This window comes from Barbus barbus (assembly GCF_936440315.1).
Source record: "Barbus barbus genome assembly, chromosome: 4".
NCBI lineage: Eukaryota > Metazoa > Chordata > Actinopteri > Cypriniformes > Cyprinidae > Barbus > Barbus barbus.
Window position 1 is genome coordinate 39,771,565 of NC_136732.1, and position 72,089 is coordinate 39,843,653.

At 40.9% G+C, this 72,089-nt stretch overlaps 2 protein-coding genes across 2 annotated transcripts in view; one reads left to right on the forward strand and one right to left on the reverse strand.

Annotated features, from left to right (window-relative positions):
- Positions 1 to 29,079: 29,079 nt before the first annotated feature.
- LOC306863405 (uncharacterized protein) lies at positions 29,080 to 43,620 on the reverse strand. The gene is made up of 2 exons (XM_079406739.1): positions 42,794 to 43,620; positions 29,080 to 31,677 (listed from the first exon to the last, which is right to left on the reverse strand). The coding sequence occupies exons 1-2, from the start codon at positions 43,410 to 43,412 to the stop codon at positions 30,620 to 30,622; spliced, it is 1,677 nt and encodes a 558-aa protein (XP_079262865.1). The 5' UTR covers positions 43,413 to 43,620; the 3' UTR covers positions 29,080 to 30,619.
- A 25,341-nt stretch (positions 43,621 to 68,961) lies between these two features.
- The window catches only part of LOC306864046 (uncharacterized protein), a 5,985-nt gene continuing 2,857 nt past the window's right edge, over positions 68,962 to 72,089 (forward strand). Inside the window, exon 1 of the mRNA XM_079407741.1 lies at positions 68,962 to 69,689. Within this exon, the coding sequence (XP_079263867.1) occupies positions 69,241 to 69,689 (449 nt within the window). The 5' untranslated portion in view covers positions 68,962 to 69,240. The remainder of the gene's footprint in view (positions 69,690 to 72,089) is intronic.

A 72,089-nucleotide genomic window follows, 5' to 3' on the forward strand; every position in this document is an offset into this window, starting at 1 on the left:
CCCGGGAGTTCTCATCGATCATTGTTACTGCTGTGTACATTCCACCACAGGCAGACACCGGCTTGGCTTTGTCCAAGCTTCACGATGTGCTCAGCGGCTACATTAACAAACATCCTGACGCTGCCTTTATCATCGCGGGAGACTTTAACAAAGCCAACCTCAGGCAGGTCATGCCGAACTTCCATCAACACGTATCCCATCCAACTAGAGGACCAAACACACTGGATCATTGCTACACTCAGTTCAAGGATGCCTTCAAAGCCCGCTCACTACCGGCTTTTGGCAAATCGGACCATGCCGCCATTTTTCTAACACCGGGATACAAACAAAGGCTCGTTCAGGAACCTCCGGTGCAGAGAGTAGTGACGCGCTGGTCCTCCCACTCAGAGACTATGCTGCAGGCGGTGCTTGATGACGTAGACTGGGACATGTTCCGGGCGAGTTCTTCTGACGTCAGCGAGTTCACGGATGTAGCATTAAGCTTTGTAAACACGCTAACCGAGCAAGCTACAGAAACAATAACGATAAGGGCATTCTCCAATCAGAAACCGTGGGTGGACAAAACAATCCGTGCCGCGGTTAACACACGCACTGCCGCTTACAATGAGGCTCTTCTGTCTGGGAATATGAGCGAGTACAAAGCATCGTGCTATGCTCTCCGACGCGCAGTAAGAGCCGCCAAACACAGATACAGAGAGAGAATTGAGTCTCATTTCCAGCTCAACGACTCTCGACGGATGTGGCAGGGACTGAGGACCATCTGTGACTTTGGAAACAAATCCTCCGCGGAGGTGAGAGCAGATCCGTTGCTGGCCAACGAGTTAAACATCTTCTACGGCCGCTTCGATGGCAACGGCGGCGGCGCGTTTCTGCCGACCAGCGCGTCAGGAAGCAGCAGGCAGAGCAGCGATGATCCTGTAATCACTATGTCGGAGGATGAGGTTCGGAGGGCGCTAAAGAGAGTGAACGTCAGGAAAGCAGCCGGACCTGATGGGATAACCAGCCATGTTCTGAGGTCCTGCGCCGATCAGCTCGCTGGTTTGTTCACTTCCATCTTTAATGAGTCCCTTGCTACCTCCGTGGTTCCCACTTCATTCAAAAAATCCATTATTATCCCTGTGCCAAAGAACAATAAACCCTCTTGCCTGAATGACTATCGCCCAGTTGCCCTCACATCTATAGTCATGAAGGTTTTTGAGAGACTTGTAAAGAGCCACATTTGCTCCTCCATACCTGATACTCTGGACCCTCTTCAGTTTGCCTATCGCCCAAACAGATCCACGGACGATGCCATTTCTCATGTTCTCCACTCTTCCCTCACACACATGGACAGCAACAATGAGAATTATGTAAGGCTGCTATTCATTGACTATAGCTCAGCTTTCAACACTATAGTCCCCATCAAGCTGGCATCTAAACTCACAGACCTCGGCCTAAACTCCTCACTCTGTGACTGGATTCAAGACTTCCTCACCGGCAGACCTCAAGTGGTGAAAGTTGGCCAGTTCACCTCAAACTCCATCACTCTGAACATAGGAGCCCCACAGGGCTGTGTCCTGAGTCCCTTGCTCTACTCTCTCTACATGCATGACTGCGTGTCCTCTCACAGCTCCACATCTATTGTCAAATTCGCTGATGATACTGTGGTTCTGGGCCTCATCTCCAACAACGATGAGACCGCATACTTGGATGAGGTAGAGAGTCTCACATCATGGTGCCAGGACAACTGTCTATCTCTGAATGTGAGCAAAACTAAAGAGCTGATCATGGACTTTAGGAAGAGACAGCAGCAGCCCTACACTCCTCTTATGATCAGTGGGACCCCTGTGGAGAGGGTGAGTAGCTTCAAGTACCTCGGTGTAAACATCTCAGAGAACCTGACTTGGACTACACACATCCAAACACAGGTTAAGAAAGCCAGGCAAAGACTGTACTATCTGTGTCAGCTGAGGAAATTCAGAGTCTCACCAGCAATCCTGAAAACTTTCTATTCAGGGACCATAGAAAGTGTATTGACTCAGTGCATCTCAGTGTGGTATGGAAACAGCTCCAATCAGGACTGCAAAGCACTACAGAGAGTTGTACGCTTAGCTGAGCGCATCTCAGGGTCTGCTCTCCCCTCTCTGCAGGACATCTACCTCAAACGCTGCAAAAATAGAGCTGTTAAAATCTTCAAGGACTCAAATCACCCTGCTAACCGACTATTCACTTTGCTTCCATCTGGTAAGCGCTTCCGTAGCCTGATGGCAAAAACTGAGAGACTTAGGAGGAGCTTCTTCCCCCAGGCCATCAGGCTCCTAAACTCTAACTCTGTGTCATAACATCAATTGACTCCATGTAAATATCACCATATCAATAAGCTATTCATAATTTTTCTCCATGTAAATATCATATATCAATAAGCTATTCATAATTTTTCTCTACCTCATATTGCTGCTATTTAAATACCCTGTACAACTTTTTTGCACATTATTTTTGCACATTCCTCATTACTATTTAAGTCAACAACATACTGACCTGCACATTTATATTTATATTTTTTTATCTTATCTTTTATTTTATTTTATTCTTTTATTTAATTAATTAATATTTGTATACTTTATAATTGCACTGTCCTTGGAGCGGACCTGACCTACATTTCACTGCTGTTATACTCTGTATAATTGTGTATGTGACAAATAAAAACTCTTGAATCTTGAACTGTAAATGCCTGACAATTATGCCAATAAAGTTTGCTTCTTTGAACCTCTCTCACAGTAAAACGCAGGACCACCGATTAGGAGCCTTGATCACAGAAATCACCACGATTGTTTCACAATGCCAATCTTTCATCTGGGACAGCCAAAAAATTGTGCAGTGTGTTTGGGGCTTAATACACATGCGCATGATTTTTGTTACGGTTGGTGGTTGTAGAAAAGGGAGCACATGACGAAGAATAACAAAAGGAGACTTTATAAGGCATCAACTCATAGGACTTATAAAGGGAAGGAGCAAACAAGGAAACAAGGTAATTAATTAAACACAGGTGATGACGATGACTGATTAACAAAAACTAGGACAGGAACTAAAACAGGAAGAACCAAATATGGTCAAATCAGAACTGAACAGAGACAGACACGTAACAGTTATCTCCCCCTCCCGGAAGGCGCATCCCGCGCCGTAACAACAACAACATAACGGGCGGGCGCCCTGGAGGCTGAAACAGGGCCAGTACAGGGAGGATACCAGGGAAGCCTCCAGGGCGGATCAGGGGCCTTAGGAGGCCATGGCGGATCAGGAGCCACGGGAGGCCATGGCGGATCAGGAGACATAGGGGGCCATGGCGGATCAGGAGACACGGGAGGCCATGGCATGACTGGAGACTCGGGGAGCCACGGCAGGACTGGAGGCTCGGGGAGCCACGGCGGGACTGGAGGCTTGGACAGCCATGGCGGATTAGGGAGTTTGGTCGGCCATGGCGGATCAGGGAGTTTAAATGGTCCTGGCGGATCAGAGAGCTTGGATGGTCAGGGAGCTCAGTGGCCTTGGCCCTTGGCCCGGCCACACAGGCAGAGACTATATGCCCCCCCCCCCCCCCCCCCAAATATTTTTTGGGATGTTCCCCTCTAGGGGCCACACTGGAGGAGCAGGCTGTGTGGAGCACTCAGGAGGAGATGGCTCTTGGAGACGCTCGGGAGGAGCAGACACTTGGGGACGCTCTGGAGGAGCGGGCTCTGTGGGGCACTCTGGAGGAGCGGGCTCTGTGGGAAGCTCTGGAGGAGCGGACACTAGGGGGCACTGTAAACTATTGTTGCTCCTCTATGCCTCACCTTTCTGAAACGCGTAGATTTTTACAAAGCTCATCGCTCTGAGAAGCGAGGTGTGCTCTGATTTGCCAGCTATCCAGTGTGTTGTGACTGGCCGAATACCTCAAGCGTAAGACGAAAATGTTACGGCCCCTCACCATATTGTGATGTTGTGTCCTGGCGCGACGAGGCTAAAACAATAAAACCCATTATAAACGAGGCATTTGTTGCATCCAGTGGGGACATAATTACTGATTATAATGACTTGTGCTATCTTTTTACACGTTGCGTTGCATTGCGCTGCGTAAACATTACCATGTCTGCATTTGTGATCGGAGAAACGACAAACAACAAGCACTAGGTACTCTACATTGCTCAAAACTCCCATTTGAATTGTCAGTGGCAAATTCTTTAAATATGAAAACATACTTACAGGCTGTGAGTCATAAGTGCCAGACTGTCCTTGCAAAGTTGGAATTGCCCCACTTTATAGAAACAGCCTTTGTGCAAGACAGCATTGTAGGCTACTCTTCCAGGTTCAGGAAATAGTCCTCGGTAAAATGCACTGCACTCACTCTAACATTTGGGTTGAACTGTTCTGTAACAGTGTTGTAAATTAGGGTTGGGCGATGTCTACTAAATTGGCATCGGACGATGTCTACAGTGAAATATCGTGATGGACGATGACATTGGGGGGCGTGGTTAGGGGTGTGCCTGAAGCGTGAATCCATATGCAAAAACGCAAGGAAAACAAATAATGCGTTCTACGAAGCCATTAAAGCAGCGGTCCTCAATTCCAGTCCTCGGGCACCCCCAAACATATTTTGCATGTCTCTCTTTGTTAACGCACCTGATTCAGATCATTAGTTCATTAGAAGAGAGCTCCGTACATGAACTGTGGTCTGATTGACATGGTTCCTACACAGTGTCCATTGCTCCCTAATCCCTGAGCAGGGGAAATCCACTGACGTTTACTTCACTTCGGAACATTCATTTATGGATTTGCGCTGCGCCACAGCTTGCAGCGTCTTCACACACAGACCAAAGGTTTTATAGAAGGGTGAAGTGTGACATAATATACCTCTGTAAATAAATACAATTTAAATTTACGTCTCACGCACTTCAATGCCCTTTGAATGGAACATATACATTCGCTTTGAAGTGGAATCATAGCGGGATATCCTGTGATGTCCACTTCGTAGGGCACTTACAGTCGAATAAAACAACGTCTGAAGCGGTTAGAGTAACATACAAAATGTGCAGAGCTGGAATTGAGAACCCCTGCACTAAAGAGACATGGTTAGCCACTTGCTAGCAGCCTATTACTTATAGTACATGAAAGTCCTTACCACATACACGGAGTAAGGAGAATGATTTGCAGATACTGAGCACCACTGACAAATATCTAATCTTGTCAAATGTATGGTACTGCTGCTCCATAGTATAGATTCTGTGTGATCGCGAATCTCAAAAGTGAAAGTAAAATAAGAGCACGCATTCAAAAGCGGTTTTAGTGCCCTGCATATTAATAGTGGTTCCCTGATGGCCGCAATTTACATACAGCATAATTACCCAACATTTTAGTTTTTTTTATCCTCCGATGATCACGATGCCGGCTCAACATTGTGATGTCTGTCAGCCATCGGCGATGGACGATGGCATCGTCTATCGGCCCAACCCTATTGTAAATACAACTTAACCACTGATTTGTAGTTGTGTCCTCTTTTGGCCAAAGTACTTTCACAACGAAACACAGCATCTCCAGGACATAGCGCCAGCAACAGCAACAATACTACAGCGAGAATAAAAATCACGCCCCCTTTCGTTGTATAAATATTTAGGCGGTGTTTTGCAAATCTCCCCACACCGTGACGTAGACATGTGGGGGCGTGTTTGAATGAGCTGTTTTAGGGGGTCGTGGTCGAGTCTTAACTTTTATAAAGAATATCTCTTTGGTTTTGAGACTTTAGTCTTCGCAACTTCAGGGATCTTTTCAATGCACGAACAGCTTATAAAAAAGAGAAAGGAAAACTTGAAATTGCATCATTTAAACAATTTCTTGTTTTCCTTTTCTTTAGTGTGTTATGAAGCTGTTTGTGCATGTATAAGATCTGCAGAGTTACAAAGCTCCCACAAAAGGATTTATTCTAAAAAACACTAAGATACAAATGTCCCTTTTTATTTTATATTGTTGTCATATAAATGTACCTTTTGGTGTATTGTGAAATGTCTAGTCTACATTATTTCACAGCTGTCTACAGGGAATCTGCAGGTATCAGTACGACAAATTTAAAAACTTTGAAAAGAGTCATGAACTGCATTTTTATTATTTTATAATGTGTCCTAAGGTGCACCTATGTTTTACTTAGAAATAAATGTCTATTTTCTACACTGATTTTAGCGTCTGACTTGAGCGCTCTGTTAGAAGGGGTGTGTCTGCTGTGAGACTTCAATGGAAAGGCCCACTGCTGTGACTGGCTAACATCTTTGCATAAAAGTGAAGTGACATACGGCCAAGTATGGTGACCCATACTCGGAATTCGTGCTCTGCATTTAACCCATCCAACGTGCACACACACAGCAGTGAACACACACACACCGTGAACACACACCCGGAGCAGTGGGCAGCCATTTATGCTGCGGCGCCCGGGGAGCAGTTGGGGGTTCGGTGCCTTGCTCAAGGGCACCTCAGTCGTGGTATTGAGGGTGGAGAGAGCGCTGGACATTCACTCCCCCCACCTACAATCCCTGCCGGCCCGAGACTCGAACCCGCAACCTTTGGATTACGAGTCCAACTCTCTAACCATTAGGCCACGACTTCCCCTATAGGAAGTATTACATGTGGAACAGTCTCAAATACTTGAGACAAATAAAATCTGACTGACCTTGAATAATAACACATCAGAGATCACAGATCAGACATTAAAATAAACAAGGTTACTTCCATGTTGTGGCAGTGCTGTCAGAAATATATCTTGCAGTAAAAGTCTGTTAGCAAGCCTGCTGCAAAACTGTTACTGATTTACAGTGAAATTAACCAAACAAGCAAATAATGTTCCACTGACACATTCACATGATTGAAACCATGTGAAACTATTGAGCTTGAAACTATATAGCGACTTTACTTCAAATGTGGCTTCTACTAACGTAAAAACAAATTCAGTCTCACACGCTCTGAGTTCATCCCAGTTTTATGATTCCAAAAAGCACAAATAAAGTCTAATAATTAATTAAATCTCCTTGGTGTCAGTTCAGTCACATTTCCATAAGAACTTTGAAACATGAATTTATAATTTTTAATGACAGTTAGGTCTTAGTTTTACATTAAAGATGAATGAAGAATAAACACCAACCTCCTTGTTCCTTGTGTTTTATTCTCCATGTTTCTGGTTCTTCGTGTTTTATTCTCCTGGTTTCTGGTTCCTCGTGTTTTATTCTCCAGGTTTCTGGTTCCTCGTGTTTTATTCTCCAGGTTTCTGGTTCCTCGTGTTTTATTGTCCATGTTTCTTGTTCCTCGTGTTTTATTCTCCAGGTTTCTGGTTCCTCGTGTTTTATTCTCCAGGTTTCTGGTTCCTCGTGTTTTATTCTCCAGGTTTCTGGTTCCTCGTGTTTTATTCTCCATGTTTCTGGTTCACTGGTGTTCTCCTCACTCTCTTCTTTAACAAACACCATCTTCACAGCAGATCTCAGTTCAGATGATACTCCTCCAGATATTCCAGCTTGCTTCAAAACTTAATCACGACTGTGAGGATGAGAATATTACAGGTATTTACTGACCAAAAATACAGATTCAAAATCTGTATTTTTCTATTTACAGAAACAACATTTCTACCAGTCTGTATTAAACCAGCATCACAACATAACAACAGAGAACGCGGTGAAACTGAACAACTTCTTCTGAGGTCTAATGGTGTTTGGCAAACAAACGCACGTGTTTTAGCGCCACCCGCTGGACTGGAGAGAAGCGGTGAGAGGAGGGAAATAATACGGGAAAGTTGCTCAGTGCTTCTAGGTGCGCTCTTTCTTTCTTTCTTTCTTTCTTTCTTTCTTTCTTTCTTTCTTTCTTTCTTTAAAAAAGCCGATCTGCACAAAATAAATGAAAAGGAATTAAAATTATAGAGTCGCTTGGTATTTGATAAGCATCAACAGTCTTCATGAGTGAGGAATTAGAGGAGAAAAACAAATGAATTATTAGTCAAATATTTCCTTGAAAATCATGATTTTCAATTAAGTGTTTGACTAATATTGTTATTTGGTCATTATGTAATTGTTCAAATCACATTTAAGGGATAAACACACGTTTTCATGAAAATGCTATTTGACGTTTTTCTTTACTGCAACAAATGTATTTAAACAAGAACTCTCTGTCATATGTGGTCTAAGATTAGTGTAAGAAAAAATCATTCTTCAGTTCATCTTTTCCTACAAACTTTGCTCTGTTTTTCATTCTGTTCTTCAGATCCTGCAAACCAACATGAGAATAACGAGACATGCGACTTTGTTTCACATCTCCTCTTTCTTACAGTTTATTGGTCAGATGCACAATTTAAAAGGGAGAATGAAGAGAATGGCTAGAGCTAGTCTGAAAAGATAATGTTGAAGGTCAAGATCCTTGGATTGCGTTTATCAATAGAAGTGACTGTATTGAATTGCCTTCTGTCTTTCTTACTACAAAGCATCTGTGTTTTTCACTCTCAGTCTCACTTTTAATAACAGATTTAGAATTTTTTCCACTACGGTGGTGATTAAATATTAGCGCAGTTATCAGCAAATCTCTCTTTTTGTCGATCATTAAATTATGCTGCCTAGAGGTCTGTCTGAAATCACTTTCGGGAGGAACCGTGAAGTGTCATGAAAGCTTTCGGATGCAGCTGCAGCGAGTCTTCTGAGGAGAGGTGACCAGTTCACCGTTTTCGCATATTTAAACAATTGTAAAATATAATTTACACAATTTGTTTATGAAACAAATTGTGTAAATTATACACCAGGCGGTGTATAAAGAAAGCCCGGAGGATCATCAGTGACTCCAGCCACCCGTCCCACAGACTGCTCTCTCTGCTGCCCTCAGGAAGACGTCTCCGCAGCATCCGATCCCGCACTAGCCGACTGAGGGATAGCTTTTTTCCTCAGGCCATCAGGCTAATGAACAGTCAGAACTAATACACCCTACAGCATACTCCCACCTTACAGTATACCACGCACTGCACTTTAATTCCATACAGTTCAAACTGGACTACCAGTACACTACTGCACAAATACAACAATCTTTTCTGCCAGCACTGGATACCATCCAATGCACATCCATGACATTTGCACATCCGGTTTATATATAATCTGCTGCATCTTCGCATATTACTGTGTGTATATAACGTAGAATATGTACTACATACTGTGTATAATGTGTATCGGCAACTGTAAGTATGTCTAATATTACACTGTGTGTACTGAGTATATGTATGTGTATATTACACATTGTCATCTGTATAAGTCTGTACGTATGTATGGTAATGTCTATATGTAAATTGTTTCTGCACTGTCTGGAGCACACTCTCAAGAATTTCACTCACGAAGGCACATGTGCTGTGGTGATGTGACAATAAAAGTGATTTGATTTGATTTGAAACAATATGCAAGGTTGTTTCTGCCTTGTCTGCCAGTACAGCGCTGTTTGTGTGTTTGCTGATTTACAAACTTACAAACAAACAGAGGCCAACAAGAACATGAGGGAAACGTGCTAAGTTCATTAAGACCTGAGAGGTTTTGTGTTTTTGTGTGTTTGATTCGATGTTTGACATTTCACTTAGTGACTGTCTTGTGACCTATGAGTGCAATTGATGCGAACCGATACAAGCTGCTCTGATTTTATTTCTAACACTGTTTCTCTTTTGAGATTTATTTTTGTAGAATTATCTCAGCAACATGGCTGCCTGAGCAAACAAAAATATATTAATAAAGATTTTTATAAAAAGTAATCATTTGTTTTATGTTATGTTCAATCATGTGTTCAAATTAAAGGTCATGTTATTCAAAGAAATGTTTGCAAAAAATCGCTAAGATTTGCAAATGTTAAACTATTAACGTTACTGACTGCACTACGGTGCCACAACATATTTTCATGTCTGATCAGAGCAATAACCACCATAGACATTGAGGGGGTCTAGTCCCCCCAATAATTATAAATAGCTAAACCCTTTTAGGGGTGGAGGGGTAGGGGTATAAAATAGAATTGGGATTCAGCCTTGGACAGTCAATCTGCCATGAATGTTGAGGAGACATGGTCCAAAATCAGGGACATTATGTACAACACAGTTGTTGAAGTCCTTGGCTTCATCACATTCAAACACAAGGAATAGTTAGATGATCAGGATGTTAAAGCACAAGCTCTACTGAACACCATGCATACAACTCACCTGGCGTGGATTAACGTCAAATCCAGCACTGCAAATAAGTCAGCATATACTCATGCAAGAGCTGCAGCACTCGTTTGTGTAAAATGAAGAATGGATGGTGGCAGTCAAAAGCTGAGAAACTTCATGACATGAAGGCATTCCACCAGGGCCGGACTGGGATGCAATTTCAAATACTAGATACTAGAAAAGGTAGTATCCTCACAACTATATTCCTTCTTAGAGAAAAATGGTATCTGTGAGGAATTACAGTCAGGATTTAGACCGTATCATAGTACTGAGACTGCTCTCATTAGAGTTACAAATTACCTGCTTCTATCATCTGGTCGTGGTTGTATCTCTTTATTAGTTCTACTGGATCTTAGCGCTGCATTCGACACTATCGACCACAACATTCTTTTAAATAGACTAGAACACTTTGTTGGCATTAGTGGAAGTGCATTAGCATGGTTCAAATCGCACTTATCTGAACGCCATCAGTTCGTAGCAGTGAATGAAGATCACAAGTGCAGTATGGAGTACCTCAAGGCTCAGTACTAGGGCTGTTACTTTTCACGCTTTACATGTTACCCTAGGGAAATATTATCAGGAGACATGGTGTTAGCTTTCACTGTTATGCTGATGATACTCAGCTCTATATTTCTTCACGGCCTTGTGAAACACACCAAATTGAGAAACTAATGGAATGCATAGTCGATATAAAAAACTGGATGACAAGTAACTTCTTACTGCTAAATTCAGAAAAAAACAGAGGTGTTAATTATCGGACCTAAAAAACCCACATGTAATAACCTAGAACACTATCTAACACTTGACGACTGCTCTGTTAATAAAATGGGATTAGATACATTTGTGTTATTTAACATATTTAATTATTGCAGGTTTGCGTCATATTCTGAGTTTGTATTTCACTGTTTTAATTAATTTTGATGAATACTAAATCTGTTTTTTTTTTGCGAGTGAGATGAATTAATGCACATTCACATTTAGTCTAGAACTACAGTAACATCATGTTCACACAGCGCACTGTCAGTCAATAAATGGAGAAAAAGTAACTGGCGTTACTTTTTTGAAAAAGTAACTCAGATATTGTCTTGTAAATTAAAAAGTAATGCGTTACTTTACTAGTTACTTGAAAAAAGTAATATTATTATGTAACTCGCGTTACTTGTAATGCATTAGCCCCAACACTGACAATCTGTATTGTTAAAAGCGCTATATAAATAAAGGTGACTTGACTTAACAATAGTGTTATATTGACTTTAAATAGTGTTATATTTTATTATCTAGACACTCTATGGGACATTCATGTCTGCACTCAACTACTATACTGTAAATACTGTTACATTTCTATCCTTAAATTTATCTTGTCTATTATTATACTAAGTGCCTTTTTATTTTATTTTATACAGTAATTTTATACTTTTACTACATTTACTATGTTCTGTGTGCTGCTTTCTTGTTTTACTGCTGCTGGCCTCTGTGAGCTACCAAACAAATTTCGTTGTATAACTACAATGACAATAAAGTCTCTTTACTTTACTTTACTTTACTTAACACTCATCCAGGGCACACAGACAAAACAGGGCCAAAATTACACCTTTTGTGGGTACAACAGCTTGTCACTGGAGCAGTACACTTAAAAGGACATCTTTGTACCTTTTTTATCCCTAATAGGTACATGTTAATGGCTTAGAGTAGTAATTTGTACCCTTAAGGTACTAATATGTAGGCCTATCTATTAGGGGTAAAAAAGGAACAAAGATGTTCTTTTAATGGCACTGTTCCAGTGAGAAGCTGTTGTACCCCAAAAGTTGCGATTTTGGACCCCTTTTTCTGTATATAGCCTATACATCGGCAACAATTTCTGAAACCGCAGACAACCCAATTATTTGTTTGGCCATCACATAAAAAGGTCTAATTCCTTAGTCTGGGACCGTGGAAAACAATTAAAGTTTCTCTCTTGCACTGCATCTTCACTTCCCTTTTCCTTCTCTTCACTTTCCCCAATATCTCTGAAACATCATTATTTTTGTTTAAAACAGTTGAGTACATCAGCATTCTTTGATGAATAGAAAGATCCATGAGCATTTAGATGAGCATAATTTATATTATTTTATTTTTTGGGGGGAGGGGGGGCTATATAAATTATTACTTTTATTTAGCAAGGATGCTTTAAATTGATCAAAAGTGATGATAAAGACATTTATAACATTACAAAAGACTTATATTTCAGATAAATGCTGCTCTTCTGAACTTTATATAAATCAAAGAAACAAAATCTTCTCTGTTTCAACATAGTAATAATAATAATAATGATAAATGTTTTTTTGAGCAGCAAATCAGCATATTTGTCAGGGTTCTGTCACTTCGGCCTTGTTTATTTGTGGTTTTGTGACAGAGCCCTGACACTCCCCTCTTGTCTTGTTTTTTTGTGAGCACGCGACTTCAAGTATTTTAGAGCTGCACACTCTCTTGACTGTGAGCCTTGTTTCTTGTGGGAGCATAGTGTTCGGATCCCAGCAGTAATGTCTTGTTCGGATCCCAGCAGTAATGTCTTGTTTAAGTTTCTGTTACAGGTTGGGGTTCGGACACTCACGCTCCATGTTCTGTCTTGCTGTGGGAGCGTGCAGTCTCGAGTTCGCTCGGGCCGTGCACAGAGATGGGCACAAATATATCGAAATGTATTTAAAATAAAAAAAAAATACTGTGTGGAAAAATGTATTTAAATACAAATGCAGCATTTTGTATTTTGAAATTACACAAAATATATTTTTGGCCATCCAGTGAAGTAACATTATATAGGCCTTTACATTTAGTCATTTTGCAGATGCTTTTATCCAGAGTGACTTACAATTGAGGAATACATATAGTGATTCATCTTGAAGAGGCAATCAGACAGACGAAGTGCTCGTAACACCAAGTCTCAGGTATTGTTCAAATAAGTACAAGCTATCAAGGGAAGGAATAAATAAAGAGAAAGATATAGTTTTTTTTATTTTTAATTTTTTTGTATAAAGTTTAGGATGAAGTCAAGTAGTGTCGAAAGAGATGAGTTTTCAGTTTTCAGCTGTTGCTCGAAGATTGACAGGGATCCAGCACTCCGGATAGGGGTGGGAAGATCATTCCACCAGCCAGGAACGGTGAACGAGAATTTTCTGGAGAGTGATTTTGTACCACGAGGCATCGCTCACTAGCAGATCTCAGACTTCTGGAGGGGATGTAAATTCGTAATAATGAGTGGAAGTAGGCGGGTGCTGAGCCTGTGGTTGTTCTATATGCAAGCATCAGTGTCTTGAACTTGATGCGAGCTGTGACTGGTAGCCAGTGCAAGGAGATAAAGAGAGGTGTAACATGGGTTCTTTTAGTCTCGTTGAAGACCAGTTGTGCCGCTGCATTCTGAATCATTTAACCATGCCCTGGCCAGCTTGAAGAGGTGGCTCATGTGCGGTACACATGTGATCGCTAACCACGCCGGAGCATGGAACAGTTATTTTACTATTTTTATATGAGCTATTGTCATCATTATGACAGCAAAAAGAACTTTATTACTACTTGGATATCACACTTTTCAATTAATTTAATTTCGAGTACATTTAGATTTATAATGGGTCTGGTTCTCATCTTATTCATGAACAGATATTCTAGTTTGCGAGTAAAGCTGCAAATTCCACCATTAACCTCAGCTTCCTCTGTAATAATACTCCTCTGATATCTGTCTGTTAGCAAAAGGACAATCACGCTTGGGCTTTAGTACAAGGTAACTGTGCCTAGTGTGTGTGTGCCCTTAGAATTTTTTATTTTTTTTAATTGCTATCTCATTATTATAGTTATCTTTGTCTTGGGGTACACACACACAGAAAGCTGCTTACTCATTTACCCATGTTTTTATATCACTCTGACATGTCAATAGCTCCTGCCCACTGAAAGCTCCACAGATATGTTTGCATACCATGACGATATATCAGAATCAGAATCAGAATGAGCTTTATTGGCCAAGTATGTTTACACATACAAGGAATTTGTTGTAGTGACAGAAGCTCCACAGTGCAACAGAAAGTCAGTAACAGGACAGGACACAGGTAATAAAACAAAATAACAAGAAATAGCCAATAACCAATGTACAAAGCAGCAAAAAAATAAATAAAAAAAATACACAATATATAATCTATAATATAGGCGACTATGTATGTATATAAATGATATAGAAAACGTTCAATCGATTTACTCTTTATATCATGGCTGACATATATATTGTCATATTGCCATAGCAAGCAGTAATGATTAAAATTGAATGAACACATCTGACTAGTCAAGTCAAGTCACTTTTATTTATATAGCGCTTTTAACAATACAGATTGTTATAAACAATACAGACAAAGGCTATTTTTCATCTATAGACCATTGACAGATTGTTAAAAGGTCACCCTAAAAACAGAACATCACACAAATACATCATATGGAGAGAGAAAAAAAACCCAACAACCAACAAACAAAAAAATAAAAAAAATAAAAAATTGCTACTAAAATACAAAATGTAAGTGAATTATCTAAAAGTAAGCATATTAGGGAAAGGAGAGAGCGAGAGAGAGAGATGGCAACATAGCCAAGAGCAATTAATACAAGGAAGTCTACTGTCAAGAATGCAATAGTAATGTTGACAGTGCTCAGTTGTCAGTAACCATTTTTTAAGATGAGACTGAAAAGAACCAAAAGTATGTAATCTTCTAATTGTTGATGGGACGGAGTTCCATTCCTTTGCAGCTTTGACTGAAAATACAGACTGACTGAAATTACTTGTTTTTAGAGGAATAATAGTCTCCTCTTTCCCCACCCCTTGTAGATCGGTGAGCAGTTGTTCTAATATTCACAAACTGTTTTAGTGGTGAAGTCAAGCTATGCATAGTCTTAAACAGCAGACAAATATGTACATATTTGATCAAGTTATCCCAGCTTAGCAAATTTAATTTTTTTAATATTGAACAATGATGAAACTGAACTGATTTCTTATCAAGAGTTTTTAGTGATTGTTTATACAAAGACTCTAGAGGTTTCAGAGTAGTAATACTAGCTTGCGACCAAGTAGTTAAACAGTAAGTAATATGAGAAATAATCATGGAATGCATATACATCAAAGTGGTCACAGACGAAATATAATCACGAATAAATCTAAAATTTGATAAACTAGAAGGCCGAAGACCTTTGTTGGATGCCCGTGGTCTTCGGCCCTCAGACGACACTGCATCACTCATTGGCATGATTCTGAAAAAGCAAGCACGCACTCAAAAACCATTTCACGGCTCCCTGATGCCCGCAATTTATATACAGTATAATTACCCAATGATATAATTGCGAGAGAAAGTATTGAAATTTAATTTGTCCTCCCATCCCATATTTATTTCCTTCAGGGGTTCAATAGGACATGTCACTTCCTTCCACTGGCCTCTATCATGGCCTCCTAATAATCCCCATACACTTGATTGGCTCTATGACTCTCTCTCCTCTCCACCTGTAGCTGGTGTGTGGTGAGCGCACTGGCGCCGTTGTCCTGGGGCTGCCGTCGTATCATCCATGTGGCTGCTGCACACTGGTGGTGGTTGAGGAGAGACCCCCGCCCACATGATTGTAAAGCGCTTTGGGTGTACAGCAATACACAATAAAGCGCTATATAAATGCATCATTCCATTATTCATTCATTCCTGACACAGTATTGCGATGCGGGAGATAAGTTGGGGGGAGGAATCACGATACCAACTCAACATCATGAAGTCTGTCAGCCATCGGCAATGAACGATGGCATCGTCTATCGGCCCAACTCTATCTCAAGGCTTCTTTTACATGAGAAAGTATTTTCCACACTAAGGACAGGTGAAAGTCTTTTCTGAAGTGTGAATACGCACATGGACATTAAGTTGTTTTTTTTGTGTGAAACTCTTTCCACATTGGGAGCAGGTAAAAGGCTTTATTCCAGCATGAATTAACATGTGATTCTTAAGGGTTTCTTTGCGTGTGAAAGTGTTTCCACACTGAGAGCAGCTGAAAGGCTTTTCTGAGCTGTGAATAAGCACATGCTCATTGAGTTGTTTTTTCTGTGTAAAACTCTTTCCACACTGAGAGCAGCCGAAAGGCTTTATTCCAGCATGAATTAACATGTGGTTCCTCAGGCTTCCTCTACGTGACAAAGACTTTCCACACTGGGAGCAAGTGAAAGCCTTTTCTGAAGTGTGAGTTACCAAATGATCCCGAAGGCATCCTTTATATCTAAAACTCTTTCCACACTGGGAGCAGGCGAAAGGCTTTATTCCAGCATGAATTAACATGTGAGTCTTCAGGCTTCCTTTACAAGTAAAGGTTTTTCCACACTGAGAACAGGTTAATTGCTTTTCTGAAGTGTGAACTAGCATATGCTCATTAAGATTTATTTTCTGTGTGAAACTCTTTCCACACTGAGAGCAGCTGAAATACTTTATTCGAGTATGTATTTTCATGTGATTCCAAAGGCTTCCATTATGGCTGAACGTGTTTCCACACTGAGAGCACATGAAAGGCTTTTTTTCCGTATGATTTAACATGTGATTGTTAAGGCTTCCTTTGCGTTTGAAAGTATTTCCACACTCAGAGCAGGTGAAAGGCCTTTTTCCTGTGTGAACATTGATCATGTGTTCGTCAAGGTTTCTTTTCTGTTTGAAACTCTTTCCACACTGGGAGCAGACGAAAGGTTTCATTCCAGTATGAATGTTCATGTGATTCCAAAGGCTTCCTCTATGGCTGAAAGTGTTTCCACACTCAGAGCAGGTGAAAGTCTTTATTCTAGTATGAATTAGCATGTGTTCCTTTAGGTATTTTTTACGAGTGAATGCGTTTCCACGCTGAGAGCAGCTGAAAGGCCTTTTGGCTTCTGTTATTTGAATGCTGCTTTGTAAGCAACTGTTTTCAGTTTTGGAGCAACTCGCTGATTTATCTCCAGTGACATCATGAGCTTTCTGATCCCGAAGATTCTCCTCGACTTCATTCAGATCTGGTTCTTCTTTCACTTTCATCAGGCCTAAAATAAAAACATTAAAGTGATGAAAATCAATTGGGACATTTGGAAAACAAAAGAAACTTAGCAACAGCAAACAGAATTTCTTTTTTTTTTTAAGTTTGCATTTTCAGGCCCCCAAAATTGAATCAGCCAAAATGCTGTTTTTGTTTGTTTCATCTTCAATTTTCAAAAAAATTCCCATTTTCGGTGCATGAATGTTCGCAGTTTATCTGGAATCATCCATAGAAATCAATTGTTTTATTCCAGCGTGTCATCGCGTCCGATATTCGTTTCGCTTTTTCACGCTTAGTGTGGAAAGGCCTTAATGTGGCATTTACATGACACCATTTTCAACTAAAAACAAATTCTGTCATTTACTCACCCTCAAGTTGTTACAAACCTGTATGAATTTCTTTCTTAAGCTGAACAAAAAGGAAGATATTTTGAAGAATATTTGTATCCAAGCGGTTTCTGGGCACCATTCACATCCATAGTATATTTTCCTTCTGTTTTTTTTTTTCAAAACGGTTTGTTACAAACATGTTACAGAATGTTAAAAACATTCTTCAAAATATTTCCACAGTTCAGCAGAAGAACGTTAACGTTTTGAAATGAAGGTTCAAAGTGCATCTAGTTCAGTCTATGGCAGGGGTAGGCAATGCCGGTCCTGGAGTGCCGCTGTCCCGTAGAGTTTAGCTCCAACCCTAATCAAACACACCTGAACAAGCTAATCAAGGTCTTCAGAATTACTAGGGCTTAAGGCTGGTGAGATTTTTTTCAGGGTTGGAGCTAAACTCTGTAGGACATCGGCACTCTTGGACTGACTTTGCCTATCCCTGGTCTATAGTCATGTATTGTTTCTTAGGAATGCTCATATAGACGTTTAACCAAAAGTAAGAATTTTAACCGATTAATACTCTCAGATTAATACTAATATATTTTTTTCTTTTGTACTTTTTTTTTCCCTAACCCATTTACTCCAGTATGATCACTCCACTGCAGGTCAGTAATCATCCAGCACACACGACCCAGACTGCAACGGTTTGAGTTAAAAATCTTCGTTTGTGTTCTACTGAAGAAACAAAGTCAGCTACATCTTGGATGCCCTGGGGGTAAGCAGATAAACATCAAATTTTCATTTTTGGGTGAACTATCCCTTTAACATCATGTTCTCTTCAGTTAGGCATGTCAAATCCCTCCGAAATCATATTTACTGTCATAACTATATTAATTTTAAGTAATCATTCAATAAATAGATTGATAAACAAGCGAGTACGAGTGAACATGTAAAACGAAATGACCGTTAATTTTTTAATTCCGCAAGCATGCAGTAAATGAAGATGAAACAAACCCACAAAGTTATGATTTCTGTTATCACTCCCTGCTTAATCCTGGCTTAATGTTAAAATTTAAAACTTGTTTTAATAGATATAATTTCTGTATTTTTATAAATGCTGCATTAAATGAATTTCAGGGCTCTGTCATTACACAAAAAAAAAAATCTGTTTTCATTGGAAAGATTAAAAATATATAAAAATAACCTAAAACTAGCCATTAGGGAACGTTCTCTACAAGTTATTTTTAGGTAATTTTAAAAATAACCACCCTGCAACATTCTGGGAACGTTATTTTATGGTTGCAAAAAAGTAACCTAAAACTAATCATTAGGGAAAGTTCTCTGTAAGTTAATTTTGGGTTATTTAATAATAACCACCATGCAATGTTCTGAGAACGTTATTTTATGGTTACAAAAAAAGAAAAAAAAAACACCTGAAAAAGAACGTTTCCCTAACGTTAGGACCTTCTTCATCTTCACTTAGTTAGCTGATGTAGTAACACAATGGCAAGTAGGGATGTAACGATTAACCGCGAGGCGGTTGAAAACCGTTTCATATATGTGACTATTCAAATCGGTTGAGATGCTAAACAAATCGCGATTCAATTAGGGGTAGGAGTTTATACGAATGCATGTCTGAGGGGAACTTACTGTTTTTAGAAAAGTTTAGATGGCATTTTTTCTTTTCATCTTGCCTCTGTATAATGCATAGTAAACTCAAAAGAGAGAACTCAAAATCGTGAATCGAATCGTGAGTTGAGTGAATTGTTACATCCCTAATGGCAAGTGACAATATTGGATAAATGGTTATCAGAGAGTGAATCCGTGAGTGAATGCATTCAAATTCTGAATGGATAATAGGCTAGAAAGTGCGCAGTGGGCGCTCCACTTACGTATAATCACTGGAAAGCGGTCACTCATCTAACTGTAGTTCATCGCAATCTCACAAAGTAGTCAAAGAAGCTTTTCACTGCACAATTACTCTCTTATTTACATCATGTCTACAGATTCTTTGTTTTTATGAGAGAATGTGTGAACGTGTAGAACTCAGCAGAACAATGGCATTTTGAGTGGTGAGTGGATTGTAACTTAACCGCCTCTGATTGGCCACTGCATTCATGAAATCAACAGATACGTCTGTGATTGGTTATATTCCTATACTGGTTATATAAACCATGCTGTGAATAGAAACATGTAACAAGTGGATAAAAAAAGTCCTGAACCACGAATTGACTGGATTTTTATGATGGAACTGCCGCAGGTCTAACAGTTAACAAGCAGCGCTTTCAGGAAAATTAACCGAAAAGGGCATCCCTAGTTTCTTTACAAAATGAAGATTCATGGATCTGTGTTAACAGGATCGTTTTGACAACTTTGTCATCTGTATACGAATAAAGAATGCACCTTTTTCACATTTCTGAGATGAAGTAACTAAAAGCAGAGTAAATGTATAGCTGCATATGAGAGACCTTAGCAAATCTAGTTTTTCAATTACCATTTGGTCCAACAAGGAAAAAAGGCAGACCAAAGAGATCAAACGTCATATTTTACCTTTATTTTGTGCCAGGGTAATATAACACAAAGTTGAGCAGAAAACAGCAGGAAAACAGATAAACCATTGCCCACAAAATGTTTGAAATTACACTAATGTAAAAACAAAGTGAATCTGATGTGTTCAACAGTTTTATGATTCTTAATAGCAACGAGTGAAAACAAAATATAAATCTTCTCATTGTCAGTTCCATCACATTTTTAAGACTTATGCAAGATGGATTTAAGACATTTTAATGATAATTAAGCCCTTAATTTTTATGTTAAGGAAACTGTTTAGAGATCCTCATGCACCCTGTTAAATCTGGGTTAGTTTAATGTTCCACAAACAGTCAATAAAGATGAATGAAGAATAAACACCAACCTTTTTGTTCCTCGTGTTTTATTCTCCATGTTTCTGGTTCCTCGTGTTTTATTCTCCAGGTTTCTGGTTCCTCGTGTTTTATTCTCCAGGTTTCTGGTTCCTCGTGTTTTATTCTCCTGGTTTCTGGTTCCTCGTGTTTTATTCTCCAGGTTTCTGGTTCCTCGTGTTTTATTCTCCAGGTTTCTGGTTCCTCGTGTTTTATTCTCCAGGTTTCTGGTTCCTCGTGTTTTATTCTCCTGGTTTCTGGTTCCTCGTGTTTTATTCTCCATGTTTCTGGTTCCTCGTGTTTTATTCTCCAGGTTTCTGGTTCCTCGTGTTTTATTCTCCAGGTTTCTGGTTCCTCGTGTTTTATTCTCCAGGTTTCTGGTTCCTCGTGTTTTATTCTCCAGGTTTCTGGTTCCTCGTGTTTTATTCTCCAGGTTTCTGGTTCCTCGTGTTTTATTCTCCAGGTTTCTGGTTCCTCGTGTTTTATTCTCCATGTTTCTGGTTCACTGGTGTTCTCCTCACTCTCTTCTTTAACAAACACCATCTTCACAGCAGATCTCAGTTCAGATGATCCTCCTCCAGATATTCCTGCTTCAACACTTAGTCACGACTCTGAGAATGAGAATATTACAGGTAATGTTATTTAGTGATCTGATTCAATTTTGTATATTTCTATTTAGAAACATAGTGCATTTAAACTAACAGATTGCAGGATCACAACAAAACAACAGAGAGCGCGGTGAATCTAATCGTCTTCCTCTGAGGTTTAATGGTGTTTGGCAAACAAACGAGTGTTTTAGCGCCCCCCGCTGGACTGGAGTGAAGCGGAGAGAGCAGGGAAATTAATGTTTGAGAAATACTTAGCGAGTGTACAGATTTAAATTTGGCAAAGTGAACTCTGTTTAACTTCAACACTATTAGCAAAAACAGAGAATAATGGGTTGGCTACATACCCTGAGATATTCTCAGAATAAAAACACAAACATGAACAGAAACAGCTCCATTTACATTTGGGGGAGGAAAACAAGTCTCTCCAAATCAGAGGAAGTAAGAACAAGAATGTTCATAAAACATGATGCCTGATCACTGATGAGGTGCAGCCACACAGACATTAAAAAACGTTCAGCTTCCTCATATTTGACTATAAATACTCAAACATGAAATATTATGATTTTTAAAAACATGCAATGTTTACATAAGAGCTGCTGACCATTTATGAAAGTATAACTCAGAGTGCAGGATAAATGTTGAGTCTGTGTCTCATTCCTGCATCTGTGAAACAGCAGAATCAGGTGTATTTCAGTCTCTGCTGTGTTCTGTGAGCAAAACAAGATGTTATTATAAGTATACATATTATAAGATAACATTGTTCAGTATTGAGTGTCATCCCAAACTAAGCAAGAAAGTTTGGGGGGTGGGGGGGTAGTTCTCCTCTAGCCAACAAAACAACAAAGTGTCATTTTTTTCACTGTCGGGCCAGTGCTTTGAAATTGGGCCAGGCAGGGCCAATAGCCTCAGAATTGTTGTTATTATTATTATTATTATTATAGAACATATAGGCCTGGGGTGTATTCCAGAAAGCAGGTTATGTGACATACCCGGGTAAGTTTGAGGATAAGCGAGCGGATAACCTCAGCTTTCGGTTCCAAAATCAGAGGATACTTTTAGGGTATGTAAGTAACCATAGTAACTTGCTCTCTTAAGAGTAGGTTCTGTTTCAGGGTTATTTTACTTCAGAGCCATCAGCGCATGTGTGGCATACTGACCAGCCTTCAGTGGGCCTGACAGAACACAACATTATATAATATTACAATATAGTTATGTAATATAGCCTACTATATATATATATATATATATATATATATATGTATATATATAGTTGTATGATATGTTAATTATAAAGTGCTAATATAAGTAATAAATTATGTAATATTCTAATATGGTTATTATATTTATTGGCATATTTAACAGTTAACTGTATACATTATAAAACACTATTATGACAAGGTAATGTTTAATTTATTATATTTAATATTTTTATTACATTTTATATGATCATCTCACACATGGAGCGGCTTTTTCTATAATGTATTTCTATAATTAAAATACATATCTGATATGACTTAATATATAATTATCATCAAACAAACAATATAATTCATATTCTCAAGGATTAAAGATTAAACAGAAAAAAGATAAATGATTGCACAACCATCATTTAGGTGGCGATATGCACTGAGCATGTAAATGACCATTGAACCAAAGAAGAAGAAAGAAACAGCATGGTACGCAGTGTCCGTTTCCATAGTGATTCATCGCTCTGTTGAGAATGTCTTGAGTCTTAACCAGGAACATACTCTGGGTTGAATGAACTTACTCCCGGATGCGTTTTTGGAACCACATACCTCGAGTAAGCAAGGTTTGGGGTTAATCAAGCCAAAGCAAGGTTTGGGGTTAATCAAGCCAAAGTTCAGGGTTTAGCTGAAGGTAAGTTAACTGTGCTTTCTGGAATACACCCCTGGGGGTTATGTGACATACCTGGGTAAGTTTGAGGATAAGCGAGCGGATAAACTCGGCTTTCGGTTCCAAAATCAGAGGATACTTTTAGGGTATGTAAGTAACCATAGTAACTTGCTCTCTTAAGATAACCTGCTCCGGAGTAGGTTCTGTTTCAGGGTTAGTTCACTTCAGTGCTATCAGAGCACGCGTGACATACTGACCAGCCTTCAGTGGGCCTGACAGATGTCTTTTTGAACCGTGTCTTACACACAGAGACACTGTCATGTTAGAATAGAAAAGGGTCCTGTCCAAACTGTTGCTATAAAATTAGAAGCACGCAATTCCCTAGAATATCATTATATGCTTAAACATTAAGATTTGTACTCATAGAAATTACTAAAGTAGTCAAACCTGTTCATTAGAAGGGGGTGACTCAATACTTTTGGCAATATAGTGTATATTCCCATATCATCAGCCTGACGAATAGAATAGCCTTCAATAATGTGTATGTGTGTGTGTGTGTGTGTGTGTGTGTATGTATATATATATATACACACACACACACATTATTGAAGGCTATACTATTCGTCAGGCTGATGGTATGGGAACTGGTGATTTGAAGGTTTCATTCAAGCTTTCCTTATCCAGCGATCTCAGCGTCGTGTTCAGCTGACAAAAGTGCGGGCAGTCTTTCCTGCAGAATGTGGAGTACAGGTATAATTTTATCAGCCTTTGTCTATAACTAATTTTGTTGGAGAAACAAAAGCAGACAATATTCTGAGTCTAAAATGTAAGTCACATAATATTAGCTTTTTGTTGAACTGTTGTGTAAAATCAATTTCACATTTGCAATCGTGTTAAAATTCGCTAAACAGCACTCTTGTACTGCTTAACTATATCCTGTTATAAATATTAACGAAGTCATACAAGGACATTTTTTACCCCATAGCTTGAATTTGGGGTCATTTTGTATCTATTTTGGTGCCATTTTTACCCTCAAGCCTGTTTAATTTCCGAAATAATGTAGATGGCATGATGGCGGGATGCGGGGCTTTTTTTTAGAGTGCAAGCGGTGGCCCATTTCAAATGTAAAGAAGTGAAACACAGCAAAAGCCTCTACTGGTTTGAACTACCAATTCATGTCAGCATGCAAGACCTTGCAATATTTGACAGACCAGCTGCTGATTGATGTGTCTTTTCGGTCCCATTGTGTACTATTTTCAAGTACTTTTTAAGAACATACAGAGAAAATACTAGCTATTAAGAGGGGTTTTTTTTTGTATATCTAATGGGACATATACAGAATAAGACTCTTACAAAGTGATGAGTTTCTTTTTCATATAACAGAATGAAGAGATCAACATCTCAGCAAACATAGTAGTATTATGAAATATGGTTAAATTAATAATATAAGATTAATTAATAACTACTTCCATTTTCTATCAAAGCACTGATTACATCAGTTTCTCTGATTGAGAAACAACATTAACTGCAACTCATGAGATCCAGTAAGGAGCAGTTTACCTGTTTCTCTGTTATCGCTGTTGCAGTTGATACAGTGTCATGGTTTTTGTGTTCATCCACTAAAAAACACCGCATACAGACACACTGCTGATCAGTACGACAGTATATTTCCAGCATTTCATCATGTTGAAGGCAGATTATCTCCTGCAGTGGTCCAGTGGCATCCATCAGATTGTGTTTTTTTACCTCAGAAGAGATTCTCATGGTGTTGAAGGTGAATTTGACAGTAAGAACTTCGACAGTCCAGACATGACTTCACTGCTTTCTGTTTAGATCCAGTGCAGGAGTCGCACTGAACATCTCCAGGTCCAGTGTGATGAACAGCAGGACCAGCAGCTTGGAGTCTCATCTTCTTCAGTTTTTCCACCATGTCAGCAATCACCACACATTTACCTAAAACTGGTCTTGGACCGAAGGTCTGTCTGCACTGAGGACATCTGTAGATTCCTCTCCGATCCTCCTCCTTCCAGCAGTCTGTGATGCAGCTCTTACAGTAACTGTGTCCACAGGACATTGCCACTGGCTCCTTCAGGAGATCCAGACACACTGGACATTTGAACTGGTCCTCTTCCACTGAAATATTGGCTTCTGCCATTTCACTGTATTTTTTGCCTTGATTTGACGCAGACAACGTGATTAAAATTCATGAGCACAACAGCCTGACAGGCTTTAGCGTGACAGAAAAGCCGCTGATAATACTGAGACAAGATGTGAAGAAAAGAAAGAAGAGTGTTCATTGATTATAAAGTTAATACTGTTAAAAATTGTGTTTATTATCTAGTGACTTTTTAGTTTCAGACCTATTTAAAACACTTAATAAAGAATAATATCTCAAGCACAACCATTAAGCATGAGAATAATAGATCATGTGGGTTTAAAATGTTAATTCACACATGTATGGTGCATTTCAGTTAATAAAATGTGAAAAAAATAATGTTATTTTTATTTATTTTTTTAACAAAGCGTTAGCACGTTTGACTGCACCCCACAAACACAATCAAGTCTAGAAAACAAAAAACAGTCAACCACCCCTTTAAGTTTTTAGATTTCTTCAAAATTACTGATTGATGTTTCCTAAAATTCAATTCAACTTCAATTTATTTGTATAGCGCTTTTCATGATACAAATCGTTGCAAAGCAGCATTACAAAAAAATACAAATAAAAGTTCAGTTGTTGCTTAATATCGAAATATGACATGAAATATTCACAAGGCATTGATATTATTTTATATTATTTAAAATTGTCATGTTGTGAAGAGAGGCTGATCATATTGTTGCATTTCTATGTAAGAAAATTAAACGACCTTATAAATATACAAACAGAGCAGGCACCCCTATAGCACACGTAGGGTGAAGTCGGCAAAAACTTTGGTAACCTGTGAATTAAATACAAATAAATCTATTCTACCAACAACTATTAATTTCAAAGTCTCTTGTATCTCCTATGTTTGTTTTGTTTTTTTAAGAATATTGAATATTGGCCAAAAAAAAAAAAAAAAGAAAAAAAAAAAGAATATTGGTTGTTGTTTTAAACTTACAAAGATTAAAAAATGTTACTCTTTTTTTTTTTTCTTCAGGCTCTTTCAGGTAAAGTGGGACACCCATTTTTTTTATCTAGTCCGTGCTTACAAAATACTATTTCCTACATCAGGACATTGTACAAATAATATTTTACGATATAATATCTTCAGAATTTAAAAGAATAACTTCATAACAATATACATACAAGTGGATTGTGCTATTGACTGTGAACTAAAACCACCTAACGCTTCAACAGAAGCATACATTTAAAAGAATTATTAAAGCACTCCAACAGAAGGACAAAAACAAAGAATTGAATCACTCAAACAGAAATACAGTGTAAAAATGCCATGATTTCATCTAAGATGTGCCTGCTCCTGTGTGTTACATGTACAGGTAAATTGGGATAGAAACAAAACTTGATTTTTTTTTTCTTTAGAACAAAGAAACTTCTACAACTTTGCATGAAATACAATACAAATTTATATTGTCCGTTGAAATACTGTTCATATTAGAATTTAAACCTTAACTTAATGTACTTTCTCAGACCTTCCAGCATTCGAGTGATAACCACACCCATATGATTTACATTCGACTAATCAAATGTTGATATTCAAATTAAGTACTGTTATTACAACTTTTCAAGACCACCCATTCTTAACAATATATATATATATATATTTTACTATTCTCAGGTTAGGTACATATGTTGAATCGAATCTAAATTATAAGCACTTTAAAATACTTACAAATTCGGACTGAAGTCTTCTTCGTGGTTTGTTTGTACTTCGCTATAAATCAATGCCAGGGGAGGCAGACTGTGTTATATAAATACAAGTCAATTAATTTATTACAATTAGCATATCTAGCAGTACAAGTATTCTACAACTACTGTATACAAGTACAATATAAAATATAAATATTAAAAAGTTCTTTGCTCAAGGCAATATCAGCGATGGTTCTGGTGCCGGAGAAGCTCTTCAGGTCCCGAAGCAGCATCTGATGTCACTGTGGAAATCACAGATATTTATACTAGTGACCTCCTCAAATGAGGTCATCCAGACTAGGAACGCCTGTTTGAGTAGCCTCTCTCATTAGCTGTTGTTTCTTATTCCTCCAGACTGCTCTGCACCGGCCCACCACCTCCTGGTAAGCTCTCTGCTGTCGTGCTCTTTCTATTAGATTACATGTTTGTCCCTCTCTACTCTATTTGCTTAATAAACCACACATTGCCAATAAAACGCATTAATAACAAACAGTGTCTTGTCTCTTTCTTGAAAAACACATTCTTAATAAAAGCTTTAAAACAACAAAGTGTGTTCTTTGTCTTATCTCTTTGATCCTGAATTCAACTCAGCCGCTTCTGTACACACATTTAACTCTGCAACGCTCTCCACCCTAACACTTACAGTATTATTAGGTGTAGTGTAAGGCATCATATACATGTTTTCAATGGGCCTCATTCATTAAACATGAGCAGAACAAATTTGTGTAAATCGTTCGTAAAAATTACGAGTCTGACTCTCTAACCATTAGGCCACGACTTCCCCAATTTTGATGCACTGCCATAATAATTATACAAGCTCATTTGCCCCTGCCTGTTTTTTGATTTTTTTTTGCAGCTGAGTTGATAACTGTAAAACACAGCGCTCGTCACTGTCACTATTTACCCAGCCATAAATAGAGGACAGGTGGTACAAATAGTGACCAATCAAATCGGATGTTTATGAAGCATTTGTGAATCCGGAGGAGAGTTTTCGGGAAGTTATTTACTCATATATTTACACAAGTTTCACAAATGAGGCCCATCGTATTTGAAATACAATACTTATGGGGCAGTTACATAATTGCCCATATGAGGTAACAAAGTAATATTGTAATAGGCTATTATAGTGTATTAAATACATGCATCAAACAATGTTCTTATGCATATCACTACATCCCCTTTATGCAATTAATCAGACTTAATATTGTAATTTTTGCTCTTAGTTTTTTGATCATTTTTCATTTGATCAAACTTTATCATTTACATTTGTTCATTACTCATCTGCTTTTGATCTTTTAACTTGCTTGGTTAATTATTTAAGCAAGGATCTTACCAGAGTTTTAATCTTTGTACCCTGCTTTACTGCCATCACATATTTACCACATTTAGTAACTGAACGATAATCAGTTGCCTTTTTAGGATCTTCACATAGAAATGTATACGGTTTCTTGGTAGAAATACTTTTCCATGGGCCGCTTGTTTCACTGACAAACTCAAACAAAGAGGCTAAATGTTGACAGTGGATGTATGGCAATGGCTCGTTGACACGCAGTTGTTCAAGCTTTTCAGTTTGACCCAGAATCTGATCCGGATGGAGAAGCACCGGATGAAGAAGTTGCAACTCTGCGGCTACAGCAGGACGTCTCCGAATGTTTAGTTTAAAATATTGTGTCTGGATACAGTCAGTGTTTCCCACACATAGACTTTACCTGGGCGGACCGCAACAATATCCACCGCCCGCTGCCATCAGCTCCCGCATCTCACACACTCGAGCGCGACTTTAGAACAATATTTAGTAATTTTCAGACCCTTTTGGCAGCTTTTTTCCCATAACGGGTACAAACTAACAAACCTAGCGACTTTAAAAAACAAACTATCATTCAGTTGTAAGACGTCTCCAGTACTGCCCCGCGAGCGCGAGGTCTCTCTCCCGGCGCAGTGTCGCCTCTCTCAGCGTCTGTTCTGAGCAGCGAGCGGCAGAGAAGCAGCGCTTTCAGTTTGCCTTAAAGCAGCAGACTCATCAATAAATCATTTACAAAACAGCGTTTACAAGCACTTGTCACTTACCGACTGTTTGGACTTTTAAATATGATCATAATTTGTCTGTTAATATGCACAGTTTATTACTCAGATGCAAAACAGTAATATAGCCAAAACCACTGCATATAGACAAGTTAGATGTACATGGATTTTATAAGACGATGTTGCGATTATGAATCAGGATTTAAGGAGTATAGTGACAGTGATTCAGGGTTAACGTATTATTAATGGGTCGTGTTTACTATTTATACTTGTTTTATGTATGACAACAGAAAATATGTAAATGTGAACAGCTTTATTGGGCATTAGGTTGTATTACAGTATGTAACAGTTCATAGAGTAGAACAGATCTGAATTGCCAAAAAACAATGCTTCGCTCGTTTGCAAGCCATGATGTCTCTCGCTCTCCTCGCACGGTCGTAGCTCATTTTCTCATGGGTGGGCAAAACAGAGCAAGGGGAGGTAACCTTTCTCCGTATGACTACATAAAGGGAAGATTCCAGATTGGGCCATCTGAGCTTTCATTTTCTCAAAGGCGAAGCAGGATACCCAGGGCTCGGTTTACACCTATCGCCATTTCTAGCCACTGAGGGACCATAGGCAGGCTAGGGGAACTCATATTAATGTTGAAAAACCTCATAAAGTGATTTTCATGCCATAGGACCTTTAATTGGATCAGCAACAATTTTTACTAAATTTCATGTAATATTTATTAAAAGGACAAGATTTTGCAAAATAAAAAATCTAGGTCATTTATTAAGTTCATACATATTTTATTATGAACAACTATTATTAACAATAGCTATGAAATTATACTTTTTCTTATTGATGTCTCACTGAAGCTGTGATTTTCATAGTAGTGTACTCTTTAAGCTCACCTCAAAATAATATGAAATCTTTAAAAATTACAGCACTGTAAAACCACAGACCAGCAATAAACTGTAAATTTATAATATTATGGATGTAAAAGTACAATCCAGTAATGCCTGTGAAGTAATATGTTAGCGTAGCACACAATCTTATACAGCTAGTCAGCTAACTGTGTTCTGTAGCATCTGCGCTGTGTTGCTAAAACTATCTTTTGGATCTAATTGCAATTATTTAACGCATCCAAGTTCTAGGTTATAATATACAAAAGTCTAAACATTAATCTTATAATAATTTTACAGAAAGTAGTGAAACTTACCCAAAATAGAGATTAAATATCTAAAAAAAAAAAAGGACATTTAAAGGGCTACACTTTTGGTGAAAGTTTTCAGACAGCTTTCAAAATGCCTGCCAGACAGTGTGAACACATGGACAGCCATATCTCAGTGTGCAATTATCTGATTAATTTGAAATTATAGGAGGTATATAGTAACAAAAATATCAATTAAAACATCAAGTATGATAAAACATGTTCTTTCTTTTTCTAATCTGAGCTCAAATACAGAAGTGTGCTTAATGGGTACGTTTACCCTAGTCCGCCATTGTTGTTGTAGCTGCTGCTGTTATGTGATGTAGCAGTGTCTGGCTAGTCGATACGTGGGGTAATGACATCATTGTTTAACAAAATATATGGATTGGCTGTACACACAAAACACAAAGGTGGTGGGGTTTTTTGACGCATTTATCCACTCTGGGACCGCTTTCATAAAATAGCAGTTTGAGGCTCCCAAAACGCTGGATCCATCTGGACAAAACGCTGATAATATACAAAAGATTTACATGTACAGCTAAATGCATCTCCTTACTGAGATTGTTTTTGTTTTTATTGTATGACTGTGTATAACAGATGATGGAATGAAACACTTCCCACGTGCAATGCAGTGATACAGTTACTCTCCAGTGTGAATCCTCTCATGTTTTTTCATATTTGTTGACTGATTGAACCTCTTGTCACAGTGTGAACACTTATAAGGTTTCTCTCCAGTGTGGATCCTCTCATGTGTTTTCAGATTTGGTAACTGATTGAATCTCTTGTCACAGTGAGAACACTTATAAAGTTTCTCTCCAGTGTGGATCCTCTCATGTGTTTTCAGGTCTCCTGACTTTTTGAATCTCTTATCACAGTGAGAACACTTATAAGGTTTCTCTCCAGTGTGGATCATCTCATGTGTTTTCAGATGTGTTGAATGATTGAATCTCTTGTCACAGTGTGAACACTTATAAGGTTTCTCTCCAGTGTGAATCCTCTCATGTGTTTTCAGATGTGCTGAATGATTGAATCTCTTGTCACAGTGTGAACACTTATAAGGTTTCTCTCCAGTGTGAATCCTCTCATGTGTCTTCAGATGTGTTGACTGACTGAATATCTTGTCACAGTGTGAACACTTATAAGGTTTTTCTCCAGTGTGAATCCTCTCATGCAGTTTCAAACAGCCTGCTGAACTAAAAGTCTTTTCACACTCAAAGCAGGTGTACTCTTCCACAGCAGTATGCATTTTCTGATGTACTTTCAAATTTTGTAAACGTGAAAAACTCTTACCACACAAATTACATGAATGTGGCTTCTCCTTTGCATGAACTTTCAAGTGTTTCTTCAGAACTGAAGCCCATAAAAACATTTTACCGCATTGATCGCATGGGTGCTGCTTCTCTCTAGTGTGGATGTTCATGTGTACCTTAAGGTGTGCTGATTGTGTGAAACTCTTTCCACACTGATCACAAGTGAATGGTTTCTCTCCAGTATGAATTCTCATGTGACACACAAAACTTGTTTTGTGTGTGAAACTCTTTCCACACTGAGTGCAGGTGAAAGATGTATTGGCTCTTCTTTTCTTTAAATCTTTCTGTTTGGTTGGAGAGCAACTCAAAGGTTTTCCTCCAGTTTTGACATGATTTTTCTCCTCAACTTCAGTTGATTCTTCATACTCCTCTTTTTCTTCAATGAACTCTGAAATAAAAGTAAAAATTTTAAATTTTTTGTAAATTGTTCAAAGTTGAGAAATGTGAACATAAAAGTGACCCCATTCAATGTTTAAGGTCTGTAAATACTAGGGGTGGAACGGTACACAGATGTTACGGTTCGGTATGCACCTCGGTTCAGGGGTCACGGTTCGATACAATTTCGGTACAACAGGGGAAAAAAAAAAATCTACTACGCTCAGTTTCTTTTCATTTGTTTTGAACCGACAGTTGTACAAATTACAATTTGTTTCCACCTAGATGTGAAAACACTAAATATTATTACATATTATATATTTATATATATATATATATATATATATATACACTCACCTAAAGGATTATTAGGAACACCTGTTCAATTTCTCATTAATGCAATTATCTAATCAACCAATCACATGGCAGTTGCTTCAATGCATTTAGGGGTGTGGTCCTGGTCAAGACAATCTCCTGAACTCCAAACTGAATGTCAGAATGGGAAAGAAAGGTGATTTAAGCTATTTTGAGCGTGGCATGGTTGTTTGTGCCAGACGGGCCGGTCTGAGTATTTCACAATCTGCTCAGTTACTGGGATTTTCACGCACAACCATTTCTAGGGTTTACAAAGAATGGTGTGAAAAGGGAAAAACATCCAGTATGCGGCAGTCCTGTGGGCGAAAATGCCTTGTTGATGAGTCTCGATTTCTGTTGAGACATTCAGATGGTAGAGTCAGAATTTGGCGTAAACAGAATGAGAACATGGATCCATCATGCCTTGTTACCACTGTGCAGGCTGGTGGTGGTGGTGTAATGGTGTGGGGGATGTTTTCTTGGCACACTTTAGGCCCCTTAGTGCCAATTGGGCATTGTTTAAATGCCACGGCCTACCTGAGCATTGTTTCTGACCATGTCCATCCCTTTATGGCCACCATGTACCCATCCTCTGATGACTACTTCCAGCAGGATAATGCACCATGTCACAAAGCTCGAATCATTTCAAATTGGTTTCTTGAACATGACAATGAGTTCACTGTACTAAAATGTTCACTGTACAAATGTGGTGAGGCCTGTTCTGAGTGGAACCTGTCCTGTTAAACCGCTGTATGGTCTTGGCCACCGTGCTGCAGCTCAGTTTCAGGGTCTTGGCAATTTTCTTAAAGCGTACGCAATCTTTATGTAGAGCAACAATTCTTTTTTCAGGTCCTCAGAGAGTTCTTTGCCATGAGGTGCCATGTTGAACTTCCAGTGACCAGTATGAGAGATTGAGAGCGATAACATCAAATTTAACACCTACTCCCCATTCACACCTGAGACCTTGTAAGATATCAGAGACTGAATCAGACAATTTTAAGATGCATTAGAACATTGAAACTTGAGGAGCTGGAATGCAGAGAGGCCTTAAGGAAACAGGACGTCGGGACGTCATAAATCTAGTTTGAAGCAAGCAATCTAACCAGCAAGCCTCTTTCACAAAACAGCTTGGAACATTGAGACAAAAGAACACTTATTGATAGTTCCAATTCAGGAAAGAGACTGTCAAATTTGGGGCAAGGAATCAAGACTGATGTTCAAAGAGATGGCCGTCACATGTAAACCTGTGATAGAAAATCACAAGCTACAGACCCTCTTCCCCCATACAAGACAAAACAGACTTCAATTCCTTTGTCTAAAAGAACATGGCATCAAAGGCATCATAGTCTTGTTATAGAAATCATGCTCAAAAGGTATACTTTGCAAGAGCCTGTAAAGTTCGGACCTCTGACTGAACACATAACAAGTTGATTTATGATTTGGTGGAGACACAAAGCAACTCCCCAAGCAAGGACAGTATCTAATTGGTCAAGACATCCAGATGGGACGGTCTGAAAACAGAGTTTAATAGCTCAGGACACCATCTTGGCTCTCTTGGATCTCTCTCGTCACTCTCACTCTTCTTCGTAAAAATGCTCTCGTAGTTACGCTCTCTCTTCTCTTTTGCCACCGCGTGCTGCTCTTTGAGCGTGCTCTGGCCCATGTGCCATAATGAGAAGGAAAACAACTTAGTCTCGTCACATCCTTTTATTTTTATTATTTTACTTTAGTTTCTTTTCTTTCCGTGGAGTTTCGTGTTCTAATGTAAGCTTGCTACAAAGTTCAGCTCGGACTGCACTCGCTTCAAACTTCGACCAGACCAAATCCGCATCCTCAGCCAACGCCCAAGACCTCACTTCAAAGACTATTGAACTTCCATCCAATCAGACACTTCGGGGAACCCCCTGTCTGCAACGAGACACAAAGGAAACCCGTAACACAGGCAATGCAAGCAAGTAACGTCTCCAAGTTCTGAATTGGTGACTTTAATATAAATCTTAGCCTCATTGAGAAACTCAAAGTGAGGGTTAAATAAGTGATTGATGGTTGTTCAGGTCTATGCAATTGAACATATTGCTGTATTGTTGGTAAGATGGCGCCGCGTATGGCTGCTGTGGTGTGGAACGCGCCCGTACTTTTGTTGTTTTTGTTTGTTTGTTCTGTGTTTAGTCATTCTCTTACTGTCAGTTTTACCAGAGACGAACTACTGGACATAAGGCAACACACACCGGACAATTTTTTTCCGGTTTTTGATTATTCAGACGCTTTGTTGGATGTTTTGGTCGGAGGGGCAGCGGTCCTAGTCAAACGCGTGCTCAGACGGAAAAGAGGGAAGCGCGCCGGCGCGCTGGTTAAACTCCGCGAACGCGGCTTCCGAACTGCGCTCCCAAGCATTCATCTAGCGAATCTCCGATCCCTTCCTAACAAAATGGATGAACTACTTCTCCTCACCCACACAAATAAGGACTTTTCAAACTCTGCTGCATTGTGCTTCACTGAAACCTGGCTGAGTGAAAACATCCCGGATAACATGCTTCATTTGCCGGGATATCAGCTGTTCAGATCAGACCGCATCACGGAGCTAACGGGGAAAACGAGAGGTGGTGGACTATGTTTCTACATAAATGAAGGTTGGTGTTCAGATGTAACAACTCTGAAGAAGATGTGTTCTCCTAATTTGGAGGCCTTCTTCATAAACTGTAAGCCGTTCTATTCACCCCGAGAGTTTTCCTCCTTCATTCTCGTGAATGTGTACATGCCTCCGGACGCGTGCGTGAGCGCCGCGATGCAACAGCTGGCTGAACAAATATCTGAAACAGAGCAAAGGTACCCGGACTCTTTTTTAATCATTCTTGGAGATTTTAATAAAGCAAATCTCTCCCGCGAACTGCCAAAATACAGACAGCAAGTTACATGTCCCACCAGAGACAGTAATATATTGGATCATTGTTACACAATAATTAAAGATGCATATCACTCTGTCCCACGGGCAGCTCTGGGGCTCTCTGATCACTGTTTGGTTCATCTCATACCGACCTATAGGCAAAAACTCGAATCTTCTAAGCCTGTATTAAGAACTATTAAGAGATGGACTAATGAAGCAGAGCAAGATTTAAAAGCTTGTTTTGACCTCACTGATTGGAGTGTTTTTGAAGCCGCTGCCACCGATCTGGATGAACTCACAGAGACTGTAACATCATATATCAGTTTCTGTGAGGATATATGCATCCCCACCAGGACATTCTTATCATTCAATAATGATAAACCGTGTTTTACTGGGAAACTCAAACAGCTTTGTCAGGCCAAAGAGGACGCTTACAGAAGTGGGGATAAAATCTTGTATAACCAGGCCAGGAACAGACTAACAAAGGAGATCAGAGTGGCTAAAAAGAACTACTCTGAGAAGTTGAAAAAAGAACTTTCAGCCAACGATCCGGCGTCGGTATGGACTGGTCTGAGGAACATCACCATGTACAAGACACCACCCCCACAGTCTGTGGAGAATCAACAACTGGCTGACGATCTCAATGTGTTTTACTGCAGATTTGAAAAGGCCAGACTGACACCCAGCACCCGCTCTGATCTGCACTTCACACATTCACCTTCCCCCCCTGCAACCCCCCTTACTCCCCCCCCCCACCATTCTACCTGCGTTTAAAGTCTGTGTAGAGGATGTGAACCGGGTCTTCAGAAAACAGAAATCTAGGAAAGCTTCAGGACCAGACGGTATTTCACCTGCCTGTCTAAAAGTCTGTGCTGACCAATTGGCCCCCATCTTTACACAAATCTTCAACAGATCTCTGGAGCTGTGTGAAGTTCCCTGCTGCTTCAAACGCTCCACCATCATTCCCGTCCCCAAAAAGCCCAAAATCACTGGACTTAATGACTACAGACCTGTCGCACTCACGTCTGTGGTCATGAAGTCACTTGAGAGACTGGTCCTGGCCTACCTGAAGGACATCACTAGACCCTTGCTGGATCCTCTTCAGTTTGCCTATAGAGCAAACAGGTCTGTGGATGACACTGTCAATATGGGACTGCAATACATCCTGCAACACCTCGACAAACCTGGGAATTATGCAAGGATCTTATTTGTGGACTTCAGCTCGGCCTTCAATACCATCATACCTGACCTTCTCTCAGACAAACTGAGACAGCTCTCTGTGCCCTCCTCCATCTGTCAGTGGATCACCAGCTTCCTGACAGACAGGCAGCAGCTAGTGAGGCTGGGCAAACTCACATCCAGGACTCTCACCATCAGCACTGGCGCCCCTCAGGGTTGCGTTCTCTCCCCACTGCTCTTCTCCCTCTACACGAATGACTGCACATCAAAGGACACCTCTGTCAAGCTCCTGAAGTTTGCGGACGACACTACAGTCATAGGCCTCATCAAGGACGGTGACGAGTCTGCTTACAGACAGGAAGTTGAGCAGCTGGCTGTCTGGTGCAGTCTTAACAACCTGGAGTTGAACACGCTCAAAACTGTGGAGATGATAGTGGACTTCAGGAGAAACCCCCCTGCTCTCCCCCCACTCACCATCATGAACAGCACTGTGACTTCAGTAGAGTCATTCAGATTCCTGGGAACCACCATCTCCCAGGACCTGAAGTGGGACAATCACATTGACTCTATTGCGAAAAAGGCCCAGCAGAGGCTGTATTTCCTCCGCCAGCTAAGGAAGTTCAACCTGCCTCAGGAGCTGCTGAAACAGTTCTACTCTGCAATTATCGAGTCTGTCCTATGTTCTTCTATAACTGTTTGGTTTGGTTCAGCTACCAAAACAGACATCAGAAGACTACAACGGACAGTTAGGACTGCTGAGAGAATTATCGGTGCCCCTCTGCCCAGCCTCCAAGAACTTTACACCTCGAGTGAGGAAAAGGGCTAAGAAAGTCACTCTGGACCCCTCACACCGAGGTCACTCTCTCTTTGTACTGTTGCCCTCTGGCCGGCGCTACAGATCACTGAGCACCAGAACAGACAGACACAAGAACAGTTTTTTCCCCCAGGCCGTATCCCACCTGAACAACACATAACACACCCCGGTACTGTACATCTGTAAATAACTCATCAAACCTTCATCTGTACATAGGACACATGCACATTTACAGTTCTGTCTATGGTCATGTCTCTTTTCTGTATATTTTTATTACTATTGTTATTCTTAATTATTGTATATTCTCTTCATTAGTGTTCTTTATCACCTTAATTATATGTTGTCTGCACTATGTTTGTACTTTCTGTACTGGAAGCTCATAACACCAAGACAAATTCCTTGTGTGTGCAAACACACTTGGCAATAAAGCTCTTTCTGATTCTGATTCTTCTAAACTTGGGATTTCACATTTTCATTCTCTTAAACTCATCCTTTCCTCACTTTCTGCAACGTGTGAATGCTTGTGTTCATGTGTTAGATTAGTTTATATAAATCAAATCTGATTTATATTGAAAAGAGAAGTATCTTGTGTTTTCTGCTCACAAGTTAATGTCTTAATCTGCCGATTTTGTTACTGTGCTATTAAATAGTGTTTTCACTATATTTTGGATTATAATATCCAGTGCAGAGTTTGTTATATGGCTCGTTCAATGAATCGCCGTAACAGTGATTCTGTTCAAATCCCTATAAAATTATAAATGATTCCCTTTGAGCTAAATTAAACTTAAATTAAAAAGAAATTAAATTTATTTAAATTACATATTAATATTACTTGTATTACGTTACAACCTTGTAACACTAAGGAGTCACATGACACCGGGGAGAGAAAATGGCTAATTGGGCCTGATTTGGACAATTTCACTTAGGGGTGTACTCACTTTTGTGGCAAGCGGTTTAGACATTAATGGCTGTGTGTTGAGTTATTTTGAGGGGACAGCAAATTTACACTTATATAAATGTAAAGTAGTGAGTGTTCAGCTTGTATATATATATATATATATATATATATATATATATATATAATCTGAAGTGCATATATACATACAAGGAATCAATTATTGAAATATATTTGATTTAGTTTACAGATAAACAAGGGGGAAAAACAGTGCGACAGGTAACGTAGCCTGCAGTTTCAGTTAATTTTTGTGCTTGTAGAGATAAGGAAACAGTTGAACTGATCGCGCTGGAGCGCGCACACAAACACAAAAATACATCAGTTCCAACATTGCTAACTTGACAGCGCAGTTGTGACTGGAAGAAGTGGGGGTACTGGTCTGCTTATCTCTAATGATTGGAAATTTATACCTTGACCTTCTCTGGGTATTAACAGCTCATTCAGATTCAGAATCAGAATCACATTCAGTCACTCATTCAGAATCACATTCAGTCACTACTACCCACCCTTAATCCATTTTGTTGTTATTTATCGACCCCCAGGACCACAAGGTAACGTCCTGGATGAATTGGATGTGCTGCTCTCAACCTTTCCTGAGGATGGTACTCCCCTAGTTATGCTTGGAGACTTCAACATCCACCTAGATAAACCTCAGGCTGCAGACTTCCACACTCTGCTTGCCTCTTTTGATCTCAAGAGACTGTTAACTAAGGCTACTCACAAATCAGGCAACCAACTGGACCTCATTTACACGGATCGTGTACTGATTACTCCACTGCACACCTCGGATCACTTCCTCCTCACTCTTAACCTCAACATGATTCCTGACTTGGGCTGGGTGATATATCGAATGCAATGATCATGCACATCTCGTCAGTAAAGCTTGTTTTGTGATTAGCGGTAAATCTCCATCACTTGCTTTCAAATGGAGCGGCATTTAATACACAGAGCCGTAGTTTACTGACAAGCATCTCTTGATGCTAACAATGCTACTGATACTTTCTGCTTCACTCTTACATGTTGCTTAGACACTGTCTGCCCCTTGTCTTCCAGGCCAGCCCGTACCACCCCTTCGGCCCCTTGGCTGTAGCTGATATTCTCCGCGTTCTAAGATCAGGGCTGCTGAAAGGGTGTGGCACAAATCAAAAAATCCTACTGACCTTAAAGGTGGGGTATGTCGTTTTTAAAAAACATTTTAGAAAACTGAGTCGGGCCGAGTACCAAAGCAAACTTGTAGCCAATCAGCATTAAGGGGCATGTTTACTCATGATGTGGAGGAGAGAGCGTTCAGTGCACATGACGGACATTAGCCGAGCCGAGCGACAGAAAGATAGAGATGGAGACAGATTTAAAAAAAAAAAAAAAAAAAGAGAAAAAAGTCTGCAGAACGATAAGGCAAAAAGTAGGACCCGTGTAAATATCGGATCAGATTTCCAGCGCAGGAGAGAACTCAAGGAGCGGAAGGCCTGCGATCGGACGCCAAGGTTGCTTTGTTTCTTCTCGATAGGTGAGTAACACCGTGTCTACACTGGACAAGGCGCACCGCAACAGCTAAATTCTGCCTACACTGGACGCAATAAAGCGACCATTGAAAATTATTTGAAATTTGTGTCAGCACGTCATAAATAGAACATAGCAGCAGTTTTCTGTCGGAGATCTGTTGCGCCGCGCAGCATCCAGTGTAGACAACATCACTGATTATAATGACTTCTATAGCATTTTCTATAGTATTTTGGCATGCCACTCGCTTCCGGTGTAGAAACGGTGTAACATTGATTTTGATTTGTTTAACAGAACTAATCGCTGCCTGGGTTGTGTAGGCTACGTATGTGTGGGGAGGAGCTATCAAAATAGGGGCAAGACCCTTTTGGGGTAGTGGCGTGTTTGTTTTGGTGATTTCAAATATCATTGGCTACCAGAAATCACTTACCCCAACTTTAATGTGTATCGGTCACTCCTCTCTTCCTTCTCTGGTAATGTCTCCACTACTAAAAGGACACACTATCATAAAATTAACAATTCGCCTAACTCTTGCATGCTCTTTAAACCATTTTCCTGCCTCCTTTGTCCTCCTCCTCCCCCTCCTTTATCAATTCTAAAGGCCATTGCACACCGAGTCCGAATTTTTTGTCCGAAATTTTCGCACGTTGAAAAATATATACGACCTCACGTTTTGTCAATCACGTTTGCACACTGCCTCCGAAATTTTCGTCCGTCAAAAAAAAGTTCAGATCGGGTTCGATTTTTTGCATTTTTCGCATCCGTATAAAGCATTTTGAGATGCTTTGAGAAGGCGTTTTGACAATTCAGAGCCACCGTACAAGTGAAAGCCAAAATCCAAAATAGTTTCAGACAAATTAATACACTTCGTCTTGCAGCACAGAGCACTTTATGACAAACAAATTGCGGAATACAAAGATACAGAATATAAAGAACTGCTGTAGCCTATTTTTTTTTATGCCTGGCGCACACCTTTCCGATGCCGCAGTTTGGTGTGTGTGTGTGTCTGTGGGTGTATCCAGACAGTCTCTGTTCAGGATAAATTGGTTCATGGAAATTGGTGGTCTTCTTTTTAATATGTGGATTCAGTATCGCTAGCAAAGTATCAAACTGAGGCACTGACATCCTGAAATAAACTTTGAATCTCTTGGGATAATCCCGCAGCTCTTTGATAAGGAGGTGGAACTCTCCTTCCTCTCTGCGCAATCTAAGGATTGGATGGACCCAATATTTCCTTTTTCTTTTTTTAAAAAGAGAGAGGACAACAAAATCATCCTCACTGCTTGAAGACATTTTGTATAGTTTTGTGATTTTTTTCGCAACGGATTAATTAAAACGCATCGGACTCAGTGTGCAAGGTCTCTGTGCGTGACGAATTTTTAAGATTGCGAATGCGAAAAAACGCATGCGAAAATTTCGGAATAACATTTTTAAGCTGAGCCCCCAGCGTGAGTTTTTTTTTTTAAGCGACCATTATTTTAGAATGTTTAGCCTTATTGTTTCCATGGCGACGCATCATGCTTGTCATGTGACGCACCACAGCAACAATAGTGCTGTATGACACATGGATTGTTTTTATCTCATTTTTACTTTTTTATTATTAATATTCACAAACATACTCACTATATTATGAAATATCTGATATTCCTATTCTGAAAAATTTGCAAGTAAATGTATTTGGTAGTTTAACACTCTGGTTGTGTTCGGGTCAAACTGACTTGGAGAAGATTTTCTTTTTCCTGAAAATACTAGTTAATATTATCGCATTGGACTCAAAACTACTGACTTTGTTCACACAGGGTATAAGTACTTCTCAGAATGTTTTTTTTTTTGTAATTTTTTGTGGAATTTACTTCACCTAGTCACACTTGGGATGTTCCCGGTCAAAAATGACTGGTCTCCAAACAATTGCTTATACATCTCTCATTACGCTATGTTAATCACCAAATATTGGATTTATTATTTTTGTCAACTTGTTTTCTTTCATTAGGACTGGTTTTGTGTTTCTATTTGCATCTGATTTATCGTAGGCTTCATTTATCCGAAAGTAGGTACTTCATCTTTTGAGTGAAAAAAGCATTTTTTATGAATAATTTTCACATAAAAAAAAAAAAAAAGATAAAAATTTGCACTATCACAAAAAGTCACCACCAATGAATGTAATCGACATGAATGTGAAAAGACATGAATAGACAAATCTATTTTTTAAAATGTCTTGTCTGTAATAGTATGCATATGCTTGATGAAGGTCAGTGGACCGAAACGTTGTTTGTAGCATGGACTGATAGTTGGCGGGATATTATAAATTTTTATTGATTGGATTCGACATCGTTGTTGGAATGTTTTTCCTACGCACCCATCAATTTCTCAGGTGTGCTGAGTTTGTGTTGATTTAAAAAAAAAAAACATTAATACTAATCCCAAACTTTTGAGCAGTAGTATATGTATGCATGTGTGTGTATGTATATATATATATATATATATATATATATATATACACAGAGAGAGAGAGAGAGAGAGATACATATATAGACAGATAGATTCATATATGCATTTTATTTAGAAATTATATATACAATTAATATAAATTATATATAACAACACCGCGCCACCGATGGTAGTTGGTCCATTACCACAACTGTGTTAAAAATCAGCCACACTACTTTTGGACTGTGAACAAAAACACCTGCCTACTCCCATTCTAAAGCTTGGATGAGCCAGGATCATTTTTAATATAACTCTGATTGGATTTGTCTGAAAGAAGTCAGTCATATACACCTAGGATGCTCTGAGGGCGAGTAAAGCGTGGGCTAATTTTCATTTTTGGGTGAACTAACCCTTTAATATTTTTCTTGGGCTGAACACAAAAGAAGATGTTTTGAAGAATGTGGGTAACCAAACAGTAGCTGGTGCACATTTGATAGTAGGAAAAAATATTATGGACATCTGTCCCACAACTGTTTGGTTATACACATTATTCAAAATATAATTTATCATAACATCATAATATTGTTTTCTGTGAATGAGTGAGCAGAATGATTTTCACATAATTTTTGTAGCATAAACTCTAGTCTACCACATCCAGTTCTCAAAAGTCTTGATCAAATGTTCTGTGTGTATCATGGCCTTAATTCAGTTGAATTCAAATGTAAAGTTTTTCACTAACCATGCATAAACGTTGTTTTCTCAGAAACACAAACATGTAGACTACATTCATGCTGCTTTCATATTATTGTTGCAGTTTTTGCTAATTATAGTGTAATCAGACTTTAGCCATTAATCTGTTTCTTAACATATTAAAAAATAATAATAATAATAAAATGTCAGGGCATGTCACAACTTCATCAGAGACCCAAAACACCATCAGACCCAGAGGGTTAAAGCTTTGTAAACCTAATGTACCACAAACAGTCATTAAAGATGAATGAAGAATAAATACCAACCTCCTTGTTCCTCGTGTTTTATTCTCCTGGTTTCTGGTTCCTCCTGTTTTATTCTCCTGGTTTCTGGTTCCTCCTGTTTTATTTTCCAGGGTTCGGGTTCCTCCTGTTTTATTCTCCAGGGTTCTGGTTCCTCCTGTTTTATTTTCCAGGGTTCTGGTTCCTCCTGTTTTATTTTCCGGGGTTCTGGTTCCTCCTGTTTTATTTTCCGGGGTTCTGGTTCCTCCTGTTTTATTTTCCGGGGTTCTGGTTCCTCCTGTTTTATTTTCCAGGGTTCTGGTTCCTCCTGTTTTATTTTCCGGGGTTCTGGTTCCTCCTGTTTTATTCTCCAGGCTTCTGGTTCCTCCTGTCTTATCATGCAGGGTTCTGGTTCTTCCCATTTTATTTTCCGGGGTTCTGGTTCCTCCTGTCTTATCATGCAGGGTTCTGGTTCCTCGTGTTTTATTCTCCAGGCTTCTGGTTCCTCGTGTTTTATTCTCCAGGTTTCTGGTTCCTCGTGTTTTATTCTCCAGGTTTCTGGTTCCTCGTGTTTTATTCTCCAGGTTTCTGGTTCCTCGTGTTTTATTCTCCATGTTTCTGGTTCACTGGTGTTCTCTTCACTCTCTTCTTTAACAAACACCATCTTCACAGCAGATCTCAGTTCAGATGATACTCCTCCAGATATTCCTGCTTGTTTCAAAACTTAGTCACGACTCTGAGGATGAGAATATTACAGGTACTTACTGACCTGATTCAAAAAAAACGTATTTCTCTATTAACAGAAAGATTTCTTTGTATTAAACCAGCATTACGACAAACAGACAGCGCGGTGAAACTAATCTTCTTCCTCTGAGGTTTAATGGTGTTTGGCAAACAAACGAGTGTGTTTAGCGCCCCCCGCTGGACTGGAGTGAAGCGGCGAGAGGAGGGAAATAATACGGGGAAGGTGCGCTGATTTGTTTCCTTTAAAAAAAAAAAAGCCGATCTGCACAAATAAATGATTAAATAGTCGCGCATAGTATTTGAGCCTCAACAGTCTTCGTGAGTGAGGATTAGAAGAGAAAAACAAGCGAATTATTAATCAAATATTTCATTGAACATAACACAACGTTGCAGCATGTAAATATGGAAATAAAATCAATGAAAACACTTGATAAGATGGAGCTTAATTAAAAAATAATATAATAAAATTTAAAAAAAAGTAAATTCAAAATATTGAACAGGTTTAGCATTAAAACAACATGTCCTTCTAAATATCTGGGCCTTAGGACATAACCGACTGTATTTACAAGGATATTTTGATACAGACGGTTTCATCGGGCGCACACGGCTGGTCCGATCGAAGTTAACTTCCAGTCTGTGTTTGTTTATCGGTCTGGTTACTGGCGCCGGCTACAAACGTAGTTAAAGTTAAAGTGATGACTAATGAAGTTTGGCTCAGGTTGTTGTGAAAAGTTAAGAGAAAGCCAACAAAAGTTAAGAGAAAACTGACAAAAAACACACTGGAAACAAGCCAACAAACCAAAACCGAGAAGAAAAAGCATACAGAGAAGGACAGTGACTCTGAGAAAGAAGAAGATTTTTGCATTGTCTGTTTGGAGAGCTACTCCAGACCGAGCGAGGTGTGGCTTCAATGTTGGCAGTGCAAGGCATGGGCTCATGAAGCCTGCACTGATGGTGGTTCCATTTACGTTTGCCACAATTGTGAGTCAGATGGGGAATTGTGAATACTTGATGCTATGAAATAATCAGTTTGTGTTCTTTTGGTGGTGTTATGAAATTGTTAGGGCCTACATCAGTTTGTGGGATTGACAAAGGTGTTACATGGTTGTGTACTTGTTTTTTTACTTTAATAAGTTAACTCAGTGAACTCTGGTCTCAAATAAACTAAAAAAAGATTTGAAAAATGATGACGAAGTATGAGTTTTACTACATCTAAATGACTGCCCCTCGGTACATATATGGGGACAGTTGCAACATTTTTCAGGGTCCATTTAAGTACAAATTACTTTCATATCATCACATGTACACATGTTGCAACAGTATGGGCAGGTAGGTGACATATATGGGTTTAATATATATATATATATTTTGTCTTTCTAATACAAACAGTCGCTGAGAAACTGAAGGAAATGTAAAAAGTGTTGCAACCGCCCCCACTCTCCCCTATATATACATATACATATATATATGTGTGTGTGTGTGTGTGTGTGTGTGTGAGAAGAGTTCAGATGCAAAAGCTGCTAAACGCCACCTCCATCAAAAATGAGATAATGACATTGAGCTTGAATGCTTACAGCACATTCTAGTAGCCTACACGTTCAACAAATATTTTTGCTTCAAATCCTCTAAATCCCAGCGTCAGCCCATTCAGAAATATCGGTTTGTTGGCAAAAGCCTCTAAACGCCACTTCACTTTGGCAGCAAAAGCTGCTATGTTCCGAGAACCAATCAGAAGGCGCGAAGCGCGAATCTGCCAGTTTTTTATTTTTGTTTATTTTTTTATTTAATAATAAGAAGTTTTTAATAATCTCTCATTTTGAAAAAATTATCTGTGTTAATGACATGCTATTAATGGTTTTACTTTAGAATGTGTTTAGAACTCTCCAGAATGATATTTGCATTCACTTCATGTTGGTGTAGTAGTAGCCAATAGGCTGTCTTCCCTGGGCGCCAGTTCGCTCAGCCCTACAGTGCTGGAATTTAAGCCAATGGTTCCCCTGTTGCTATGCAAAAAAGTTTATATTTTGCCAATCATCGTCGTCGAATTTTATGGTTTGGGGGCTCTGAAAATATCGCCGGTAGTACCAAGATTAGAGCAGTGCGCCTGCTGCGTGGGACATTTACCTCAGAGGAGTGCGAGTGCAGTATGGCAGCGCCAGCGACGTCGAGTAGCATTAATGTAGTCGTGGGAGTTGAGCTAGCCCCAAATTCAGTTAAATCTCTACACCTGTATCTCTTCGAAAGAAGAACATTAGCGGAAAAACTAATTGTAAAAGAACTCGGACCAGACAAGCCAGAGGTGAATATAACCCAACAGGCGCGAGAAAAGGAGAAAACCTACAAGAGAACCTTTTCCCGAGGTTGGTTCGATCGAAAGGTTTGGCTTACTAGCTGTGGTTATGCCAATGCAATCTTTTGCAGTAATTTCACTTAAATGACTGGCTGTCATTTTCATTGTGATTTAAGTGAAATTACTGAACTTAAATATACGAGCTTGATAAAAATATATATCTCACCATATATATATATGAACCCAGAATGCATTGCAACATGCTTTATAATTGTCACCATTGTTGGAATTCACAGGCTGATTCTTGATGTCTGTGTGTCTCTTTTTTAAAGAGAAACTTTAAAAAAATTATTTGAATTACATTGTAAAAGTTAAAAATATTATGCCGTACAAGGCCAGTGCTGCTATAATTAATAAAGTTAACCTAACTCAGAAATTGGACTCTGAGTTCAGTGATTCAGGTCAAATGATTGTGAAATAATGATGATGTTAAAACACAACCAACACCATCAGATCACCTTTACTCTTTGTTCATCTGGCTGTTATAACTCATGTACAGCAGCCAAACAAAACCTAAAGTGAATAACTTAAGGGTCAAGAGCCCAACTAAAACACACACTGATCTCCACAATGGTGATTTAAATGATGGTTTTCTCCTTCAGTGATTCTGCTTGTTAACATCAGTTGTCTTCAATGTTGGCAATAAAAAAAGAAAGAATTCTTAATTCAGATATTTTTGTTTAAAAACATTTTTTGTAAATTTTACTCATTTTAAATGGTTAACTTGTAATGAATTAATTATTACTCAATTCCAATTTGTTAAATGTATTTAATAATATTGCTTATAATCTTTTGCCACAATTTTGAGTGAATATAGCGTATTCATGTTTATGCTGTCATGCTCTTACTCACTCAGTCTCTCTCTCTCACTCACAGTCACACACCATGTTTCACACACATTTGCCATTAAAATAGTGATCTCAATAGGAATGTAACTGTATGTTTGCTTTGCTTTTTCTGAGTTCTGAGCTGGATTACTGTGTTTCATACTAGTTAAAATGTTAAAATAATTTTTCTTCTCATACTTGGTGTTCTTCAAGAATGCTGTCCCACGCTTTCTTTGAGAGCCTTCTCTCTTTCTCTAGTATCAACACAGACTGTTATCCATTATCCAATTTGTCTACAGTGAACTTTAAAGATATGTAGTCTACAGCTGGGGATTGATTAAATAACTAGATTGTTGTATTTCCTATAATAAATTATCGTTATGCGTTTGCACTTTTTCTATCTGGACACGAAGCATAATAAACATGCAACTTGTTGATTATCATTACCTGTGAAACTGTTGATTTCTACATGGCAGTTCAAATAATAGTATTTTTAGACCATTGGTATTGACTGGTTTGAGTTATTTTATTGGTATAAGCAAGGGACATGTGTGGCCTAAAATGCACCAGAATGCAGGAAATCACATCTATGAAATTAAAATGTTTCTGGGGGAGGAGACCCCAGACCACCCGCACAAATAGCCCCACCTAAAATATTTTTCACCAGCCGCCACTGATATATATATATATATATATATATATATCCATTATCCCACTGATATATATATATATCAGTGGGAAGTCGTGGCCTAATGGTTAGAGAGTCGGACTTGTAATCCAAAGGTTGCGGGTTCGAGTCTCGGGCCGGCAGGGATTGTAGGTGGGGGGAGTGAATGTACAGCGCTCTCTCCACCCTCAATACCACGACTGAGGTGCCCTTGAGCAAGACACCGAACCCCCAACTGCTCCCCGGGCGCCGCAGCATAAATGTGTGTGTGTTCACTGCTGTGTGTGTGTTAAATGCAGAGCACGAATTCCGAGTATGGGTCACCATACTTGGCTGAATGTCACTTCACTTCATATATATATATATAGCGATGAGGCACCTTTGAAAAACACAGGAATGATGGCGCAGCAACAATAGCACAACAGTGCAAGGTCGTTTATTTCCAGTGTCCACAGTCCCAAAATGCACAAATTTAACCCAAAATAAAATAAAAGAGAGAAACCATTTTAAGGTAAGTACAAGGTAAGGAATTCTTTTTTTAACCTTCTACATAGAGGCAAGTTAATAATTCTTCCATTTCTCACAGGTATACAAGTTAATTCACACTATGCATGCATTATACTCGACGGTAAACATTTAACGCATTATTAACACATAAATCAAGGACATTTTCCCCCGTTCCCCTCCACAAAACATAACCACATGGAACGGTCCAGCCAGCGAAAGTTCTCGTCTTAAGCATTTACGAACCGCCGCCGGGGTTTTGACCTTCTTTTTTGTCTGCTGTACCAGCAGCATACCACACAGAAAATGCCACAAGCAAGAAGCTTCACAGCACGAACAAAGACACGAACTGACAAATATAGCTAAGTTAATAAAAGATGTTATAATTAAACATATAATCCGGTACTGCGTGAGTTTATAGAAATGGTGATAGCGGGAACTATGTGAAGATAAAAGTGAGTGTATGCGTGTATGCAAACATAATATTAATATTAATATTTTATATATATATATATATATATATATATATATAAGAATTCAAGCAATGTTTAGCATCATTACTTGTCACATGATCCTTCAGAAATCATTATTATATTCTCATTTGCTGCTCAGCAAACATTTATTATTATTAATATTATGTTGAAAACATCTGAGTAGAGTTTTTAAGGTTTCTTTGATGAATAGAAATTTCAGAAGAACAGTGATTATCTGAAATAGAAATGTTATGTCATATTAACACTACTTTTGTAACATTATAAATGTCTTTATCATTACTTTTGATCAATTTAAATCATTCTTGGTAAATAAAAGTATTAATTACTATAATTACGTTCTCAAAAAAATTAATAAAATAAAATAATTATAATTATACTGATTCCAAGCTTTTGAATGGTATATTGTCTGATGTTACAAAAGCTTTTTATTTCAGCTGAAAGCTGATCTTTGGATCTTTCTATTTAATCAAAGAATTCTTTAAAAAATTTACTGAACTATTTTAAATAATAATAATAATAATATTGTTGTCAATCGAATAAAACAAATAAAATCGAATAAAATATTAGACTCAAAATGATTAATAGATGCACGCACAATTCTCCATGTAGCTACTGCATACATTTTATGCATGCATCTTACTAACCACAAACAAATGTATTTCAATTTGAGTCTGTGGAATTCGGGATTAAATGTTTATGCACTGATTTTAACAAATACAGACATGTTTGAGCATAAAAATGTTGTGATCTGCATTAATATATCATAAATTGCTCATGCAAAAAGGAATCCGTGCATGTGTGGATCAGGTGACACACGTGCATTTATTGACATCTTGTTTGCATTAATCTTGTTTGGTTCATTTGGATTTTGAGACTTCATTTTCGCAGTTTGCAGCATTTCACGACGCCCACACACACAACTACCAATGAACAAAGCCCAGTGCAATTCATTAACGTGTACACGATTTGAAAAATTCGCAAATGTGCATCTCTACACTGAAACAAATGCTTTTCAGCCAGTGTCTGCAGAGTTAAGAATTACATCAATGTGCAGCATTTTATACAAATAGGGACTTATTTTTTAATACAAATGTTATAGTTTGTATTAAACTATCATAATTTGTGCATGCAGCGATTAAAATGTGCATTTGTGGATCAGGCGACGCACGTGCATTCATTCACATCTCTTCTGAGTCGATTCTATTTGATTCATTTAATTTTGAGACTTTCGTTCCGATCCACACGCAGCTGAGCCTAAGAACATCAGCGAGCACTAGATGGCACTAGCCCCAGTAAGTAACAACAGTAGCATTTTTAGAGATTTGCTGTTTACACTAAGTGAAAATAGCCATTCTATACATGCTGTAAAAGTAGCAGATATTTGCAATAAGTGTAAATAGTAATTAGACGATATTTATAGGCTACTTATAAAAGAATGGCGAATTAGCATTGTCAACTTCATCTTTGTAGACGATACTGACTCAGAAAACAGTTTAGTAATAAGTAGGCCTAAATAAAATGTGTTCTAGCTATTTTTCCCTAAACATTCATTGTCATTCCATTAGCCAGCAGGCTTTATGCTAATAGCGGCTCATTGTTTTAATACAGTACAGTTTAACCTAATGTAATAGTTTAATTAATTGAATATAAACGTGCAATTACTAATGGCTTAAATGAGCAACTCTAATAGCCCTTTAATGATAATAATAATAATAATAATAATACAAGTAAGGAATAACTGACAACGTGCCGTTGAATTACAGAAGAAAACAAAACACAAAGGTAATTTAATCCCGAATTGAAATACATTTGTTTGTGGTTAGTAAGATACATGCATAAAATGTATGCAGTACATGGAGAATTGTGCGTGCATCTATTAATCATTTTGAGTCTAATATCATCCCATAAATTTAGGATGGATAGTATGCACATTGGGACGCAGGCTATCTGAATGGACCGTTGAATCACTGGCTCACTTGATTTGTTCAAAAACTGATTCATGAATCACTGTGTTATGCACCGTTGTATAAAACTAATTTATAAAACTTTTAACATTTTATGTGCATGATAAGTTTTACGTACTAATTAATAATCCAAAGGGGATGGTGGTTTTACAGAGGGGATGCTTTTTGTCATTTCCCCCCCCTCAATTCGAGCCTTGATTATAACTATAAATTATACAAAAGAAAGACGCACTCAGTGCTTTTCAAATTTCATACCGGTTCAGTGTTTTCAACCGAATAAAGTTTATTTTAGGTTTCAGGCATTAAATACACTTCAGTTATGAACAGAGAGTGAATGTGCGTTCACTGATTTTTTTTTTTGTTGTTGTTGCATTGGTCTGACCAAACAAATCTCATGTGAAAATCAGACTGAATTTTTGTCATTCAAAATTTTGTAGTTTTGGAGTTAACAGATACCAATCAACCAACGCTCTGTCGCTCATCATGACTGTTAGGAAACTAATTGGTTCAACCACTAAGTAGTTTCTCCACTGCATGGATCTTCATGTGTAGCTTTAGGTGACTTTTAAAAGCAAAACGTTTTTTGCACTGATCACACATGTGTGGCTTCTCTCTGCTGTGGATCATCTCATGTGCTTTCAGGTTTCCTAACAGACTGAATCTCTTGTCACAGTGTGAACACTTGTAAGGTTTTTCTCCAGTGTGAATCCTCTGGTGCAGTTTTAACTGACTTGCTGAAAGAAAAGTCTTCCCACACTCAAAGCACATGTAAGCTTTTACACCAGTATGAATTTTCTCATGCATATGTAAACTTTGCAGCAGAGAAAAACTCTTTCCACATTCAGAACATGAATATGGCTTCTCTTTCGTATGAACGGTCAGGTGTTTCTTCAGGTTTGATTTGCAGAAAAATGTTTTTCCGCATTGATCGCATGTGAATGGCTTCTCTCCGGTGTGGATTCTCATGTGATATTTAAGATTTTTTTTAATTGAGAATCTCTTTTCACAATGTTCACACATGAACGGCTTCTCTCCAGTGTGGATCCTCATGTGAAGATCAAGACTTGCTTTGACTGCGAATCTCTTCCCACATTGATCACATGCATATGGCTTCTCTCCGGTGTGGATTCTCATGTGAAGTTGAAGTGTAGTTTTAACTGAGAATCTCTTTTCACACTGATCACACGCGAACGACTTCTCTCCGGTGTGGATCCTCATGTGAATCTTAAGGTACGCTGAATCCGTGAAACTCTTCCCACATTGGTCACATGCGTAAGGCTTCTCTCCAGTGTGGATTTTCATGGGTCTTTTATGTTTTGAACAGTCTACAAAACTCTTTCCACACTGATCACACTTGAATGGTTTCTCTCCAGTATGAACTCTCATGTGATGGTCAAAACTTTGTTTGTTTGAGTATCTCTTTTCACACTGATCACACATGTCCGGCTTCTCTCCAGTGTGGATTCTCATGTGCTGCCTAAGATGTATTTTTTGTGTGAAAGTCTTCCAACACTTTTCGCAGATGAAACGCTTTTCTCCAGTGTGAATTCTCACGTGAAGTTCAAGACTTGTTTTGCGTGAGAAACTCTTCCCACACTGATCACATGTGAACGGCTTCTCTCCAGTGTGGATTCTCATGTGTGCTTTAAGGTGTAATTTTTCTGCAAAGCTCTTCCCACATTGAACACATATGTGCGGCTTCTCTCCAGTGTGAACTCTCATTTGAAGCACAAGATTGTCTTTCCTTGAGAAAATCTTTCCACACTGAGTGCAGGTGAAAGATTTCTTGGCTCTCCTTTTCTTTAAAAATGTCTTTTTAGTATTAGAGTGACTCAAAGGTTTTTCTCCAGGTTTGACATTGTTCCTTCTTCACTTCACTCAGTTCTTCACTCTCCTCGTTCTCTTCCATCAGCTCTGAAATGAATGAATAAACAGTTTAATTTCATTTTCAGTACATCAAAATAATTAAAAGAGAGAAATACAAAGTGAAAGGACATATTTGCTATGGCGTTGTAGTATACAAGGTGAGGGTGGCGTCATGGATGTTCTCGGCGATCTCCCATTGGATGGGACTGACGATGAGGGCTGGAGGGAGAATGGGTTCTGGTTCTGTGGGAGAATCAGCGGCATGAGACGGGAGAGAGCATCGGCCTTGAGGTTCCGGGTCCCAGGGCGGCAGGTTATGGTAAAGGAGAAGCGGGTAAAGAATAAAGCCCAGCAGGCTTGACGGGGGTTGAGCCGTTTAGCATCTCTGAGGTACTGTAGGTTCTTGTGGTCGGTGATTACGGTGAATGGAGAAGCAGCTCCCTCCAGCCAGTGACGCCACTCCTCCAACGCCAGCTTAATGGCTAGCAGTTCCCGGTTGCCGATGTCATAGTTCTGCTCCTCAGGGATCAATTTCCGGGAGAAGTAAGCGCAAGGATGGAGACGGGGAGGCTCGCCGTGGAATTGGGACAGCACGACCCGACTCCCGTGGTAGAGGAGTCCACTTCTACCACGAAGGGGACCTGAGGATCTGGGTGCCGAAGGATGGGGGCCGTGCTGAAAGCTTCTTTGAGCCGTTGGAAGGCTTTGCGGGTTTCGGGGCTCCAGGACAGAGACTTGGGCTTGCCACGCAGCATGGAGGTGAGGGGCGTGGATAGCCAACTGAACAGGTGGACGAATCGTCGATAGAAGTTGGGAAATCCTAGGAATCACTGTAATTCCTTCACAGATGGTGGAAGAGGCCAGTCCTGGATGACCTTTACCTTCCCCTGGTCCATCTGGATACCTTCGGGGCTGATGGTGTATCCAAGGAACTGTACCGTGGAGCGATGGAACTCGTATTTCTCCAATTTCAGGTAAAGATGGTGATTTCTGAGCCGCTGGAGGACCTGCTTCATGTGGTGGTGGTGTTCGGCCAGGTTCCGGGAGTATATCAGGATGTCGTCGATATAAACGATAATGAACTGGTGGAGGAACTCCCGGAACACCTCATTCATGAAGCTCTGGAAGACGGACTGTGAGTTGGAGAGGCCATACGGCATGACCCGATATTCGTAGTGGCCTGAGGGGGTGATTAAACGCCGTCTTCCACTCATCGCCCGCCTTGATCCTCACAAGGTTGTAAGCGCTCCACAGGTCCAGTTTGGAGAAGATGCGGGCTCCACGGAGTTCTTCGAGGGCAGCAGGAACCAGGGGAAGGGGATATGGCAAGTTCACCCTCTGGGAGGTCACTCTGCTGATGACTGGGGTGACTGTGATTCTCTGATACCCCTTTTCCACCTAAGCAGTTCCTGCTGGTTCGGAGCCAGAGCCTAGTTTCGAACCGGTTCTTTGTTTTTCGACATCGAAAGAACCAGCTCCGAACCAGTAAAAGTGGTTCGTAAGTATAGCACCAAAACATTGCTGGGCTAGAAGGAAGAACCGCTTGCGTCAGGAGCTGGGGCCGGGGTTACCATGACCAACAAAAGACGAACAGAAACTTGGACCGCCATATTTGAAATAGCAGCTAAACGCTAACATGTTTGATTCGCCGTGTTTGGATGCCGATGTAGGTTCGCAAAGCCATGAACATCAAATAGCACCGCAACGTCCGCCATTGCTAATAGTTTGTTTAGGCTTGTTCGGGATAGATCGGCGCTGCGCGGACCGTTCGGTGCGAGGCATATCGGGGTGCTGCAGGAGCGACTGGAAAGCAGACGGCTCTTTATGCTTTTGGATCGCTCTCATCGTGCTTTAGTGTGCCGATCGATCAATCTGCGTGGCGCTGATGTACATCGAACAAGCCTGTTGTGCTGCGGTAGTGAACCGAAACATGAAACGTATTCAGTGACGTAAGAGCTGGCTCTGTATTGGCTCTCTAGCATGTGGAAAAGCAACCGGTTCTTAAAGGGTTCGCCAGTCGAACTAACTAAGAACCAGCTATAGCACTGGCTCTGAACTAGCACCTGGAACTGCTTGGGTGGAAAAGGGGTATGACAGATATCACTGTGCTTGATTGGCCTTTATCCCTATATATTTTTGTGGAATTTTTGTGCTAAAGGAGCCTCGACCAAGTATTGAGTGTATAAATAAACATACTTTAAAGAACTTGAACTTTTCTGATTGATCTTAGGAAATATTCTAATATTTTGAGATACTGGATTTTTGACTTTCTTGAGCTGTAAGATCTAATCATAAAAATTAAAACAAAAAACTATTTTGGAATGTTTTACTTTACATGTAATGAATCTAAAATATATGAAAGTTTTTCACAATATTCTCATTTTTTGAGATGAACCTGTAAATCAGATGAGTTATATTCAACAGAACTAGCCCCTTTTGCTTAGCTTTTGGGCTCTTTAAAAAGCAAAACTGCAAGCATTTTGCTAATTTATAGAGCTAATTTATTTGCTCTATAACAGGGGTCTGCAACCTTTTCGGCATGATGTGCCATTTTCATTTTTCTGGTTAACCACTGTGCTAAACAGTGGTTAACCAGAAAATGAGATGAGACATCGCTAAAATGCTGTGTTTTCTTTACTCGCTTTCTGACTGAATACCTCTTTCTGGTGAATTCTCTTGTCAGAAACAACAAAGTGCAAATGTGTGTACGAATCTGTAAAATATTCATTTCATAGTGTCAACAGCTTCAGTGATTTTAATGGGAGTTTTTGAGAGTGCTTGAACTAGACTGTCAGTGAAATTGTTCTTTGATAATGTAAATGCTCTGTTTCTGTACAATGAAAGTTAGTATCCTAACTTGCAATGTTTTTATTCACATTAACTTTCAATGTTAAATTCACATAAAATATAAAGTCAGTCGTATTAAAATTATTTTATGTCATGACACCCATAAACAGACTGTTCCTCTTCAGGAACTCGAGCTGCGTCGACGACGCTTTGGGGAACGCCAATAGCGTAACCGGCTCTGAATACCAATCAAATCTGTCCAGAATGGGAAAAGGACGTCACGGGCGAGGTGACGTAATGACCAGCTGGCATAAAAGCACGTGCGGGGAAACCGGCATCAGCTTTTTTTCATTCAGCGAAGCGCTCTGTGTCTTGTGAGTCATATTTACCGTTGTCTGTCTGTGAATGATGTCTAAACGTGGTTGTAAAACCAAGTTTGGAGAGAGTGAGGCGCAATACAGGCTGTGTGTTCCTCCGTGCAAACGCTATTTGTGTGCGGAGGACACACACAGCCTGTGTGTGCTTTGCTTGGGAGCGAGGCATGCGGAGGCAGCCCTCGAGGGGGCTGACTGTCCGCACTGCGAGGGTTTTCCTCTGCGTGTGCTTCGCTCCCGAAAGGCCCTTTTCTCCGGGGAAGGGTCTTTCATTAGCGCTCCCCGCGGCGCTGGCCCCGCTTCCGCTGAGGCGGAGCGTAGGCGGCGTTCGTGGGGTTCGCAACGGGATCTGGCGGAGGGATCGGAGACGAGCGAGTCTCTTTCTCCGTCCTCACCTGCCGGATCCCGCGACCGCTCCCCGAGTCCGGAAGCACGCCTGGCGGTTTCTTCCCCTCGGGCAGCGGCCGCGGCGCTTCTCTTGTCTTCCTCTGAGGAGGTTGACATGGGAGGCGCCGAACGTGTCGCACCACCTCTCTCACCCCAGTATGAGGAGCTTGTGGAGGTGATCACTCGTGCTGTAGCCAAGCTCAGTATTGACTGGCCAGCCGAGCGCTCGGTTGAACCGCAGAGAGGCAAACTAGAGGAACGCTTCCTGCGGCTCCAGACCTCACCTCCACACCGGAGCCTGCCGTTTTTTCCCGACCTCCACACCGAGGTGTCGAGGTCGTGGGGAAAACCCTTCTCAGCCCGCCTCTTCGCCCCCTCACCTGGTTATTGCGGCAGTGTGATGGGGGCGAGGGAGCATGGCTATGGGGCCATGCCGCGTGTGGAACAGACGCTTGCAAGCTATCTGTCTCCTGACGCGGCATCGTCCCTGAAGGCTCCGACCTTGCCCACCAAGCCGCTGCGTACAACATCGGCGCTGGTGGGCAAGGGGTACGCGGCAGCGGGTCTGGCTGGTTCATGCCTGCACACCATGGCGGTGTTGCAGGCATACCAGGCGGACCTGCTCAAAGATCTGGACGAGGGCGAGGGAATTTCTGCGGAGGACGTTCGCGAACTCCGCAGAACCGCTGATTTGTCTCTCCGCGCCACCAAGGAGACCGCCCGTGCCATTGGGCGGTCTATGGCAGCCCTGGTGGCGGCGGAGAGGCACTTGTGGTTGACCCTGTCCGACATTAAAGCTCGTGACAGGGTCTTCCTCTTGGACGCCCCGCTGTCGCCTGCTGGCCTGTTTGGTGATGCTGTTGACTCAGTTGTCGGCAGACACCAGGAGGCCAGGAGGCAAGCGGCGGCGTTCCAGCGGTTTCTCCCTCGCCGCGCTCCAGTTCTCGGGGCTGCTGGGCGAGAGCAGCCCCTACTGCGTGCTGGCTCCTCACATAGGGAGGCGCAGAAGGAGAGCGTGGCCACCCGTGCGCCTCCTCATAAGCGGGGTAGAAAGAGGGGTGCGCGGCCGGGGACCTCTCAGCCTAAGCAGGATCTGAGGACCATGCTTCAGGCGAGGAGGTCTTCGGCCAAGAGGCCCTGATGGTGGTGTACCAGGGCCTATGAGGGTAGCCCCCGCTGGGGTAGAGCGACGGTCGCTGCAATACACAGCGATCGCCGCCCTCCAGCGCCCTCAGGAGATCGTTCTGCCAACCCTGCCACCTACGGTGCTTCAGGGCGCAGCGGTCTCCAGCGAGCGCGTGTCTCAGTTTCTTCCGCCCGGGACCGTAGCGGAGCTGAGGTGCTCGCCACCCCTTTGGGGGTCTCTGGAGCCGCTAGTTCGGTTGTTCCCTGCCGGCCCGCCGCTTCAGGGCACCGAACTAGCCGCTCTGATTACACCAGAGGCCAGTCTCGAGAGACTGGTTCCCTTAGTAGACTATTTCGCAGCGTGGAAACTTCTGCCAAATGTGTCTCGATGGGTCCTGCGCACTGTAGAAAGAGGCTACAGAATCCAGTTTGGTTCTCGTCCGCCTCAATTTCACGGGGTGATTTCCACGTCAGTGGGCCCCGAGCAGGCTCTGGTAATGGAACACGAGGTACATACTCTCTTAAGAAAGGAGGCCATCGAGGTGGTTCCTCCTCTCGAGAGAGAGTCGGGGTTCTACAGCCGGTACTTCATAGTTCCAAAGAAGGATGGAGGGTTGCGTCCCATTTTAGATCTGAGGCACCTGAACCGCTCAGTCAGCAGACTGAAGTTCAAGATGCTCACGCTCAGGCAGGTCGCGTCTCAAATCAAGTCCGAGGACTGGTTCGTCGCGATCGATCTGAAGGACGCATACTTCCACGTCTCCATTCTTCCCTCTCACAGGAGGTTCCTGAGGTTTGCTTTCGGGGGCGAAGCTTACCAGTATCGGGTACTTCCTTTCGGCCTAGCACTCTCACCCCGCACTTTCACGAAGTGTGTGGACGCCGCGTTAGCTCCGTTGAGACTGCGGGGCATCCGCATACTCAATTACATCGACGATTGGTTGATTCTCGCTCGGTCAGAACGGAGGGCGGTTCAGCATCGAGGTGCTGTTCTCGCCCACATGAAAGTGTTGGGGTTAAGACTAAACGCCAAGAAAAGTGTTCTTTCTCCAGTACAGAGAACCACTTATCTGGGGGTGGTGTGGGATTCGACCACGATGCAGGCACGTATGTCCCCTGCTCGGATCGAGTCGATCCTCACAGAAGTCGAGAGAGTGAGAGAAGGCCAGTCACTCACTGTAAAGCAGTTTCAGAGACTGCTGGGTCTGATGGCGGCGGCGTCCAACGTTTTACCTATTGGCCTGCTGTACATGAGACCCCTACAGTGGTGGCTCAAGACCAAGGGGTTCTCCCCGAGGGGAAACCCGCTTCGCATGATCAAGGTCACGCGGCGATGCCTACGTGCCTTGGACATGTGGAGACAACCTTGGTTCTTGTCCCAGGGCCTGGAGTTGGGAGCTCCTTGTCGCCGCGTAACGCTAGCGACGGACGCATCCCTCACCGGTTGGGGAGCGGTCATGAGTGGCCACCCTGCCCACGGTCGGTGGAGAGGTCGTCATCTCGCCTGGCACATCAACAGGCTCGAGATGTTGGCCGTGTTTCAGGCTTTGAAACACTTTCTCCTAGACCTGAGAGGTCACCATGTGTTAGTTCGCACCGACAACACATCAGTGGTCTCCTACATCAACCACCAAGGAGGTCTGCGGTCGCGCCCCCTCTACAGGTTGGCACACCAGATCCTTGTGTGGGCCCAGGACAAACTCCTCTCATTGAGAGCTGTTTACATCCCTGGGCATCTCAATGTGGGAGCAGACACCCTGTCGAGGCAGGGGCTGTTATCCGGGGAATGGATGCTTCACACCGAGGTGGTGGAGCAGATCTGGAGAGTATTTGGCCAGGCTCAGGTGGACCTCTTCGCTACTCAGGAGACAGCGCAATGTCCCCTCTGGTACTCTCTACATCGTCCAGCTCCCCTGGGGCTGGATGCCATGGTACAGAAGTGGCCGAGGCTGCGTCTGTACGCCTTTCCCCCGATCGCTCTGCTCCCCGGAGTTCTGGAGAGAGTGCGCCGGGACGGACACCGGCTGCTATTGGTAGCCCCGTTCTGGCCGGGCCGAGTATGGTTCTCGGACCTGATTTTCCTCCTCGACGGCTCCCCTTGGGAGATTCCAGTCAGGAGGGATCTCCTCTCACAGGCAGGAGGCACCCTTGTACACCCTTGCCCGGAGTTGTGGAAGCTGTGGGTGTGGCCCCTGAGGGGGCACAGCTGATAGCTTCCGGTCTCTCAACCGAGGTGGTTGAGACCATCCTCCAGTCCAGAGCTCCTTCTACGAGGAGACTGTACGCCCTGAAGTGGAGACTCTTCACTTCATGGTGCGGAGATCGCCAGCTCGACCCAGTTAACTGCCCAGTAGGTACAGTGCTGGAGTTCCTGCAGGCTCGACTCTCCGCAGGGTTAGCCCACTCCACCTTGAAGGTCTATGTGGCGGCAATTTCTGCTTACCACACCCCTCTGGGTGGATCGACAGTGGGCGCACAGCCCCTAGTTACACGTTTCCTCCGTGGTGCACTAAGGCTAAGGCCTCCGGTACGGTCCCGGGTCCCACCTTGGGACTTGGCTGTGGTACTGAACGCTCTCTGTAGGCCTCCCTTCGAGCCTATCGAGGAGATTTCAGATCGCCATCTCTCTCTGAAGACCGTGTTTCTTCTGGCGATGGCATCTCTCAAGAGAGTGGGGGACCTGCAGGCCCTTTCAGTGGCCCCTACCCATTTGGACTTTGCGCCTGGCATGGCCAAAGTTTTTCTATACCCTCGGGCAGGGTATGTCCCCAAGGTTCCTTCTATCACACCACAGCCTGTCGTACTGCAGGCCCTTAGTCCTCCTCCCTTTCGGGAGCCTGACCAGCTGAAGCTAAACCGTATGTGTCCAGTGCGAGCACTGGACGCGTACGTCCACAGAGCTGCCATGTGGAGAAGGACGGACCAGTTGCTAGTGTGCTACGGTCCTCCTAAGAGGGGTCTGCCTGCTTCCAAGCAGACCCTCAGTCGGTGGATTGTGGATGCCATTCACATGGCTTATGAGTCCTCTGACCTCCCCTCGCCGATGGGAGTCAGGGCTCATTCCACTAGGAGTGTGGCGGCCTCCAAGGCCATTCTCGCAGGTGTCCCTATCCAGGACATCTGCAACGCTGCGGGTTGGTCCACGCCTCTGACCTTCGTCAGGTTCTATGGCCTGGACATGCGAGCCACTCCAGGTTCTTCCGTTCTCTTGCCCTAGCTGTGCGCCTTTGGACACACAGGGCAGGGGTGCGGAAGTCTGGAGCCGTTGGTATCTCGTTCCCCAAAGCGTCGTCGACGCAGCTCGAGTTCCTGAAGAGGAACGTCTTAGGTTACTTGTGTAACCCTAGTTCCTCGAGGGAACGAGACGCTGCGTCACGGACCCACACTTCCGGCATCCCTGCCAGCGCTTGCTTCATTCTAGAAGCTGATGCCGGTTTCCCCGCACGTGCTTTTATGCCAGCTGGTCATTACGTCACCTCGCCCGTGACGTCCTTTTCCCATTCTGGACAGATTTGATTGGTATTCAGAGCCGGTTACGCTATTGGCGTTCCCCAAAGCGTCGTCGACGCAGCGTCTCGTTCCCTCGAGGAACTAGGGTTACACAAGTAACCTAAGACGGTTTTTATTAATAGTTTACATTATTAGGTTACTTGAGCATCGCTTATCACGTCAACCTTATGACATCAAAGTACATGTCCCCAAGAAGTGGCATGTCTGGTCATCTTAATGAGTAACGATGCGCTGTGTCATATTTTAGGCTGATATTGAGCTATTGTAGAGTTGTCCATTTTTGGCATTATTAAAAATGAAAGGGGGCAGGGTAGCATTTTGAGTAATTTCAGCCAACTTGGGCCAAATTGTGCTACTTATTTTATCTTTCTGTGATTTCAAAGTGCAAACTGAAAATGTTCATGTATAAAGCATCACAGTTTTGTTAAATTTACAATGTGTATCATTAATTATGGTGTGTTTTTTGTTTTGTTTTTTATGTGTGTGTGTGTGTGTGTGTGTGTGTGTGTGTGTGTGTGTGTGTGTGTGTGTGTGTTTTTTCTCTATGCATTTTCCATATTTCATGGTCTACATTTACGCTGGAGCATACTAATGCACCAATAGGACTGGTCTCAAATATTTAGGTACAGTATATGTGTAACGAGATAGATGTTATATAAATATCAGTTCTTAGGTTCTTTAAGTAAATCCTGCGTTAATGAGATCGCAGTTCCTATTGGTTGCGCCGGTGGCGCTATGGCCCAGTGAGTTCTAACAGTCTGCAGCAGAGCTATGGAGAACTGCTGTGGGTGGAACTATAACTTGACTGAACTTTCCATTTGTCTCCTACTGCTCTGTGTGCAGGCATCAAATAAATTCTATCATCATCCATGTCCAGTGTGTGAGTGCTGATGAAGGGTGAGACAAACCGGGTCAGATAAAGACAGGAAAGGTCACATTGGTGCCGTGACTCAGGACTTCAGTCAAGGTGGTCGAAGATCATCCAAACATCGAACCGGCGGGCCTGTCTTCATTCTTCACTGCACGGGACCTTCAGCTAAGCTCTTATTAGTTAATTCAGGACTTTACACAAATATCAGGAAAAGGCTCTTGAATAGACATTCTGAAGTGGTTGGACATTATTATTTGGGTTTCACAGCATTTATAGAACATAGTGTGTGCATTTTTTTCTTTTCACACTTGTGTACCCTTGTTGCTTGATGATGGAAACTGCAAGGTTTACTGAATCACGGTATGTGGACACTCCTGTTAGTGTTGGTCGAGGGAGAGGTCTTTTAGTGACACCAATTCCCTTCCCAGACATTAGCTCTAGCTCTACGGTGTGTAGTGTAAACAATGGTATGGGCATAGAAGCAAATGCAGTTCCTGCTCTAAATGCTAACGTGAACCCTATTAATGTGAATCATACTAGTTCTGATACTGCTCAGCCAATTAACACATCGACTCCAGTCTGTACCAGTGACATAATGAGTCAGATGGGTAACATAGTGCAGCAAGTAGGTCTGCAGCTGGCAGATAGTATCCTTGCACATTTGAATTTGCACAGTCAAACTGAAGCTGCATCTAAGAATACTCAGAATGATCATGATAGTAGGTGCAGACCTGACCAAAGCTCTATGTCAAGTACCTCACAGATCCAAGTTGTGCGTCATAGGACAGTTAAGGATCCTCCGATTTTCAGAGGTGATGCATCAGACACGGTTACACTTGATGAGTGGGTGGAGCTCATGAAAAACTTCATAAGGAAGGGGTTTCTGCCTACTGAAGAGCAAGGTGAAGAGATTTTAATTCACCTGAGAGGCAAAGCCAAAGATGTTGTTAAAGTGGGGATGCTGTCAAGCGGTTTGGATATCAGAACAAATCCTGATGCTATCTACACACTATTACGTAAGCATTTCAGCTGCCAACAGTATTCTCTTATTCCATTGCAAGATTTCTACACTACTCTTCCAGTACCTCAAGAGGATCCCTTCGATTACTGGTTGCGCTTGAACTGTACTGCAGACATCACAGCTGAGTGTCTAAAGCAACAGGGAAAGGTGCTGGATAATCAACTGATTGAAGTCACACGCATGTTTATCAGGAATTGTCCAGATTCAAATCTAGCACTGACATTTCGCTCGAAAACCGTTGACAAATGGACGGCTTATGAAGTGCAAGAGATCCTGAATGAGTATCATTCAGAGAAAAATCTCAGAGCCACAGGTAAGGGACATAGACCAAGTGAATGTGAAAATAAATTTTCTGTGAATGAGATGCATGTAAGTCCTAGCACGTGCCCAGTGAAAGTTGAACAGGATTCACTTCAGTCGAAACAGTCGGAGAATTTGGCTCTGGGAAAGGTGATCGATATGCTGGAGAGAGTTCTGATGAATAATAGTGGTAATGCACAAACTACTAAGGAGAACAGGAAAAGAAGTAACTTGCCCAGAATTCCAGGTTTGAATGATGCACCATGCTTAGTGTGCAAGGACACCTCGCATTCTGCTTTTACTCATTGCAAAAATCATAGGCTCTGTTTCCAGTGTTTTTCGCCTGATCATCCCAGGAACCGCTGTCCAAAGGAAAGGAAGGATGCTTCCTCAGTTAACCAGCAGTCAAACTAAGTGATCTACGTGTGAGGGAGGATCACGTAGATCTTGAGAGTGAATCTCCCATATCCAGTTTTGATGATTTAATGGATTATGAGTCATGTCAAATGTTCAGTGATGCATCGTCAGACAAAACCGTCATCTTTCAGGGAGTACAAAGAGTTCCAAAAGCTGATAGCTTATTTTACACGTCTGTTTCAGTTGAGAAGGATCTCATCTTTAAAAGTTTAATCGATAGTGGATCAATGGCATGTACTATCAGCACATCTGCTGAAGAAAGTTTGCTGAAAAGTAACTCCGATATGGCAAGTCAGTCAGCACAAGATATTGTTATTGTTGGTTGTGGTGGCCATCAAGTTACCCCTACCGCAGTCTATGATCTTAAAGCTACAGTGTATGGCTGCCCCATGATAATTCCTACTTTGGTTGTGCCTGGGCAGACTGAAGACATGATTTTGGGCACAAACGTCATAAAGAGACTTCTGATGCACTTGAGAGAAACCAACGGTTACTGGAAGCTCATGGCTAAGTCAAGTAACAATGAGAGTGATGAATGCTCTTTATTTCTATCTCTTTTCTCTAACACAGAAAGATGGAGAGGTGAATCCATACCTGAGAAAGTTGGTACCGTAAAATTACAACGGAGTGTGACGTTAGAGCCACAAACTGAGCATCTGGTTTGGGGTAAGCTACCACAGTCTTCTGTTTTGTCAGTAGGTAGCACAGTTATTGTGGAACCAACTGAGTCCAAAGTGAGACCAAGGCAAATATTGGTCGGAAGGGTCATTACACCACTATGGGGAGATGGATCTGTCCCCCTGAAAGTCATCAACCCCACTAATCACAGAGTTGTGTTAAAGAGAAATGCAAAAATAGCTGACGTGTCACCTTGTATTGCTGTTCAAGACTTACCGCTGCCAAAACAGATTCAGTCAAATCTGCAGTGTACTGAGGAACCCTTACCTCTTAGATGCAGTGATGAGATGAAGCAGATCTTGAGAGACTTGAACCTTGACGATCTTGATTTAGAGTCGTGTGAAGTGTCAGCCCACTGGAAAGACAAGTTGTTACACATTATTGAGAAGTATGAGTCAGTTTTTTCAAGAGACAAAATGGACTGTGGAGAGGCTAAAGGCTTTGTCCATCGGATTAACCTCACTGATGACAGACCCTTCCGTTTTCCATACAGGCGTATACCACCTAGCCAGTATGCCAAACTGAGAACGGTGTTAAATGAGATGGAGGAAAAGGGAATCATCCGCAAGTCACATAGTGACTATGCGTCCCCTCTTGTACTAGTTTCGAAGAAGAACGGCGATCTCAGGATCTGCACTGACTTTAGGTGGTTGAACGCGAGGACTGTCAGAGACGCCTACCCTTTACCACACCAGTCCGACGTGTTAGCTGCACTGGGTGGTAACGCGTTCTTCTCAACCATGGATCTTACCTCGGGGTATTATAACGTCCCCTTAGAGGAAGAACACAAAAAGTACACTGCCTTCACTTCCCCATTTGGCCTTCATGAATATAATAGGCTTCCTCAAGGTCTCTCCAATAGCCCAGCCACTTTCATGAGAATGATGATGTCTGTCTTTGGAGATGAGAATTTCAGCAGTGTCCTCTGTTACCTTGATGATTTGATGGTGTTTGCCCCTTCTGAGTCCGTAGCTCTTCAACGTCTTGAAATGGTTCTCTCGCGGTTGTCCCATCACAATCTGAAGTTGGCTCCAAAGAAGTGTTGTTTCCTGAGACGATCAGTGAAATTTCTTGGACACATCATAAGCGAGGAAGGGATTAAGACTGATCCTGGGAAAGTTGAGGCAATTAACAAGATTCAAGCTTCTGATTTGATGGAAACTGATGGAAAAACACCATGTCAAAAAAAGATCAGGTCCTTTCTTGGAATGGTTCTTTATTATCAACATTTTATTGAAGGATGTTCAGTGAAAGCAAAGCCTCTATTCAAGCTGACATCAGGTGCAGTCAAACAGACTCCTGTCACGAAAGGACGAAAACCAAGGAAGACAGTTAGTTACCTCAAACTATCCCCAGCTGACTGGACAACGGCTTGTGAAGAAGCTTTGCACACACTAAAACTGGAACTGACAAAAAATGTAACACTGGCTCACCCAGACTTTGACCGACCTTTCATTTTGGCTGTTGATGCATCTTTCGATGGAGTTGGAGCTGTATTGTCTCAAGTTCTGCCAGGTGAAGAGATTGCCAGACCCGTAGCCTTTGCAAGTAGAACTCTGTCTCGCTCACAAATGAACTATCCAGCTCACAGATTAGAGTTCTTTGCCTTAAAGTGGGCTATCTGTGAGAAGTTTAGCCATTGGCTGAGAGGACGACACTTTACGGCATGGACGGACAATAATCCTCTCACATATATTCTGACTAAACCTCGACTTGATGCATGTGAGCAGCGATGGGTGGCGAAACTTGCTTCTTACAGTTTTGATCTGAAGTATGTCCCGGGAACAAAAAATGTTGTCGCGGATGCTCTGAGCCGTGAGCCATTTGTTCAGTCTTGCATTGGACATCGCCTTATTACTGAACCATACTTATCTCTCCTAAAGGATGTCAGTGGTGTTGTTGACAACTCTGTCCAAGAGGCTTTCAAGTGTGCAAGTAACCATCAGGTGGTGCAGGGGGTTGTCGAAGGTTCTCGTGACACAACCAGTGATGGACTCTCACCTTCAGGTTCTAATGGGAGCCAGGAAGTTTCTGCATTGTTGGCAGCACACGCTACTGGTGGCTTGAGTGAAGTACTGGGGACAGTACCAGTCATCCCGCAACCACAACAGTTTGACCCTCCTTTGCAGCACAGCAACATTGTTAATGCACAGGAGCAGGACAGCACCTTGTGTCGAATTCTGTATTACAATGAGAGATGTCGGAAACCATCTAAGAGAGAACAAGCAAAGGAATCTGCAAGTGTGCGAAGATTGTTGAAGCACCACGACAAACTTGTTGTCTATAATGGAGTACTATATAAGGTGAAAAGGGATCCGAAGCTAAACAAGAAACTCTACCTGGTTGTTGTACCTGCTTCTTTGAAATCACAAGTTCTTCATGGAATCCATGATGTAGCAGGACATCAAGGACGTAGTAGAACACTGTCTCTTGCAAGACAACGATTCTTCTGGATTGGAATGAAAAAAGATATTGATAATTACGTGAAGAACTGTCGCCGATGTGTGGTTGGTAAAACCTCAGAACCCAATGCTTGTGCTCCGTTAGAAAGTATCCGAACATCAGAACCTCTAGAATTGGTCTGCATCGACTTTTGGTCGGCAGAGATCAGAGAAGGGAAGTCTGTGGATGTGCTGATTGTGACGGATCATTTTACCAAAATGGCTCATGCATTTCCGTGTCGGAATCAGTCAGCCAAACAAGTTGCGAAAAGGCTCTGGAATGATTTCTTTCTTGTCTATGGATTCCCCAAAAGAATTCATTCTGATCAGGGGGCTAATTTTGAGAGCAAGCTAATCAAGGAACTGTTGACCATGGCGGGTGTAGACAAGTCACATACAACACCATATCACCCCATGGGTAACGGCATTGCCGAGAGGTTCAACAGGACTCTTGGAAGCATGATCAGGACATTGCCTCCTAAAGCAAAATCAAAATGGCCACAGATGTTACAGCAACTTACCTTCTGTTACAACTGCACAGAACATGAGACAACGGGTTTTGCGCCATTCTTTCTTATGTTTGGCAGAGTTCCTCGTCTCCCAATTGACGTCCTGTTTCAAAATGTGCTTCTGAATGAGGATGTGGTGGATTACAAAGATTTTGTGTCGAAGCTGAGGAAAGACTTGCGGGAAGCAGCTCACATAGCAATGATGCACACTCTGAAAGAACAGGAACGACATGCCAGACTTTATAACAGAAAGGTGAAGGGCTGTCCACTGTTTGTTGGTGATAGAGTACTGGTTGCGAACAGAGGTGAAAAAGGTAGAAGAAAAGTTTCTGACAAATGGGAGTCATCCCCATATGAAGTCATGGCTGTGTATCCTGACATCAATGTTTACAGGATTCGGGACCTCAAATCAGACAAAGTGAGGGTAGTTCATAGAAATTTGTTGCTACCTGTGAACTTCCTACCAGTTGATGAACCTCAGGAACAGGATGAAAAGGACAATGATGCGAATGATGTAACTGATGTTCAAGGAAACAAAGTTGATCATGATGACAGAACTGCAAACTGGATATTAAGTAATCTTGATGGTTTTGATGAGGAGGATGGACGTACAAATGGTACAGCCTTACCTGATGTGTCTGATTGTGTGTCAGAGATACTGGACTCTGCAAGTACTGATGCTAGGGACCTGCAGGAAAGAAGTGATGCCAAAGTGACAAGTGATGTTGATTTGCCTGAAGTAGGAGGTCAAGGCTCTAACTCAACTCAAGGAGAACAAGTCATGGATGAGGTCGCAAAGGAGCCTGTGGTGTGCACACAGCCAAGGCATGTAGAGGCTGCAGTAACTCGAACGAGGCTTGGCAGAGTCATTAACCCTCCCAAAAGACTGATTTATGAAATGAACAAACAACACATAGGCAGTTCAGACTCTACAGTGAGTTCTTTTGTTTATTTAGTTAAAAGCATTTTCACATAAAGAAAAGGTTACATTTGATTTCATGCTTCAAGTTGAGAACACAAAGGAAATAGACTGATACAGAGATTATGAATCAAATAATGAGTTGGTACATAATGGAATTTTTGAGGTGTAACGGGCATCTCTTTAGTCTACTATGAGATTGGGGTTAGGCGCCTCCCTTAGTCTTTATGTACTCCTTATGGGAGAATCTATGATTGACAGCTAAATTGTACTTCATGAGCATTTTTTTTTCTCTCTTCTCTTCTTTGTGGATTGAAAACATGAAGTTGGAGTTCTATATATATATTTTTTTTTTCTCCCTTTCTTCACTGTTGATTTTTCTTATGTTGTGTCCCCATTAAGCAGGATTTAGGGGGGTGCATGTAACGAGATAGATGTTATATAAATATCAGTTCTTAGGTTCTTTAAGTAAATCCTGCGTTAATGAGATCGCAGTTCCTATTGGTTGCGCCGGTGGCGCTATGGCCCAGTGAGTTCTAACAGTCTGCAGCAGAGCTATGGAGAACTGCTGTGGGTGGAACTATAACTTGACTGAACTTTCCATTTGTCTCCTACTGCTCTGTGTGCAGGCATCAAATAAATTCTATCATCATCCATGTCCAGTGTGTGAGTGCTGATGAAGGGTGAGACAAACCGGGTCAGATAAAGACAGGAAAGGTCACATATGTATGAAGGTCAGTTTGAGGTATATTTTCCATTGCTAAAATGTTCTAAGCAAAAATAAAGTTACAAGCAAAAGCATCAGCATAAGATTTTCTTCTTTTTTTAATTCACAATTATATACATTTATGGATTGTGACAAAAAAAAAAAAACTGCAGGAGATTTTGCGGATAAATTTTTACCTAAAGTGCAAAAGGGTATTGCAAAATGCATTGAAAAAGCAGTGCCCAGGTGTGGGAACGAAAATCACTTTCTAACCATTTTTTCCTAGTTCACCTTATGGCCTATAAGCAATGTGATGTCATATTGCTTAGAGAATCAAGACGGCAAGCCTAGTGAGACTGATTTGGTTTATAGGTGATTAAAAAATGAGGAGTGAGTGGATATTTATTATTATTGTAGGGTGGTTGTGTTCACACAGTCAACACACATTTATGTCCAAACGCCATGTAAAAGTGGATTTTGAATAACAGGTGTCCTTAAAAAAAAAAAAAGATTAAAGATTAGTTTTGGAAGCAAATAGCAACTATTCTGTGGAATGGCTCTTAACCATTTGGGAACTGAAATATTTGACTAATCTTATTTTTCTCTACCACCAATCAGTTTGTTGATCGGCTTTTTTTTAAGGAAACAAATCAGCGCACCTTCCCCGTATTATTCCCTCCTCTCGCCGCTTCACTCCAGTCCAGCGGGGGGCGCTAAAACACTCGTTTGTTTGCCGAACACCATTAAACCTCAGAGGAAGAAGATTCGTTTCACCGCGCTCTCTGTTGTTTTGTTGGGATGCCGGTTTAATGCAAACTGTTAGAAATGTTGTTTCTGTAAATAGAGAAATACAGTTTTTGGATCAGGTCAGTAAGTACCTGTAATATTTAAGTTTTGAAGCAAGCAGGAATATCTGGAGGAGTATCATCTGAACTGAGATCTGCTGTGAAGATGGTGTTTGTTAAAGAAGAGAGTGAGGAGAACATGATTGAACCAGAAACCAGGAGAATAAAACACGAGGAACCAGAAACATGGAGAATAAAACACGAGGAACCAGAAACATGGAGAATAAAACACGAGGAACCAGAAACATGGAGAATAAAACACGAGGAACCAGAAACATGGAGAATAAAACACGAGGAACCAGAAACCAGGAGAATAAAACACGAGGAACCAGAAACCTGGAGAATAAAACACGAGGAACCAGAAACCTGGAGAATAAAACACGAGGAACCAGAAACATGGAGAATAAAACACGAGGAACCAGAAACCTGGAGAATAAAACACGAGGAACCAGAAACATGGAGAATAAAACACGAGGAACCAGAAACCTGGAGAATAAAACACGAGGAACCAGAAACCTGGAGAATAAAACACGAGGAACCAGAAACCTGGAGAATAAAACACGAGGAACCAGAAACCTGGAGAATAAAACACGAGGAACCAGAAACATGGAGAATAAAACACGAGGAACAAGGAGGTTGGTGTTTATTCTTCATTCATCTTTAATGACTGTTTGGGGTACATCCACAGATCCTTAATGTAAAAATAAGACCTTAACTTTCAAAGTTTTAATGGAAATGTGACTGGACAGTGTGGAGATTTAATTATTACTTTAATTAGACTTTATTTGTGCTTTTCGTAATCGTGAAACTGTGTTGAACTCAGAGCGTGTGAGACTGAATGTGTTTTTGAGTAGAATCCAGTGTTTTAGTAAAGTCGCTATAGGACTGCGGTTATATTTCAACCATCGTGAATGTTTCAGTGGAGCATTATTTGCTTGTTCAGTACATTCCACTGTAAATTAGGCTTGCTGCGATAGACGGTGTTGGCGGGGAAACCGGTGTTAAGCCGCAACACCGGTTACTTCACTTGCCCACCGCGGCACCGTCCCTCACCGTAATTTAGATTTTTTTTAATGGTAATAAAAATCATTTAGTTCAGTTAGAGAACAGACACTACAATTAAAACTGAACACGGATGTTCAATGCAACACATCGAGCGAACGACAGTCGGATCAGATTTCACTGAACACGTGAGGAGAGTGAGCCTAGGTGAGACAGACAAGACGATGGCAGAAGAATTTCAAAACGAAATGTAAAAGCGCCTGTTTAAAAAAATATTTTGGATTTTGAAAAGCCTGTTGACCTGGCATTTATCTAAGGTGATGTTGGAAGGTTTTTTTTTTTAACATTCGTTTCTCATTTATTTGGTTCCACAGTATTTGCTAGTTTTTATTTTATTTAAACTGTGTGATTTCCCCCCAAGTGAAAGTAAAATGCGCACGGTGCTTTTACAAGCAAAGGAAAGTGGGAAAACTCAAACAAACAACTGCTTGATGCCGAATTGCCGCAAATTCGAGGAAAAGAGAGAACTCAAACGAGCCCACCACCACCACGGTATTATATTATATTATTACCGGTGTTGTCTCACGTCGATTAACCGGTGGGAACATTTCCTCACCGTCACAACCCTACTGTAAATCAGTAACAGTTTTGCAGCAGGCTTTGCAAAAATGCAAACAGACTTTTACTGTAAGATATATTTGACCCTGGAGCACAAAAGCAGTCATAAGTAGCACAGGTATATTTGTAGAAATAGCCAAAAAAAAAAACATTGAATGGGTCAAAATGATAAGTTTTTCTTTTATGCCAAAAATCATTAGATTAGGGTATTAAGTAAAGATCATGTTCAATGAAGATATTTAGTAAATGTCCTATATCAAAACTTAATTTTTGATTAGTAATAAGCAGTGCTAAAAACTTAATATGAACAACTTTAATAATTTCAAAATATTGAGAAAATTGCCATTATTTATATAATTTTTTTCCACCCTCAGATTCCAGATATATTCCAAATAGCTGTATCTTGGCCAAATATTGTCCTAACAAACCATTAAGATTTCAGATTATGCATACATCTCAATTTACCAAAATTGACCCTTATGACTGGTTTTGTGCTCCAGGGTTACATAAACCTGACAGCATTGTCACAACATGGAAGTAAACGTGTTTATTCTAATGTCTGATCTGTAATCAGTGATTTCTGATGTGTAATTGTTCAAGTTCAGTCAGATTTTATTTGTCTCAAAATTGTTCAGTGTTTGTGTGTGTGTGTGTGTGTGTGTGTGTGTGCGTAAATCAAGCCAGTGACCAAACTAAGCAGTTTTTTATCCTAATAGCATGAATATAATCGATTGAGTTTCCCTCTTTTCCTGTTTCCTTTGGTTTAAATGGCTTGTAAAAGCACCGTGTGCATTTTACTTAAATTAGCGGCAATTTAGCATCAAGCAGTTGTTTGTTTTAGGTTAATTTGAGTTTTCCCACTTTCCTTCGCTTTTTAAATAGCTTGTAAAAGCACCATGTGCATTTTACTTACACTTTTAAATTAGCTGCAATTCGGCATCAATTGCTTGAATTCGATTCAAGCATCAAGAAGAGTGAGACAGACAAGACGATGGAGGAAGTGTTTCAAAACGAAATGTAAAAGCACCTGTTTTAAAATTTTGTATTTTGAAAAGCCTGTTGACTTATGCTATTTGTGATTTAAAAAAAATAAAAAAAAGTTAATTTTCATAGCTTGAATTCGATTAAAGCAACAACAAAATACAATGTAGAACATATAACTTTTATTAACAAAACGAATAAAAATACACCATGCTATATGCCTAATAACAAATGACTTGCACAAAGTTTAAATAACTGAAAATCAGGAGCCTAAAGACTGTGGAACAAATAATTATTGATAATTATTATGAAAGGTAGAAAGTTTAGCAAAACGAATAAGAACGTTTGGAGGCACAGACGGCATACATCATTGATGAAAAAAAAATTACACAGTTTAAATAAAATCAAAATCTGCAAACACTGTGGAAGATAAA

Coding starts and splice junctions, on each gene's coding strand:
- LOC306863405 (XM_079406739.1), bottom strand. CDS start 43,412: ATGGTGTTTGTTAAAGAAGAGAGTGAAGAGAACACCAGTGAACCAGAA. Junction 31,678..42,793: donor AAAACACGAGGAACAAGGAG/GTTGGTATTTAT, acceptor CTTTTATTTCAG/AGTTCATTGAAGAAAAAGAG.